At 45.0% G+C, this 71,591-nt stretch overlaps 3 protein-coding genes, 1 long non-coding RNA gene and 1 pseudogene across 13 annotated transcripts; all 5 read left to right on the top strand.

Annotated features, from left to right (window-relative positions):
- Nucleotides 1–23,677: 23,677 nt before the first annotated feature.
- On the top strand, nt 23,678–31,098 carry LOC141042506 (uncharacterized). Of its 6 annotated transcripts, XR_012205586.1 has the most exons (12): nt 23,678–24,032; nt 24,116–24,190; nt 24,271–24,357; nt 24,798–25,026; nt 25,106–25,297; nt 25,389–25,465; nt 25,725–25,865; nt 25,946–26,080; nt 28,042–28,163; nt 29,070–29,312; nt 30,772–30,893; nt 30,968–31,098. It is a non-coding gene; the product is annotated as an uncharacterized lncRNA (long non-coding RNA). The 6 variants fall into 6 exon arrangements; XR_012205596.1 differs by lacking the exons at nt 30,772–30,893; nt 30,968–31,098 and having other exon boundaries at nt 25,763–25,865; nt 29,070–29,442; XR_012205593.1 differs by lacking the exons at nt 30,772–30,893; nt 30,968–31,098 and having other exon boundaries at nt 25,725–25,816; nt 29,070–29,442.
- A 219-nt stretch (nt 31,099–31,317) lies between these two features.
- Nucleotides 31,318–39,200, top strand: LOC109779637 (uncharacterized). Of its 5 annotated transcripts, none has more exons than XM_020338302.4 (7): nt 31,318–32,849; nt 33,656–33,718; nt 34,257–34,431; nt 35,270–35,436; nt 35,922–36,237; nt 38,502–38,668; nt 38,762–39,200. In XM_020338302.4, exons 2-7 carry the CDS (start codon nt 33,697–33,699, stop codon nt 38,911–38,913), a joined length of 999 nt encoding a protein of 332 aa, XP_020193891.1. In that variant the 5' UTR covers nt 31,318–32,849; nt 33,656–33,696; the 3' UTR covers nt 38,914–39,200. The 5 variants fall into 5 exon arrangements, 4 of the variants coding, with proteins under 4 accessions (XP_020193891.1, XP_040257839.1, XP_040257835.1 ...); XR_012205576.1 differs by having other exon boundaries at nt 32,666–32,849; nt 35,922–36,275; XM_040401905.2 differs by lacking the exon at nt 31,318–32,849 and adding an exon at nt 33,030–33,048.
- A 332-nt stretch (nt 39,201–39,532) lies between these two features.
- Nucleotides 39,533–43,180, top strand: LOC109779636 (uncharacterized). Its single transcript, XM_073511053.1, has 7 exons — nt 39,533–39,610; nt 40,046–40,099; nt 40,945–41,029; nt 41,418–41,587; nt 41,857–42,172; nt 42,553–42,719; nt 42,806–43,180. Exons 2-7 carry the CDS (start codon nt 40,078–40,080, stop codon nt 42,955–42,957), a joined length of 912 nt encoding a protein of 303 aa, XP_073367154.1. The 5' UTR covers nt 39,533–39,610; nt 40,046–40,077; the 3' UTR covers nt 42,958–43,180.
- Nucleotides 43,181–46,669: 3,489 nt separating this feature from the next.
- On the top strand, nt 46,670–51,305 carry LOC109779638 (nucleolar complex protein 2 homolog; annotated as a pseudogene).
- A 1,609-nt stretch (nt 51,306–52,914) lies between these two features.
- On the top strand, nt 52,915–54,033 carry LOC109779635 (vacuolar-sorting protein BRO1-like). The gene has a single exon (XM_020338300.1). The coding sequence runs from the start codon at nt 52,915–52,917 to the stop codon at nt 54,031–54,033; it is 1,119 nt and encodes a 372-aa protein (XP_020193889.1).
- Nucleotides 54,034–71,591: the final 17,558 nt, after the last annotated feature.

Below are 71,591 nucleotides of genomic sequence, written 5' to 3'. Positions count from 1 at the left end.
ACCTGTAGAATGTCTGCAATCAAATGAGACAATATTGATTAGTACAATTAATAACTAGCTAGTTGAAGATTTTTAAATGTGTAAAGGAGAAATTACCCAGAACTTTCTGATCACCATGTCTGCCCTCGTGTCGCACACGACACCATCGATAATCTCATCCGGCGGGGCCGGGGCAGCCACGTAGTGCTCCCAGCTCAATCCAAGCTCTGGAAGCCGACCCTCACCAGGCAACGTGACAAACCCCGGGAAGTTTTGCCGGCAAAGAACTCCAAGGACGGAGTTGGGCCGGCGGACACTATGATGGTGGTCCCAACCCCTGCAGCATGACAAGGCCAACGCATTAGTTATTTGAAGAAACGTGAATGCAGAAGGTACAAAAATATTAAATGCACTTACGTACCTCTCCCCATCAGGGAAAATCAACCACCTCTGCTCGCGGGTCGCCGGCACGGACGGGAGCCGTGTAGCACCACGCTGGTAGACGGTGCCCCCCTCCTCCTCAAGATCAGTCGGCTCCCCGCCATCATCAGCATGGCCACTCGGCTCCTCGGGCTGATCCGGCCAGGTACCCCATCCGGACGTGTGCTCCTCCGGGGTCTCGTGGGCCGAACTCTCGTGGGCCGAAGGCCAGTCGACCCGAGGCTCGTGGGCCCAAGACCCGTGGACCGGAGGCTCGTGGACCGGAGTCCGTGTAGCCTCCTCCTCGGACGAGTCCACCCTAGCAGTCACGTGCTCGGGTGAAACAGCTGGGGGTGGCGGCGAGGAAGGCGCCGTAGCAGTCACCCTACCTCCTCTCCCGCGACCACGTGCCCCACCTCCTCTCTTCCTACCTCGTCCCCTGCTGGGCACCGCGGTCGACGAAGAAGGGCCCGGCGGTGTGGCCATACTGTCCAGCAACGCTCGGTGGAGAGGTGCGTCTGGAATGGAAGACCTCAGACCACGCGCCGACGAAGAAGGGGCCTTGGCGCGCTCCCGACCAGCCCCCACCATCTTTCAACACCTGCCATGACAAACAGTAAACGAAATTAGTACAACATAAAAAAAAGACCGACATGAATAATAATATGTGTATCACTTAAGTGTATCATCATCAAGTACAACATAAAAAATTTAATACCTGACACTACTAATAATCTCGATCAGTATCATCAATAAATGCATAATCATCATCATCACTATAATCAATGACGGGCTCATAGGGTTCGGTGGCATCAACATGTGGAAGGCCACCTTGACGTAATCGGTCAAGCAATGACAGGTCATCCGCAGCAGTAACCTCTTCTTGTTCCGGCTCTTCTTGTTCCTCCTCTGGGGTGATGTCGGATTCACTGTCGCTGTCTACTTCAATGTTTTGGGGTGAAGTATAGCGGTTCTTGAAACGCTTTTTGGAAAGACGTGTCTCTTGGAAGAATTCTCCTTCATATGTGTCTGGGTTAATGTGAGGTTCATAATCCTCTTCCTTTGGGGGAGATAGTCTAGCACGTGGCGGCACTTCATAAACGACATCCCAACCTTTCAGATTTGGATTAGTTTGGCAGGCCCACGGTAGATAGAATACTTGGGTCGCCTGTTGAGCCGCAATATAGACATCAGGAACATCTAAATGGGTGCTTTGGTTGATTTCAACTAGCCCTGTATGTTCATGAGTCCTTCTAGTCTCCTTCGGCTGAAACCAATAACATTTGAAGACTACGACATTCGGTGGGTTTTCACCATAGAATAGAAGTTCATAAATTGCTTCAACTCTCCCATAATACTCGGTACCTCCTTCGCCGATAGCAGATACACAACAATTTGTAGACTTTCGGTCGGCCATAGATAGCTCTTTGCCATAGGTACGAAAGCGATACCCGTTGATGTCGTATTTGTCAAATGAACGGACCTTATAGTCAAAACCATTAGCGACTTGTCTCAATTCGGCGTCCATAGACTCTGAATTAGCCTACAAGTTTAATATGAAAGGATTGTTGCATTACGCACAAATTAGCGAATGAAACCGGGATAGCCGCCTACAAATTAGCCTACAAGTCTAATAGAAATTACCGTTTGTTTGAACCAAGAGATGAAACCGGGATAGCCGCCTCCTTGCTTTGCGAGAAGCTCATACTCTTCGACAGAATCCTTTTGGATCACCGCTCCATACGAGAATAAGGCGACGTATCGACTGTATGAAATATCCAGGAATAAGAGCAGTTCAAAGGAAATAGAAGTTGCGAAACTATGTACCGAGAACTTACTCGATGTACGGCCGCACTTCTATCAGGTTGTTGAAGATATACAACGAAATGGTCCGCCATTGTTCGTTATCCAAAGATACTGGATTTGAAACACTGGCTGGTGCGAGATTCCCTTTGAATAGGCTGAGGTTGGATCCACCCTTTTTAGGGTCGTCAGCATTGTACCGAGGCTTCGGATTATGCAAATGACGATTTTTGGCTTCGTAGTGTGCTGTCACGAAGTTTGCCGCCTCCTCAGTGATGAATGCCTTAGCCATCGATGCTTCAATTCTACGTTTATTTTTACATTTTTGTCGAAGCGTCTTCTGCATCCTCTCAGTTGGGTAGCACCAACGATTTTGCACGGGCCCCCCCAATCTTGCCTCGGTCGGGAGATGCAAAATCAAATGTTGCATTGGATTAAAGAAGCCCGGTGGAAAGATCTTCTCTAACTTGCAGATCAACTCCGGCGCCAACTCTTCCATTTCTTCTAGCACGCCAGGCGATAGTTCTTTCGCACAAAGAACACGGAAGAAATAGCTGAGTTCTGCCAGTACTAGCCATTCATCCTCAGGGATGAAGCCACGCAACATCACCGGCATTACCCGCTCAATCCATATGTGCCAATCATGACTCTTGAGACCAAATATCTTCAATTTATCAAGACTGGCTCCCCTCTGTAGATTCGCTGCATACCCATCGGGGAACATCAACTGCATTTTCACCCACAAGATAATTTCCCTCATAGCTGGCCTTCCAAGATTGAACCATGCCTTTGGCTTCGTCCAGTTCTGCTTTCCTTTCGGTTCTTTCATGTTTTGTAACGGCCTATCACATAGCGCCTCCAGATCGACTCTAGCCTTAGTATTATCCTTTGACTTCCCATCTGTGCCAAACAATGTACCAAAAAGTGCCTCGGCGATATTCTTCTCAGTGTGCATCACGTCGATGTTGTGTGGGCAAAGGAGGTCTTTGAAGTAAGGCAGATCCCATAAGCATGTTTTGTGAGTCCAGGCGTGCTTAGAATTATACCCCTTGAAGTACCCTGGACGCTCTAGATCTGGCTCGAGAGCGTTTAACTGATCCAGGGTCTGTTGGCCTGTCAATGCAGGTGGTGCAGAGTTTTTGACAACTCTACCTCTGATGAAGTTCTTCTTGTCTTTCCTGAACTTATGGCGAGGATTCAGGAACTGTCTATGCATGTCGAAGCAAGAAAACTTGCGACCGGCCTGAAGCCAACGAAACTCAAGAGCTCCCTTGCATGTGGGGCACGGGAACCTTCCATGCACACACCAGCCAACGAATAGCGCATACGCCGGCAAGTCATGCGTCGAGTACATGTACCAGACACGCATTATGAAGTTCCGTTTGCTATAGGTGTCGTATGTCTTGAACCCATTATCCCAGGCTTCTTGCAATTCGTCCTTAAGCGGTTGCATGTACACATTCATATTTTTCCCCGGATAGTTGGGCCCTGGAATTATCAACGTCAGGAAAATGTTCTTTCTTTGCATAATCTGTCCGGGGGGGAGATTGAGTGGAAAGACAAATACGGGCCAACAACTGTATTGGGCTGCCGTCATACCAAACACACTGAACCCATCCGTGCTGATGCCGACTCGAGGATGCCTCGGATCTGCCGCTTTGTCACCATGTAATTCATCAAACTTTTTCCACGCAACACCATCCGATGTGTGTACAATCATCAGATTCCCATCTGCATCTAGTTCGGTTCTTTTGCCCGTTTTGTGCCATGTCATTTGTCTGGCCGTCTCTTCGACCATGAAAAGACGTTGAAGTCTTGGTACGATTGGCATATACCGAAGAACACTAACGGGGATTTTGGTCTGTGTCTTCTCACCCATACCGTTGTCTACCACAACATACCTGGAAGACTTGCAAATGGGACAATAGTTCAAGTCCGCATAGTCAAGCCTAAACAAGACACATCCTTTCTCACAGGCATGTATCTTATCATAGGGCATCTTCAGTGCACGGAGGATTTTGTCCAACTGGTACAGGTTTGCAGGCATTACATGGCCTTTGGGTAGAAAGCGTCCAAATACTATCATCATTGCATCGTAGCATTCTCTGCCCAAGTTGAACTGAGCCTTCAGAGCCATTACTTGTGAGATGGCATCCAACTGACAAAGCTCAGTGTGCTCATGGAGCGGACGTTTTGAAGACTCCAACATTTCATTGAAGGCCTTTGCAGATTCCTCCATCTCCTCGTCCGAATCCCGAGCATCATCGAAGTCTTGCACCATGTTTTCCATCCCGGTACCATGCTCGTCGGTGCGACGACGATCCACCTCAGCTCGGTCACGTTGGGCAGACTCACCATGAAATGTCCACACCGTATAATCGGGCGTAAAACCACTCTTCTGCAGGTGTTTGCCCATTTCAGCCTCTGTCCTCTTTTCCCAATTGCCGCACCGTAAGCAGGGGCACCAGGTTTTCCTCTGGCCATTTGCAAATGCGGCTCGCACAAACCCCTTGGTTTTTGTGAACCATTCAGTGCTCCATTTGTTCTGACCAGTATGACCGGTGTACATCCACGCACGATCACTCATCTTGACTTTCAGAGCTACTAGACACACAACAAATATATATATATATAATTCACCATGTATATATTCATCAGTTGATCTACTTTGTCAATTTTATTACGTCCATGCAACCTACACTCTAATAGGTAACGATAGGTCCTAATCCCACCCGAGTATGTTTAGATTGGGTTCATTTTCCCATGCTATGCTCCGGATCCTACGCAAAATTTCGGCAGCACCTCCCCGCTGTTCTCCTGATACACGTCTCTGCAATAAACAGAGAGGATGTGTACCCGGAGAACAACAGGGGAGGCACTGACGAAATTTATGCGTCGGATCCGGAGCAAAGCATATGGGAAAACGAACCCAATCTAAACATACTCGGGCTGTCCATGGATAGCGTTGGACAATTCGAAAGAATCAAGGTTATAAATATGCAAATGCATGCATATTTATAACTATGACGCTTTCGAACGGGAGACACATATTGGTTACGCATACTGATGATTCAAGACACATATATAGCTAGCTATCAAGTTTCATCGGAATAGATCAAATAATTAATGGGGGAGGAGGACATGTCATTTGTGCTCACCCACAAACGAAGGGGCAGAGCTCGTCAAACGCACAGCGAGGTCGTCGAACACCAAACCTCGCAGCGATGAAACAACTGCACATTTAAAACTACCCGATCAACACAATTATATATGATGTTTTTCATAACAAAATCGAAAAATATATGACCTAACTAATAATTCACAAATATATGACCCCGTCGGCCTCTGGAAGGCCAAAGAACACCTTTTTGGGAGGTGTCGGGGGTCGGGGTGCCGTGTCGGGGTCGGGGTCGGGGTGCCGGGTCGGGGTCGGGGTGCCGTGTCGGTGTCGGGGTCGGGGTGTCGGGTCAGGCTCGGGGTCGGGGTGTCGGGGTCGGGGTCGGGGTCTCGGGGTCGGGGTGTCGGGGGTGTCGTGTCGGGGTCGGGGTGTCGTGTCGGTGTCGGGGTGCCGTGTCGGGGTCGGGGTGCTGTTTCGGGCTCGGGGGGTCAGGGGGTTAGGGGGTCGGGTGTCGGGGTGGAGTCGGGGTCGGGTGTCGGGGTGTGGTGTCGGGGTTGGGGGGTCAGGGGGTCAGGGGGTCTTCTCATTCTTCTACTACTACTTCTTCTCATTCTTCTACTTCTTCTCATCCCCCGTCTTCTACTTCTTTTCTTCTTCTTCTTCTTCTTCTTCTTCTTCTTCTTCTTCTTCTTCTTCTTCTTCTTCTTCTTTCTCCTCCTCCTCCTCCTCTTCTTCTTCTTCTTCTTCCCCCTTCTACTTATTCTACTTTTCGTCTTCTTTTTTCATCTTTTTTCACTTCCTTTAATTATGACTATTTAACTAAAACCTAACACTAGTCTAATATAATCCAATCTAATTAATCTAATCTATCTAAATATATAACCTAAACCTAAACTAAAAACCTAAACTAATTAAAACTAAACTATTTAAACTAATTAAACCTAAACTAATTAAACTAAATAACCTAAACTAATTAATTCTAAACTGAAAAAACTTAAACTAAAAAACCTTATCTAAACAGAAAAGAAAAACAAAAAAACAGAAAAGAAAATAGGACACAGGGGGGCGGCAGGGGCTCACCGTGGGGGGCGGCGACGGGTCGGGGAGGGGGCGGCGACGGGGCGGCAGCGAGGCGGCGCAGCGATGGGGAGGGGAGGGGCAGCGATGGGCGGCGCTCCTCGGGGGGCGGTCGACCCGCGGCTGCCGCGGCAGCGGCGGTTGGTCGGGGGTCGGGGGCGGGGACGGGCGCGGCGGTACGGGGCCTGGACGGCCGCGGCGCGGCTGGCCGACGTGGAAGGAGCGGCGGGGCCGCGATGGAGGTTGGGGAGGGGTGCGGGGCGTCGGGGAGGCCGGCTACGCCGGACGGGGTCGGCGGCGGCGGCACGGGCTGGTGTGGGCGGGGCGATGTGGAAGAGGCGGCGAGGGTGCGGTGGAGGTCGGGGCGCCACAGGGGAGGGGTGCGTGGCGGCGGGGCGGCCGGCTACAGCAGACGGGGTCGGCGGCAGCGGCGTGGTTGTGGGTGGGGAGGGAACGAGAGCGAGAGAGAGTGGAGAGAAGAGACAGAGGACGGGGGCGGGACGGCCGTTAACGTACCCGCCTCTTTGCCGTCCGCCAACGGTCGGCAAACATTCTTTGCCGTCCGCCAACGGACGGCAAAGAGGTGGGGCTGGTGGGCTTGGGTTGGTTACACAATAACTGGACCCACCAACCTCTTTGCCGTCCGCTAGCGGACGGCATAGTTGCTTTGCCGTCAGCCAGCGAACGGCAAAGAGTTGGCTGATGGCAAACACCTTCTTTGCCATCAGCCACTTCTTTGCCGTCCGTTTTCGTGTGGCTGACGGCAAAGACCTTCTTTGCCGTCCGCCAGCGGACGGCAAATAAGCTAATTCCAGTAGTGAATGCAGTTTTGACGTCCATTTACGAGATTTCATAATCATAAAATGCGGCAATTGCTAACATGATTCGGACAGACTTAAGCATTGCTACGGGTGAGAAAGTCTCATCATAGTCAACCCCTTGAACCTGTCAAAAACCTTTCGCGACAAGTCAAGCTTTGTAGACAGTAACATTACGATCAGCGTTAGTCTTCTTCTTGAAAATCCATTTATTCTCTATGGTTTGCCGATCATTGGGCAAGTCCACCAAAGTCCACACTTTGTTCTCATATATGGATCCTATCTCAGATGTCATGGCATCAAGCCATATATCAGAATCTGGGCTCATCATAGCTTCTTCATAGTTCGTAGGTTCGCCATGGTATAATAACATAACTTCCAGGACAGGATTTCCGTACCACTCTGGTGCGGATCGTGCTCTGGTCGACCTACGAAGTTCAGTAGCAACTTGATCTGAAGTTTCATGATCATTATCATTAGCTTCCTCTCTAGTTGGTGTAGGCATCACAGGAACGGTTTTCTCTGATGTGCTACTTTCCAATTCGAGAGGAGGTACAATTACCTCATCAAGTTCTACTTTCCTCCCACTCACTTCTTTTGAGAGAAACTCCTTCTCTAGAAAGGTTCCATTCTTGGCAACAAAGATCTTGCCTTTGGATCTGTGATAGAAGGTGTACCTAATTGTTTCCTTAGGGTATCCTATGAAGACGCACTTCTCCGATTTGGGTTCGAGCTTATCAGGCTGAAGCCTTTTGACATAAGTGTCGCAACCCCAAACTTTAAGAAACGACAACTTAGGTTTCTTACCAAACCACAGTTCATACAGTGTCGTCTCAACGGATTTAGACGATGCCCTATTTAACGTGAATGCGACTGTCTCTAATGCATCACCCCAAAACAATAGTGGTAAATCAGTAAGAGACATCATAGACCGCACCATATTTAATAAAGTACGGTTACGATGTTCGGACACACCATTACGTTGTGGTGTTCGAGGTGGCTTGAGTTGTGAAACAATTCCACATTGTTTTAAATGAAGGTCAAACTCGTAACTCAAATATTCGCCTCCGTGACTAGATCGTAGAAACTTTATTTTCTTGTTACGATGATTCTCCACTTCACTCTGAAATTCTTTGAACTTTTCAAATGTTCCAGGCTTGTGTTTCATTAAGTAGATATACCCATATCTACTTAAATCATCTGTGAAGGTCAGCAAATAATGATACCCGCCGCGTGCCTCAATACTCATTGGGCTGCATACATCGGTATGTATTATTTCCAATAAGTCATTAGCTCGCTCCATTGTTCCGGAGAACAGAGTTTTGTCATCTTTCCCATGAGGCATGGTTCGCAAGTATCAAATGATTCATAATCAAGTGATTCCAAAAGTCCATATGTATGGAGTTTCTTCATGCGCTTTACACCAATATGACCTAAACGGTAGTGCCACAAATATATTGCACTATCATTATCAACTTTGCATCTTTTGGCATCAATATTATGAATATGTGTATCACCACAATCGAGATTCAACAAGAATAGACCACTCTTCAAGGGTGCATGACCACAAAAGATATTACTCACATAAATAGAACAACCATTATTATCTGATTTGAATGAATAACCGTCTCGCACTAAACAAGATTCAGGTATAATGTTCATGCTCAACGCTGGCACCAAATAACAATTATTCAGGTCTAAAACTAACCCCGAAGGTAGATGTAGAGGTGGCGTTCCGACGGCGAGCACATCGACCTTGGAACCATTCTCGACGTGCATCGTCACCTCGTCCTTAGCCAATCTTCGTTTAATCTGTAGCTCCTTTTTCGAGTTACAAATATGAGCAACGGAACCAGTATAAAATACACAGGGGCTACTACGAGCATTAGTAACGTACTCATCAATAACATGTATATCAAATATACCTTTGTTCACTTTGCTATCCTTCTTATCTGCCAAGTATTTGGGGCAGTTCCGCTTCCAGTGACCAGTCCCTTTGTAGTAGAAGCACTCAGTTTCAGGCTCGGGTCCAGATTTGGGCTTCTTACCGGGAGTGGCAACTTGCTTGCCATTCTTCTTGAATTTCCCTTTCTTTCCCTTGCCCTTTTTCTTGAAACTAGTGGTCTTGTTAACCACCAACACGTGATGCTCCTTCTTGATTTCTACCTCCGCGGCTTTAAGCATTGCGAAGAGCTCGGGAATTGTTTCATTCATCCCTTGCATATTATAGTTCATCATGAAGCCTTTGTAGCTTGGTGGCAGTGATTGAAGAACTCTGTCAATGACACAATCAACTGGAAGATCAACTCCCAGCTGAGTCAAGTGATTATAATACCCAGACATTTTGACTATGTGTTCAGTGACATAACTGTTCTCCTCCATCTTGTAGCTATAGAACTTGTTGGAGACTTCATATCTCTCAACCCGGACATTTTCTTGAAATATTAACTTCTACTCTTGGAACATCTCATATGCTTCATGACGTTTGAAACGTCTTTGCAGTCCCGGTTCTAAGCCATAAAACATGGCACACTGAACTATCGAGTAGTCATCAGATCGTGCTTGCCATACGTTCAAAACATCAGCATCTGCTCCTGCAGCAGGCCTTTCACCTAGCGGTGCATGAAGGACACAATTCTTTTGTGCAACAATGAGGATAATCCTCAAGTTACGGACCCAGTCCGTATAGTTGCTACCATCATCTTTAAACTTATCTTTCTCTACGAATGCATTAAAATTCAGGGGAACGATAGCTCGGGCCATTGATCTACAACATAGATATGCAAAACTACAAGACTAAGTTCATGATAAATTAAGTTCAATTAATCAAATTACTTAAGAACTCCCACTTAAATAGACATCCCTCAAGTCATCTAAGTGATACGTGATCCAAATCAACTAACTCATGTCCGATCATCACGTGAGATGGGGTAGTCATCATTGGTGAACATCTCTATGTTGATCATATCTACTATATGATTCACGTTCGACCTTTCGGTCTCCAGTGTTTCGAGGCCATGTCTGTACCAAGGTAGTTAGAGTCCGGATTCAGAGTCGGATCAATTTTCCTCAGACAGAATCGAGTCGTAAGATCGAGTCGTGGAATCGAGAATTCTACTAGATTCAGTCAAATAAGATATTTTGTATGCACACAAGAAATTTATATGGGTTCTATAGAGTTTTGACACTAAATAAGGAGCAAAGAACGTACACATCGATGCTAGTTGCATTACACTTCTTTTTATGGCTAACCTACCATCTAGCTCGCATGTATGGAACATATATGAGAGGGAAATATATAGAACATTTCAACCTTCAATGCACAAAATTTACTTAGGTTCTTTTTAGTGTGCGTGAATAGTTGATCACTTGTCTATCTGACCTGTAGTGCTAAACCTTGAAGGGTCTTTCTCTCCTTCTTCGATCAATCTTGAAGCATCCTCCTTTTCACGCCAATTCCATCTGTCAACAAGCCTGATCCTCAATTTTGATCTAGGGTTTCTGAGAGCTAGATCAAAGGTGTTAGTGGCTAAGCGTTTGGGCTTGGGAGGGGAATAAAGGTCCGTGAGGTATATGAAAAGGGCTTTGGATCATGGCATACTATTCTGCTACAACTAAACAAATGGCTTAGATAAATTAGTAGAATCGGACATAGTCCATAGCATAGTCGGGATTGTACAATTTTGTATAGGATTCTATGATTTGGATTGCGACTCAACATGGATTCTACCTGATCCGGATTCATAGTGGGATTTGGATCGACATGCTTCTGTAGGGTCGTGAAGTCATAGGATTCTAGCAGTCGGGTCGGGATTCTAACTACCTTGGTCTGTACACGCTAGGCTCGTCAAGTTTAACCCAAGTATTCTGCATCTGTAAAACTGTGTTACACCCGTTGTATGTGAACGTAGAGTCTATCACACCCGATCATCACGTGGTGTCCCGAAACGACGAACTATAGCAACGGTGCATACTCAGGAGAACACTTTTACCTTAAATTTAGTGAAGGGATCATCTTATAATGCTACCGTCGTTCTAAGGAAAATTAAGATGCATATAATATAAACATCACATGCAATCAAAATATGTGACATGATATGACCATCATCATTTGTGCTTTTGATCTCCATCTCCAAAGCATCGTCATGATCTCCATCGTCACCAGCTCGACACCTTAATCTCCATCATTGCGTCGTGGTCGTCTCGCCAACTATTGCTTCTACAACTATTGCTAACTCATAGTGATAAAGTAAAGCAATTACATGTCATTTGCATTTCATACAATAAAGAGACAACCATAAGGCTCCTGCCGGTTGCCGATAAAATTACAAAACATGATCATCTCATACAACAATGTATATCACATCATGTCTTGACCATATCACATCACAACATGCCCTGCAAAAACAAATTAGACGTCCTCTACTTTGTTGTTGCAAGTTTTACGTGGCTGCTACGGGCTTCTAGCAAGAACCGTTCTTACCTACGGAAAAAACCACAATGGTGATTCATCAAGTTTGTTGTTTTAACCTTCTTCAAGGACCGACCGCAGTCAAATTTGATTCAACTAGAGTAGGAGAAATAGACACCCGCCAGCCACCTTTATGCAAAACAAGTTGCATGTCTGTCGGTGGAACCGGTCTCATGTACGTGGACATGTAAGGTTGGTCCGGACCACTTCATCCAACAATACCGCTGAATCAAAATAAGACATTGGTGGTAAGCAGTATGACTATCACCGCCCACAACTCTTTGTGTTCTACTCGTGCATATCATCTACGCATAGACCTAGCTCATGATGCCACTGTTGGGAAACGTTGCATGGAAAACAAAATAATTTTTATGCACACGCAAGATCTATCAAGGAGATGCATAGCAACGAGAGGGGGAGTGTGTGTCTACGTACCCTCGTAGATCGTAAGCGGAAGTGTTTTACAACGCGGTTGATGTAGTCGAACTTTCTTCGCGCTCCAACCGATCTAGTAGCGAACGCACGACACCTCCGCGTTCTGCACACGTTCAGCTTGGTGACATCCTCGGCCTTCTTGATCCAGTAAGACGACGAGGTAGTAGATGAGTTCCGGTAGCACGACGGCGTGATGACGGTGATGGTGATGTGATCTCTGCAGGGCTTCGCCTAAGCACTTTGAAAAAATGACCGGGGGTGTAAACGGTGGAGGGGGCGCCGCACACAGCTAATAATTGATCTGGGGTGTGCTAGGCGCCCCCTTTCACATATATATATAGGTGGGAGGGGGAGGGGAGGCAGCCTGGCGCACCACATAGGTGGCCGGCCGGCCCTAGGGCTCCTGCCCTAGCCGCCCCCCACTTTCCTTGTATCATAAGGGGGAAGGAAAGAGGGGGGAGGGGGAGTCCTACTCTACACTTTCCTTTCCCTCCCCTCTTTCCTTCTCCTCCTCATAGGGCCGGCCACCATAGGGGTGCACCAGCCCCTTGTGGGCTGATGTGTTCCCTCTCTTGGCCCATAAGGCCCATAGCTTTGCCGGGGTGCCTGAAACTCCTTTCCGGTGACCCGATAAGTACCCAATACCCTCCGAAACACTTATGGTGTCCAAATACCATCGTCCTATATATCAATCTTTACCTCTCGACCATTTCGAGACTCCTCGTCATGTCCGTGATCTCATCCGGGACTCCGAACAACATTCGGTCACCAAATCACATAACTCATATAATACTATATCACTAGTAGAAAACGGACCTTTAGTCCTGGTTCCAGAGGGCCTTTAGTCCCGGTTCTGGAACCGGGACTAAAGGGTCGGGACTAAAGCCCAAAACCTTTAGTCCCGGTTCTCTTACGAACCGGGACTGAAGGGGTTCCACGTGGCCGCTGTCTGGAGCTCGACCTTTAGTCCCGGTTGGTAACAAGGACTTTTTTTGAATTTTTTTCCGATTTTCAAATTTCTGAATTATTTGAATTTAATCTCTAATCACCCCTCATCACTGCTCCCCGGTTGGTCACCCATCATCTCACTACTCCAGCCTGAGCACGCTTAACTTCCAGTTCTATTCCCCCTTGTTTTCGAGTCTGCACTTGTTGTTTTCCTGACAATAGTAAGCTGTCAATCCTATTAACCCTTAGGAGTTGAACTTGAGCATGAAGTCACACGTTACACCGTTTGAGTTTGAAAACTATTATTCTTAAAACCAATAATTATTTAGTAACACTAATATCTCTTGAATAAGTAGTTTGACCACAGTTTGACCATATTTGACCAAAATTTAAAAAACTAAAATAATTATTTAGTAACACTAATATTCTTGAATAATTATTTAGTAACACTAAAATTTCTTGAATAAGTAGTTTGACCACAGTTTGACCAGATTTAACCAAAATTCAAAAAAACTGAAATTTGAGCATACTTTTTTTCCTTTTAGAATTTGAGGATTCTAAAAATTAGCAAAACGGCCTACGGCGGTCAAAATCGGATGCGGATTTTCGTGCCGAACATTTTGATATATTATACGTTTTTTTACATCGTATGCAAAAGATATAGTTGTTTTACTTTTTCATCGCTTTTTTTTGCAAAACATGTCCAATTTTTTTTCCTAACTAGTAGATGTAGTAACATAACTACGTCTCAAAGGATTTTAATTTTTAAAGTTTTTATCATTTTCTTTTGTTTTTTTCGAAACTGAAATGGTGATACACGGGGGGAGGGGGTAGAGTATGAACCCCTTTAGTCCGGGATGGTGTCCATCCAATCCTACCATCGACTACATCTGCTAGCACCGTCCCAGCAAGAGTCACAACTAAGGTTAACCAAGCCAGAGTCACGCTCTATTAAAGTGGCAAAAAGAAAATTACTTTTTAATATAGCAAAACTAATTCTATCAACTATTATTATAGGCTAAACAACTATTAATACAAAACAGTAGAAAAATTAATATTCATTAATTATAAAAATAACCAAATAAATCTTACTGTGACAACAATCTGACATGTGACTAGGAGCAAAAAGAATTAAATTAAAAAATATTTTTAAACTCAAAATTTTCACAATCTAGTGTTTGAAGCAAATTTGAAATTCATATTTAAATCATTCAAATTTGGAAACTAATGACACAAACAGAAAATAGACAAAATTTTGAATCTAATGCAAAAAGAATCATTCAAAAACATCAAATATCCTAAAAGATATAAGCAATTTGAAACAGAAACTAAAAACAAAAAAACAAATGGAAAAAAAACAAATTTCAGAACCCCTTTAGTCCCAGTTTGAGACACGAACCGGGACTAAAGGGCATCACACCATTTAGTCCCGCTTCGTGTCTCAAACCGGGACTAAAGGTGTAATCTTTAGTCCCGGTTTGAGATACGAACTGGGACTAAAGGGCATCGCACCCTTTAGTCCCGGTTAACCGGGACTAATGCCATCCCGACGCCCTAGCCGCTCGAGCCGGGACTAATGTTCACATTAGTCCCGGTTCGTAATGCAACCGGGACTAATGTATGCATTAAGAGTGGACCAAAGCCCTGTTTTCTACTAGTGTATCATCAACGAACGTTAAGCGTGCGGACCCTACGGGTTCGAGAACTATGTAGACATGACAGAGACACCTCTCCAGTCAATAACCAATAGCGGAACTTGGATGCCCATATTGGATCCTACATATTGTACTAAGATCTTTATCGGTCGAACCATTATGACAATATACGTAATTCTCTTTGTTCATCGGTATGTTACTTGCCCGAGATTCGATCGTCGGTATCTTCATACCTAGTTCAATCTCGTTACCGGCAAGTCTCTTTACTCGTTCCATAATACATCACCTCACGACCAACTCCTTAGTCATTTACTTGCAAGCTTATGATGTGTATTACCGAGAGGGTCCAGAGATACCTCTCCGATACTCGGAGTGACAAATCCTAATCACAATCTATTCCAACTCAACAAACAACTTCGAAGATATCTGTAGAGCATCTTTATGATCACCCAGTATGCCTCTTCCAGTCTTCCTTCAATCTCCATGAAAATCTCGCGCCGCTTGGCTTCCGCCAAGAAGAAGAGTAGCCCGTCCATGGGACAAACTCTCTGTAGTCCCAATCGAGATGCCCTGTCGCAACTCCTCCTCGCTAGACGGGGTTCGAGGCTGCGAGCGTCAAGTCGCCACCGCCAATGCTGCGCCGCCGCTGCAAGTATATCTTGCCTCACCCAGTTTCCGACGACCCAACCCCAACATCCTCCCCTAGGTCTGACAGCTCCGGCAGCCCGGCTTCTGTTACCTGAAGCGTGATTGGCAACCGAGCAGCCGGGTGCCCGTCTGCAACCATGTCTGCGTGGTGCTAGCTGACTACAGATGCCATCGCGGTGCCCCCAGTTCCAGCGGCACATATACACATATCAAGTGAGCAATCACGTATTCACGTGAAGCCAATGCATTTTTTAGCTTTGCTCGACGGCGGATGACGGGCTCCAGGGACGGGACGCCGGTGGTTCTCCAATCACCCCTGAATCCATTAGATCAATTGAAATCTTCACTCGCCACTTTTTGTGGCCGCCACCAATCACTAGCCACCTGTGGGCTGACCGTCAGGTCACGCCCGGGGTCTATATCTCGGTGCGTCCTGCCTACTGGTGTCGCAGCCCGTGCCACCGGCCCGATCGCCGTCGCAACTCCGGTCAGTGCGTCCTCTCCCGAATCCGCATAGTATTTGCTATTACTCATGTTAGACTGACGTGCATCGTCATTGTTTGCGTGCGTGTATTACTGTGTGCACGAGACACTGGTGAATAAAAACACGCCGGTAATACATAGGCCGTGTGTATATTACTGTATGCCGTCCTTTTTATTTTGCGGGGAATACTGTGTGACGTCCTTTACATATGGTGTTTGCGGAGTGCTGCATCCATGCCGATTTCGTCGTGGTCACCGGCGGGGAGACACGGTGCATGATCTAACTCGAAAAATCAAAATGCAGCAGTACAACCAGGATCCAGAGACTCGATCAGGAAGAACAATACATGATCAAACAACAGTAATAGACATCCACACGGAGTAACCAATTGCTGGACCTAAAATCAGTATGATCTTCAAGCACGCAACGGGCCTTGCCGAGTGCAGCGGAGCTGTAGAGTAGCCGCGGAGGACCATGACTGGCGAGGCCGGTGAAGCCTCACAGCGCGTGGTGCCTCTGTCTGCTGTGTGGAGGACCACACCTGAAAGTGTGGCTTCTCCGGCGTGTCCTGGGTTTCTCCATCGACGACAAGAGGCTTACATGATCACGCAGTTGTGGAGATTCTGAACCATCGGAGCAGAACAGGGTTGGCTGAGAGGTCGAGCCCATAATCTACTCATCCGCTTGCTTTTTGAGAACACATGATTGTAGGATTTATATTAATAACAAAACTGCCCTTAGTGCCTCGTGAGGCTTAATATAGCACAAGAGTTTTGCTTTAGTATTGTCTAATCAAGGCCGTTGGACCACAAAAATGAAGGGCTAAAATGACCGGATGTACTGTAAAAGGAATCTAAATTTACACATCCTTTAAAGGAAAAATTTTGACGGTACTTACACATCCTTTCATGACTAGCCAAGCTCAGTTAAGTGTGAAAAAATGTTTTATATTGCCGCTATTTTCGCTTGCATTGATTCCATGATGTTCAACGCTTAATTTTGATCACCGATGCTCTTGCACCACATGCAAAATTCTTGGTGCACATCCATAAAATCTTTTTGACAACGTATTTTTTGTCGTTGTGTGCAGAGCGCGGTACGACATCATTTTTTTAAGTTATGGTCTAACTGGCCTATTGCAATGTTTGTCTTAAAATCATATCTATTTGGCAAATAAAGTTATTAGATTATGTATTATCATCTGCATATTACTAAGAGTCACGCAGCAACGCACGGGGTATCATCTAGTGTATATAAGTTTCCAATCAATACAATTATAGCATGAATAATAAACCTTTATCATGAATAAGAAAATATAAAATAACAACTTTATTATTGCCTCTAGGACATATTTCCTTCATTATAGGTATCAAAATTATCTACAAGTTAGTTTCTGCTGTATGCAACTTAGCAACCGTGGTAACCACATGTAAGCTATTACACTAATGCACGCAACAAATTAGAAGGCTATTAGGAGAATTCACTAATACACACAGTGCAATTCATCTAGCATCAAAGTTGCGTCTCTTTTGCACTAAAGTTGTCTCATCTAGCATCAAAGTTGCTTTTGAAAAAAAAAATCATCAACCCCCTATGAAACTTCTCATCTGTCCCCACTTATTCAACTAGTCAATACATGCGATCTGACTAGCCAACACCCGCTCGCAGCAACACTGGTGGGCAGACTCTCCTAGAAAAGAAAAGAACAAGGCTCTCATACCATCCACCCCACATAGTTTTGAATTTTGGAATTATGATAGACAACTTAGATCCCCCAAATACTTTTTGACATTGTAGGCAACTTAGGCCCCCTGATGGACAACTTGCATAGTATTTTAGGCAATTGGGGATATAGGTAACTTAGAAGTCACAATGAACAAGTTTGGAGAATATTAGACAAAATTAACTAGGGCGCAAAATGTGGTGAAGTTGCTTATTTGTAGCACTAAAGTTGCCTCTCGTGGAAGGAAAGTTGCTTATGGAAAGTGATGTGATGTTACCTACCTATGTTTCAAAGTTGTTCATTGTTGCTAATTAGTTGCCTATCATTGCTAATTAGTTGCTTTTAATGGAGTGAAATTGCATACCTTATTTATTTTCTAACATCAATCATAATTTCGTCTACACGTTGTGCTATGGACAACCATAACTATGGTAGACAACTTAGGAGAAAGGTTTTAACTGCTTTTGCAATTCGTGGATAGGCGTCTTCATAACACGAGTTGCCTCCTTTAGTGTTGAAAGTTGACTTCATGTATGCCAAAATTTCTCGCCGATGATGCTTAGTTGCCTATATACGATGAAAAGTTCTCTACCAAAGTTTCTAAATTATGTACGAAGTACTTGCTAGGTAAATTCACTAGTACACATGGTGAAAGACAAGTTGTTTCTATTTAACACTCAAGTTGCCTCATCTAGCATCAAAGTTGCTTTTGATATAAAAAATCATCAAAACATATTCATATGAGATCTAATTTTGAAGATCTCGTCGTAAGAAACCTAACCATGAAAACGGATTGCAATTCTAAGAATCCATTCAAAAGTTATAGCTTTTTAAATTTTGTGAAACGACATTTAATGCAAAAGAAACATGGATTAGCATGTACACACAACCGTTGCCTAGCGTGAACACATTAATTGTTGTTTTATATGTCATGTGTCAATGCATGTCCCTATCATGTGAACGGTGGATTGTGGGTGTGCTCGTTTCGTCCGAATAGCGCAACTGCGTTATTAAGCATTTGGGGAGAAAGAAAGAAGCAAAATACTGAATGCGTGAGTCTGCTTTAGTGTATTAATGATACTTCAAATGGCACGCTTCCTTTTAACAATGGAGAAAATAAACCCGCAAAAAAGAAACCAAGGGGGAAAAGAAACGGGGAGGGAAACGGAGGCAAATTTGACAATTTTGACCTCGGGACGAAATCAAATCATAGAATGAACTGCCCGTGAAACTATTTCACGCGGCTGACCTTTTTGTGTGGCGCCCGACACGCAGGCGCCACACCCTACGATGCAGCGCCTAGCTCTGTGGCGTTGCACCTCTATCCACCGTGGCAGCCTCTGGACCCGCACCCATTAGTGCAGCGCCTCCGAGCTAGGTGCCACACATGTAATGTGCAACGCCTAGCGCTCGGGCGCTGCACTGTGACTTATCCAGCCGCGGCGGCCCTCTCCTCCCCCACCCACCCCATTGCATCAGTTACAGAAACAGATTTGTACGCGACGGCGGCCCTCTCCTCTCCCCCTCTCAATCCCCTCTCCCAAATCCTTCAGATCTGACGATTTGGTCCGTGGATTCCTTCACCAATCCATCCTAGAAGGTACTCTCCTCCGATCCCCTTCTTTCTATCCATATAATGTATGCTATTTTGAAGATTTTGAGGAACCCTTGTTTGATTTGATTAGATTAGAATGTTGCATGTATTAGAATCTTGCATGCATTAGATACCTAATTTTGCACCCCTAGTTTAGTTGATTTTATTGAAAAGATATGGTTTGGATACATAGGTTGACATGTTATTTTATATGGAAAAGATATTTGTATTTAATCTTGCATGAAGTAGGCCTAGTTTAGTTTATTTGTGTTGAAATTGTATTCGTATTGACAAGAATGCTTTGGATACATATGCTTTGAATTTTGCATATAGTAGGCATACTTTAGTTTATTTGTATTCAAAAGATAATCGTGTTGACAAGAAAGTTTTGTTTGAAATTGTTAGGATGGTTTGGCTTCTCGATGATCACTGAGACCATCAACACCGGTCGTACGTTATGTCGGTGGAGCAGCGGGTAATAATGAAAGTGGCCGGTGTTATGAATTTCGTGTTTATTTGAAACACAAATGCCCCATATGTAATTTTATGATTTGTTTGTTTGTAGGAGCTTGCACCTCTGAAGCTTCGGTCTTACGGGGTCAACCTTGGGGGGATGCGCTATGATGAGCGATACACACCGTATGTAAGGGAGACAGGACTTCTCCCTTTCATTTAGTTGGTCAGCCGGTCGACACCACCCCTCAATGCTGCAGCAATCACCACGCTTATTGATCGTTGGAGGCCGGAGACACACAGTTTCCATCTTCGGACCGGGGAGATGACCGTGACGCTCCAAGATATTGCTATGATCACCGGTCTTCATATCGAGGGGAATCCTCTATGTATGAACACCGATTCTGATGGGTGGCGCGCGCAGATGCATGCCCTTATTGGTATGGTTCCTTTGGAGCCTCGGAAACCAGAAGCAGAAGACAAGAAGAAGGAAAGAGTCGCAGCCGGTGCTCCTTTCAGTTGGATTGCATGGAACTTTGGTACTTGCCCCGAGGAAGCTAATGAGGATGAGGTCAAGACATATGCTCGTGTCTACATGTGGTACGTTATATCCAGGACTATGTTTGCTAATGGCACAGGCAAGAATGCTCCATGGATGTGGCTGAAGGCGTTGACTGTCTTCGATAGCAAATAGAGTTGGGGTTCGGCGACACTGGCTTACTTGTATAGACAGGTATGAAGTTTTTTTTTTCACTTCATTGCTACATTATCAATGCGATCTTCCTGTTAATTCAACCATTTTCTCTTCTATGTGCAATTGGACGAAGCCTGTTGTAGGCCATCTGGAGGTATTGGTGGTTGTATGCTCGCACTTTCCATATGGAGCTAGGAGCGTTTGCCGGTTGAACAACCTTCAACTCCGGATCCGGCCATAGTTGAACTCCATGGTACTCCGTCCATTGTGATTGGTCAAAGTATGGGTGAAAGCGGGGAGCCCATGTTTTCTTGACCGTCATGATTGAGAACTCCGACTCCCTCACGGTGAGGGGGTGATTGATGTCCACATTCCTAACGCGACCGGCGGTATACAAGTGTGAGTATGGGAGATGAAGCAACAATGGCCTCCCGCAAGAGCAATCACAACGTGTTAACGACACCTTGAAAGCCCGACCTCCATGTTGGCCGCCATTGTTTGTGGTTCCTCCTGGCTCTTTCACTTCGTACTTCCACTCTTCGTTGTCATATAGTATAGCTTCTTCTGAGTCCGCCTTTCGTGATTGAAATTTCAACCATTCATCAACCTTGGGTGGGAACTTGTACTTGTACTTGCGCTTGTTCTCACCCGCTATCTGTGCATCTGTTTCCATCGAGTACTTTAGAAAGTACGCATTCATCTTGTCAAATGTGTATTGAATTATTGCCGTCACGGGTAATCCACGTGCACCTTTGAGCACCTTATTGAAGCATTCGGCCATATTGCTTGTCATTTGACCATGTCTCCAGCCATCTTCATCAAAAGCATGTGCCCACTTGTTCCGGTATTGAATGTGCCTATTGAGAAAGTCTTGACCCCCGGGATCAAGTTTTTTGTGTGCGAGCAATTTGTTGTACAAAGTGGCGAACCGCTTGTCGGAGAAAGTGAGACAACAATCTTGAAGATCATCGGCCAACTCCTTAAGGCCACATGCCCTATAGAAGTTCAAACAAAAGTGCCTCATGCACCATCGATGGTGCAACGGGGCATGCTCGGGAATGTCAATCTCCACCGCGTTAAGAATTCCTTGATGCTGATCCGATATGATATAAATCTCCCTCTGAGCGGGTAACACCTTCGTCCTCAAAATACGTAAAAACCACTCCCAGTTGTCATTGTTCTCCACCTTAACCAAAGCAAATGCCAATGGCAACACCCGGTTATTGGCATCACTTGCTATCGCAACCAACAAGGTGCCCTTGTATTGTCCGGGCAAGAACGTGCCATCAATGGCGATGACCGGCCTACAATGTTCGAAAGCCCTCACGCATTGCTCGAAACAATGCCCCGGTAAAAAGGTAGCAGAAGGTCGTTCTTTCTTACTCGAAGTTGCACTCAGGTGCTGCCGTTTTAGAGCTAGGCGATATTCTCTGTGTAAACCAGTATCGTATCTGTTCGATATGGACCATTCTATAAGTATAGTCATTTCAGTCTTCCTCAAAGGATCCCCGATCTATTGTGCAACCTTCCCTTAAATGCACGGCCAAATACTCGGACTTTCCTTCCTTCATGAACCGTTGTTTTTCCCCATGAGGCTCGACCACATGAACCATGCCCGGGTTTGTCGCGGCCATGGCTAACGACAACCTAGGGATTCGGTTGTATGCTTCCTCCCAAGTACCATACAATGCGTAACCGAGTAGTTGTCGAGCCACATCTTCAATTCCAAGAAGGTTTCGAACTTAGACCCTTTAGCAATCCGATTCTTGTCGTCTTCCAAATCACGGTGAGAGCTTGGCCTAACCCCAAGAGATATACCTTGGCCACCATCTACCACGGCTTCATCTGCGAGACTAACATCCTTGAATAATGTAGTCCGATGATCCCGACCGAATACCTTCTCGAAAGCTTCGGCCTCCTTCACCGTGAACCCCTCCTCATTAACTTGTTTATCGGGACCTTCGTCATCCGAATCCGATGCATAGCCACGAGAATAAGGGATGGAATGGTCCATTGTCTCTTGCAAATGATATTTGTCGATATCACCCACATTGTTGTCATGGAGATCAACTTCATTGTCATCATCCGCATACTCATCATTCTCCTCTTGCAAAGCTTCATCCTGGTTGTTTGTAAACGAGCTCAATGCTGGCCTCACTTCTTGGGTCAAAAGAGGTTCAACAATTTCATCTCGCTTCAAGGATGGGGGGTTACTAGCAACCAAAGGGGAGGGGTTCCGGTTCAAGTCCAAATGCAAACTTGAATCAACCTTCTTCGTTGCAAATAACTCAAGAGCCTTGTCTAGTGATTCGGCCACCGACTCCTTGTATGCAACCCAACGTTGCTCCGAGTTGACACGCATTGTCTTCCAATGGATGTGCATTCCAAAACCTACATTATACCTTCCCTCCAACTCAACGATATCACTAGGGTCCATCCAATTCAAATCTTTCCTCACTTGTTGCAAGAGCTTCGCATAGCTAGGACTACTATCAAACACCATGTCAAGCTCATCCATGTCCGGTTCAATATTGCCTTTCAAGAAGGCGTCTTTGTCCCCATGATGAACAAACACACATGTTCTTCCCATCCCTATAAGCATTCAAACAACACAACGTAACATTGCTTCCATGAGTACTAATCCAAGGATTAACACGGAATACAAACCCTAAAATATATATGAAACAACAACCCTAACCCTAACCCTAACCCTAGCACCAACATAAGAACACCCATAAGAATAACCCTAACATACTAACAAGCCTATTCATAGGAAATTGGCAAACAAACATCTCACATCTCCATGCAAATCTCTAGATCCATACAAAACTAGGGTTTCCCCAAACTAGCAATAAATGAGCAATTTTATAACATTACTTGGATCAAAACAAGGGGATCGGAGAAGATTACCTTGAGGGAGGGTTTGACTTCGAAATCCACGGATAAATTCTTCAAATTTGCAAGATTTGGGAGAGGATTTGAGAGGGGGAGAGAGGGGGAGAGGGGGCAAAGCTCGGGTCGGATGCTATGCGGGTTGGGGTGTGTGGGGTGGGGGGGCCAGCCAACTAGTAACAGACAGTGCAGCGTCCGAGCGCTAGGCGCTGCACATTACATGTGTGACGCCTAGCTCGGAGGTGCTGCACTGCTGGGTGCGGGCCCAGGGGCTGCCACGGTGGACAGAGGTGCAACGCCACAGAGCTAGGCGCTGCACCGTAGGGTTTGGCGCCTGCGTGTCGGGCGCCGCACAAAAAGGTCAGCCGCGTAAAATAGTTTTACGGACAGTTTATTCTGTGATTTGATTTCGTCCCGAAATTAAAATTGTCAAATTCAAAACAATAAGGTGTGCACCAAGGACTAGCGCTGGTTGCAGCGAGAAGTGAATCGCCCACCCTAGCCTACGTTCCCCCAATCCCCATCCCCCGATTCCTCTCCCTTTCTCCCTCGTCTGCCGCCACCACTACTCACCGGCCCGCGCCCTCCCTCATAGCCGCCGCCGCCAGCGCCCTCCCCCACATCCTGCGCCCCACCCCTTCTCTCCTCCCCTCCCCTTATCGTCATCACCGACGACCTCATCGCCTTCCCCTCGCTCCAGATCGAGCAGCAGGTCCGGATCCACGACCAAGGCGGCGCGAGCGCCCCGATGTGCAGGTTCAAGCCGCGTGAAGAGGGTGCTCGTTGCGGCTCTAACCCTGGTGCCAACGCCATGAAGAAGGTGCCCTCTCCATCACTTCTCTATCTCAGTTTTCGATGTGGAGTTGATGTTGTTCATAAAGATCCCTCTCTTCTGTGCTGCAGGAGAACATCTCTCCTGTTCGTGAAGCATCCCCAACCCTAGCCCTTCTTTTCCCATGACGACCGAGCAGACAGGAGGTACTAATCCCTCCACTTATCTGGTTTTCTTCACCCCTTATGTGATGCGTGCCATCTACTTTTGTGCATGTTTCATGGAGAGGAGAAGCTGCTTCAATCCCATCTGCTGAAGGAGGATGCCCACCATCCAAGGTGCTCAACATCATCACCATTAGTTGCCTGCCAAGGTAACTTCTCTGATCTGTTCTACTATGGCCATTATCATATATGATGGAATCGAGAAAGAAATGAGCACCTGATATTGTTGACAATGTTAATACATTCATAATCTATCTTTCTAATTTCATCATTGTCGTTTTGTGTATTTAATTTAACCTATACATGGAGAAAAGGCAGGGTAAGCACAAGTATTTCTGTATCAAACGTTATCCATCATCCTATCCACTCCAGCTCATTATTCTGCAATCGTTGGATAGTTGTCAGTACTGCTTAGGAGTAACGCACCATGTAGGATCACCCAACTGTTCGGTTTCTTATTTCATGACGTATATGCCACCAATATAAGAATAAGCTTGACAGCGAAATCTTGGATAGTATGTAATACCCTTTCTGCATATTCAGAAACTGTATGCAAACACACTCAATTTGATCTAACTTTTGTTGATAGGCATAAACCAGTACACAACATTATATGCTAGGAACGACGGGATGCTGTCAGGAAACTTGTCATGAATGATGCTTCAACGGATGCTGCAGTCATCTCAACTGCTCAGTCATGATGAAAAAACATATGATAATCCCCATAATCCAGTGTCAATATTACTGATTTCTGCATTTGCTGTGCAGCTTACAGGCATGGAAAGAAAATAGGATAAACGATATACTTGCAGCTTCAGGTTTTCTCTAAACTTTTGTTTGCCATCTTATTTAATCACATGTTCAATTGATAATACACAAATATTTGTCTACTTTCAGGCAGCATTGAGTTGGCTGCACATAGTTAGTTCCCTAGGGAATGTTCAGTCTGGTGAAACATGTTAAAAAGAAGGATGGGAATCTGCCTGTGTTCACTACTAAGAATGGTAGGTCACTGAAGATTGTACAGTTGTCTGGTGAAACATGTTAAAAAGAAGTATGGAAATCTGCCTGTGTTCATTACTAAGAATGGTAGGTCGCTGAAGATTGTACAGTTGCCTGCCGATAAGATTTTTGCCCTTAAATAAATTGTCAGTGATAATTAACTACTTATATATGGCAGGCTTGATAGGTTGGAAAATGTCTTCAAGATGATAAGAGGATACAGTACCACAACGTATACATGTTAGATGCTATAAGGTGATTTAATTTCTCTGTGCATATGCTAGAACTGAATGACCAACACTGAGCATCATCAATGTGTGCCACTGTAATCGCTGACCAGATTGGTACTTAAGTGCTCGATATGCAGCCTGAACTACTGCAAGAAATAGGGCTGCAACATCTGCATTTACTTTGTGTGGTTCTGACAATCCATGTTTATATTTAAATGTCAACAAGATCAGTATGGATGTGGAGCCATGGTTCTGCTCACTAGCGACAATGTGTATTCTTGCAGTTAGAATGGAGTTGTTTTAAATACTAGACTACCTACAGGACTGAGCGCTCCAGGTGCGGAGGATAGTTCTTCCGATTAATCGTCGTGTTGAGGCAAGTGCACGACGGACCTTTTCTCCGTATACCTCACTGTGTTGTTGACGTAGGTACACACCCTCCCCTACTTCTAGACCATCTCATCTATGTAGTCATGAAATTTCTTTTTTCTAAAATTTAATTCAGGTCTATGAAAATGAGTTGAGTAGTCTGATTAGAGGATGACGGAGGACGTCGAGATTTTGATCCAGCAGCCTTGCCCCCTTCTCGTTCGGCGTGACACCTGCAGGAGGTTACGTTCGAGATCTTCAGAATTTTTAGGTACTCACTCTCCCTTGATGCTCTTTGATCGAGCCTACTTTGCATGAAAGCGTGCCAGTAGTAAGAAGTTTTAGCAAGTCTGTTACTGAAAGTGTTGTAGGCACTTATGTGATCCGAGGTGACCAACCTGAGCAGCAGTTTAGTGAAGGTATACTCGGACCCGAGGATCCTAGAAAATTATAAATTATAGATGTTTGCATAGCCAGATCATTGATGGGTGCATATTATTGTGCACACAAGCAAACTTAGTTGAGTAGTTCATTGATTAATTTGGACTAACTGAATGTGATCTTCCCAATCTAATATGTGTACTTCTAGCTCTAAGGACTAGCAAGAGTTAAATATTGCAGGTTGTATGGTAGAGGTGAAGGGAAGGCGGCCCAACTCGGCCAGGCGGCTCCCGTGGATCGGCGGCCCAAAACGAAGGAGGCACAGCTCATGGAAGCGCTCCCACGGGGGCATGCCGCCCTCGTCCTGCTTGAGGGCGTAGTACCATGTCTGGGTTGCACCGCGGAGGTGGTAGGATGCCAGCCAAGTGCGCTCTGACTCGAGCGTGCGCTGCCCACGGAAAAACTGGTCGCACTGGTTGAGCCAGTTAAGCGGGTCCTCTGTGCTGTCATAAGTGGCGAAGTCGATCTTGGCGAACCGTGGCGGCGTCTGGGTCGGCGCGGCATGGCCGACCGGCTCGGCGGTGCGGAACTGTGATGATGGCGGCGCCCGGTCAACGGTGGGGAGGCCGTCGTAGGCCCCCGCGGAGCCGGACGAGGCCCCAGACTGCAGTGTGGGTACCAATGGGTGCCCAGCCTCCGTGTAAACTGGCGGTGGCGACGTCCCGGTTAGCCAGGCCGGAATCAGGGACGGTGACGCCGGAAACTGGACCTGCTGGATCGGGAGGCCCCACGGTGTGGACTGGCCTAGTTCGGAGCTGGGCGGCGGCGGTGGAAGCTGGACCGGCGCGGCCGGCGCGGGCCAGTACGGCCACTGCGGCGCTGGGGCGGGTGCGGGTGGCGCCGCGAGAGCCGGCGCGGGCCACTGCGGCCAGGACAGCGCTGAGGCAGGCGGGGGAGGCGCGGGCCACTGCGGCCAGGACAGCGCTGGGGCGGCCGACGGCTGGAGCGACGGATGGCCCCCGGCGATCGCCGCGGGGATCGAGTACCAGGGCAGGGCCGGCGGTCCGGAGGAGACGGCCGGCGGCGGAGGTGTTGGCGGCCCGTACGGACCTGCCAGGAACAGCCGGATTCCCTGGACCGCGACGACCAGATCGTTGAGGACGCCGGTCATGGCCTCCGGGGAGTAGACGAGCGGCGTGGTGGAGGGTGATGGCGGCGGACCCGTGGATGGGGGCGGCGACTGGCTGGTCGATGCGCCGGCGGTGGAACCCATCGGCGCCGAGGGAAGGACCAACGGTGCCGTGGAGAGGATCGGCGATGGCGCGACGGCGGTGGTGGCGAAGGGCAGCGACGGGTTTGGTGGTGGTGATGACATGGTCGAAACCAAGCTAGCTGATACCAAGCTGGTAGAAACTACGATTCTACCGGGTCTAGGCCGGAGGTTGTAGGGGAAGGAGGAAGCTGGTCGTGGATGAACACGCGGACGCCGGCGGCGGGGCGCCGTCGTGCGCGAGGAGGCGGCGGCTGAGAGGGAGATGGCGCAGGGAAGGAGGCGGCTAGGGTTAGGTCTCCCGGCTCCCTAAGGAAGCCGAGCAAATATGATTGCTTCTTGCTTGATTAGATTGATACATCTCCTCTCCTTATATAGAGAGGTTTACTTGAGTCCTAAGCAAACGATAAGATAAACGGGCTAAGCCCCTAATAACGATAAGATAACTTGGGCCACAACCCACTGGGCTAGGCTCCCTAATATGACGGTCATAACATTGTAAATGATGGAACTCATATAACTGAATGTGAATGAAGTACCGATAGTTGCTAATTTCGTACTTTTTGGTTTGTACAACTCAGGTGTTTGATACAGTTCTCCTAAAAAGGGAGAAGTCTGTGAGGTGATTTCTTCTTTTGCATGATAGATGGAACCAGCTGCGCCCCTCTCCCAAGAGCTGCAGATCCATGGCAGCAGCAGCGAGGTGAGCAGCGGCAAAGGCTCCCACCTAGCACCTCCTCGTCCACTGTCTTTTCAATCAAGATTGTTTCCAGTAATAAAATTTCATCTGTCTCATATTTCTTGTGTCGTATCGTACACCTGCACATACACCCTTATTCTGTCTGTCTCTGGCTATGCAATATTACCCTTTCACCCACCTTGACCTGCAATGTTGACATGTAATTTTGTTATTGCTCTATGATAGAAAATTAGGCAGTTGTAAAGCAGTTTATATTCTCTCATATGTGATGTTTCTATGATACTATAGGTCTTCTTCTGATCGACTTTCAAACAATGCCAATTTCATGGTTTAAAAAATCATAAGGAAATTTATTTAATGGAATTAGAAATGAAAAGGGTGTCGAATGCAAGTGATGTCTATGTTTGTTATCAGCTGCCCTGTGGAGGTTCACCGGAAATTAATGTAATTTAAGCAGCCAAGTATTTTCACAATAGTTACTGTCATACTAAATGCATGTTTTCTCCTGGTCTGATACACATATTGATCTTGTACTTCTTGTCTGCTAAAACTGGGAATCATAATATTCTCTTTCGTCCAGTAAGCCCCACTAATTAGAAAACTAGAAGGTTTGTTACATTTCTGTGTTTAATACTTTAGTGTTTGGTTACAGATATAGAAGAGAGTATTCCCTTGAACTAAATGATATTGAAGTTCCAATAGATACAATATTTACACTACTGGACTTGTGTGGAAGTTTCTTGTTCTATCTGATCTTTGTTATTATCATGGTTTATATCATTCTATCTTTTAGCCTAACGTCCTCTGTATGGTCATGTTTATCTCATTTGCTGCAATTATTACAATTTTGTTGTCATTAGTTATTGCCTGCCAAATTGATGAGTTCTCAGTTTTCTGCTTCAAATGCAGAGGGAGCAGGCTCATACTTTGTGCAGAAAGGGAAAATAAACATCAATGTTCTGAAGCAAGGCACTATTGAGCTTTGCCACTGTGATTCCAAACTACATTTTTGTTCTTCAAAGTGCACCTACGATTTGCTGCTGGTAACAGATGCTCAAATGGTCGAGCATGTATGGAGTCACTTGCAGGACACTCGAGGAAGAGCTGGTTGATGCCGCGCTCAATTCTGAAACTATAGCAGAGCTTGTCACTGTATGTTTCATGTATTTCTTTTCCTTGCTTCATCTAAATTTGTAGCTCACAGTTTTCTATATTAGTGAAATTTCCAAGCTATGCTATGCTCAGATAGTTGTTCTGGAATATATGCTACCTTATTACTTCATATACTACTACTACATGTATTGGATCTCAATTTGTAGCCGTGCTTGCCAGCTGCTCCTCCCTCCGCCTCTGGCTGCGGCGACCAGCTAGGGTTCAGCGGTCGCTGCCAAACCAGATAGCATGCTTTATATGGTTTGATTAATGTAGCGTCTTTCTTCTAATTCAGATTATTATATTGACTCTAAAACTTTGTTCCTGACTACGTATGTTACTTTCTTCAGTTCCTGTTATTGTTCGTCTCTCACCAGCTATGGGAAAGATGATGTTTTCTTTCTTGCAAATTTGTCAGAAGAGCACCTATGTTAGCTAATGATTGTCTGCGACAAATTTGTCTTAGGAAAAAAGCATTCTTCTGACAGAACTGCATGGTCTCAGTTCACTAAACTGAAAAGGACTTAATAAACAAAGTACTGAATGCAGCGATTACAGTTTCAACCTGACATTATCATATAACCTTGCTTCTCATGGATCTCCCGACATTTGCCTAAACAATGGTTAGTATACTAAAAAATCAACTACTGTTACGGAGATCTGAACCTGAAATTGCCCTATGGGGTATTAACACTTAAATATCGTGCACAATCATGTACACTAAATGTTTGGATAAGAAGTAGGATGTTCTTGTTTAACATAGTTTACTGCAGCAAATACTTTGTATGTGCTTCCAGAGTTCTCTTGCTTGCCGCTTATGTTGCATCCTTCTGGAACCTAGCAGCAAACTGCTGGAGGTAATGTAAGGTCCTCCCTTCCATTGCCTGGTTTGCTGCCAATGCTCACTAATTTTTTACATTTCTTCCATGGCACAAAGTCCTCCAGCAGTTTTGATATGTAGCTGCTTCTTCTACCGATGTTATTCTGGCATTAGGAACTACTCGCCTATAAATTTTTTCTCTGCAAATTAAATACACATGCATAATCTGTATTTTATTATCTGCAATTCTGGTTTGTTTTATAGTATTGGTTGAGTTCCACTTTATTATCCAAGAACTTATCTATTTCTTTGATTTTCCTGAATACACAGTAAGGCCTACTCATGTTCTTTTATTGGAGCCATAATTTGATTGAACCATACTGAGTTTACAAGTAATTTCTATTTTGACATCTATACATTTTATTTGCTTCATGTTCTTGATTGAGATGAGAGAGGAGGAACATCGGCTATTTAGCTAGGAAATCACATCTCAGACAAAACATCCACATTTGTTGTATGAGTCAAAGCCATACAGAATACTTCCAAGGAGGAAGCAACATATGTGTTTTATTTTCGCTTGCTTAGCCCAATCTCTTTTATTCACAAAGGAATTAACTGATATTCCCTTTTGTTCTGCAGCTGGAATTCAGAAATTTCAAGTGCTTTTGTGATTACAATGTGGCTAGACCTTGAGGATTTTTTTCGGGTTTTCTAACAGGAAGTTACCTCTAAAAAATGTTTTCATGCTTGCTGATAAAATGGTATGTTATATGATTAAAACTTAATATTCCCTTCGCTTCATTACTTCCATTGATCTAACACGATGAAAGTATAGAGATACATTGGCACACCATCACATTCCATAGTCATACTGGTAATATCATCATCTCTTATTGATATACTTGATGATAATTGGGTGAGTTACACAATATTGTCAGAATTATCACTAATCTTCAGCTGTTACCAAGTAATCAGAGAGAGCAAGAACTTGACAGGAACATCAAGATATGCGAGTGTAGACACTCATCTTGGAATTGGTAAGCTTACTTGACTATTTGCTTTGTACTCCTTTATTCGGTACCTGCACCTAGACTTGAGGCATGTAGTGTCATTTATTCCTTCTAAACCTTTCTTACCTCCATATATTTGTCTTTTTAGTATCATAATTTGATTTTGCATTTAAAGGGATGATACAGAATCTCCTGGATATGTGCTGATGTACTTCTTAAGAGGAAGTCGTTGAACATTACCACACATGATGTGGCGGCTGCTGTGACTCATGGTGCTCTGGGCGCACAACCTTCGCCTGCTCACCCGGGGCTTCTTCCACGATGCCCGTGAGATGGACATGGGCTGCATTGAGGACTACTACGATGGCGAGCAGAGCAAGTACGGCCTGGCAAGCCTTGACGATGGCGCGGATGAGCAGCTGCTCTGCAGCGGCAAGTATCGTGACTGCAATAGAACGACATGTTGGAGAGGTGCTAGATATAGTGTTAAGATTGCTTGTTTAGTTGATGTCGACGGTGTTTCAAAACCGAGTTACTACTGTCATTCTTTAAGAGAGCAATCATAAACCCGGAAGGATAATATTCTGCAGGTATGTACTCCTAATATGATGTTATAATTCGATGTGAGCGAAGGGCAATTCGCTCAAGTTCTGATCTGTGAAATAGATGCCATCGGGAAGGTGATGCCTTCAATTCATCATGTTCTTTGCGTGCCTAATTATGCTCTCATCCTCTTTTGTTGTATTCACAGTGTTTTTTCTGGCCAATGGCTTGTGAATCTTCGCAAGAGGATTATCAGCCCCCCAGTGACATTTGTGAAAAAAATATATCATTCAAAGCATGGTGTTCTTTGCTGTTATTGTTCCTAATTTGAAGGGGACTGAGATTTCTACCTGGAAATTTTAGTGGGGTTACCTTCAAATGATCGGACATCTGAAATAAATTAGATCTTAGTAAATCTATTACTAAGACAAAGACATTGTGTTGTTTTTCATAAATTTTCTGAACAGTTTTGGAAGAAGCAAGCATGCAATGTTGATGAAGCCCAGTCGTTGACACTCCGGTATGAACCGAGGGCAGACCATCTCGCCTCTGGAACTGATCTTACATGCAAAGCTCTTGAGCAGCGGCTGATCAATTTAATGTTGTGATAGTAATAAGAGTTGTCGGTACTTCTTCTTTCCTGTACTATAAATACAAACATACGTGCTACACTACTATTGTACAAACTGTAATGGGTGTATAATGGATCTGAGCTCATAATTTCTCTGCTGCCTCTGTGTTTATATACAAATATCAATCCACACACAAGTACAATCACTTTGATGGACACCAGCTCGTATAATCTTACTATTTCTAGGCTTATCCATCTCACTTATTGATACATATGAATAGCATTACTAGGAATGCTCATGTCATGAGCAAATGAGTGAATGTCATAATGTGGACCAAACGAGCTAGCTCAATGGGCGGCAGCAAACCTTGCACCGCAGATGAACGCCTCAAGAGGCGCGCAATGGCGCGCCCCAATCCCTAGTTTGCAGGGAACGGAGAGACGGACGCAGGACAGGAGAGACAGAGGATAGAAAAGTTACGACGCGGTTCTTCTTTGTGAGCTGTGACCGTCGTCCAGAAGAAACCCCCCTCCGCCCGCATCGCACCCCCGGGACCCTGGCGGACGCCGGCCGAGGAAGCCCCCGAATTCAGGTCTCTCTCTTCCTTCGCTTCTTCACTTCTTCGTCCCGTCGCCGCAGATCGCGCGCTTGGCATCCTACCGTTCTTCTGGACTCTGGAGTAGAGGGTTTTTCAGGCTTCCACTTTCTCATTTTTCATTTTTAACGAAACAGGGATTCAGGGTTTTTGCGCTGCAAGTTAATCTTGGCTTTCTTTCGTGATCGATCGACGGGTAACTTTTTAATCGATCTGCTCGTGGAGTGGAATTTCTACTTCTTGTTCTCTTTTCTTTGTTTTTTTTCGCGGGTAATGATTTTCACGAGCCGAGCCGTGGTAATTATTTTGACCAAGATTGGCTCTCTACCCCTCAAGATTCTGTATGTTCTTAACCCTCATCGACAATGTGCTGCTCCCCGTGGAGTAGGAGTACTTATTAGTAGCAGCGTGGGGGTATTCACTTCCCCTTTCTGGCTTTTCCCCACTCTTTCTCCAAGCCCCCAAAACCCTCTTTTCCCCTCCTCTTCTTCTTCCTCTGCTCTGCTCCCGGATTCTGCTTTGCTTGTTTTGTGTTCTCGAGGACCCATCTCCCCCTCTGTCTATTTTGCTCTTTGTTTTGTGTTCTTAGTTATTGTCGCTCTCTGCTTCTGCCTGATCTTTGCTCCTGATCGTTCTTCGGTCTCTACTCTACTGAGTGTTGCGCGTCGTCGAGGCCTTCTGCCCTATCTTGATTCCTTCTCCTTCCGTTGCCTTCACTTTACCCTATCTGTTTTGTGTCGTATTTTGCATCATCTGCTTGCTACCTTTACCTGACATGTGGTATGATTTAATCTCACTTGCAGAGGAGACGAGAAGAGAAGAGGAAGGGGCAGATCTATCATCTATGGGCAACTGCAAGAGTTTATGTATGTATCTCTCTTATAAACTAAAAGTTGGATGCAATTTACAGCATTAATTCCTTGGCAAAAGTCAGGGTAAGAAGATGAAATCCTACCTCTGAATTGAAGAGCACTTGCTCTCACCATCATGCTCATAAATTAGCAAGATGGCTAGCTAGTCATGTGTTGAGTATATCACTCTCCTTATCTAGAAACACAAAGCTGTTCGAGAGCTGGTCTTGATGTCTTATTGGTTAGAAGCAGTAGTACATGCTAATGACATAGTACTATAAGAAAGTACCTGAATGATGTCTTGTTGATTGGAAACACAGTGTCTTCTGCCTTATTCTACGCCTGATTGTTGACATGAATAAATATGTGTATTCAAGATTTTGATTCATTTAATCAGAAGATAAAAAACTTATATGCATGTTTCCCATTCTTGCGGTTGTCGATATTGTAGTCTGTTTATTTGGATCTGCAACATGCACATGAATTTTCTCATAGCATGTTCTCTCTTTCTTTCTTTTGTAATTTTGACTTATTGCATTTGTACAAATATCAGCTCGTGCACTGCTAGGAAAAGCCCATGTTGCTCCGGATGCAGAATGGAGGATGCAGGACTTTGGAAAGACCCATGTTCCAGATCTAGAATGGAGGATTCATGACTTCTCATCGCTGCTTGAGACGGGAGCGAAGTCAGCAACATCTGCCATTTTTCACTGCTCTGGGTATAACTGGTATGCACCATAATTGCAAAACAAATCTGCAAAATTCAGGTATTAGATGTACTAGTATGTATATACACGTGCAATGCACGTCTTAATATAACGGAGTGATTTTGGTAAAAGAAATAAAAAAAGGTCAAAAGATTTACTAGTAGATTCGGGCAAAAAGAAATATAGTGATGTACGAATGCAGATATTAATTAAGTAGGAATTAATATTCGTTCCTCCTGCAAAAGAAAAGAATTAATATTCATACAAAAACTGTACATTCACATCTAAAACAACTATAGGTTCATGTAGAAAACTTGTAGTATGTTACTCTATTTTCTTTTTCTCCCCATTCTCCTCCCAAATCATGCCTGGGCTCAAGTCGTCATGCGCTCAAGCGGCACTGCGGCAAGCCGGCAATATGGCCCATGAGGCACCGCATATGGGCTTCTTTTTCTGGAAGGGCCACACGAATGTTCTAGAACACAGAAGAGGCAATAGCAGTATACTGTTCATGGCGAATCCTACTGAACTTAGCCCTTGGATTTTGGGGACCAACGGTTATGGTTGATGCTCTAGATCCAATTCAAAACTGGTACACTATATAGTAGTGGAGAAATGCCGTCTGGTTTGTTTTAGTAGAAAAGGTAATTATATGTTATCCATATACACATTGATTTAGGATGCCATTTACTCTCAATGATGTTTCGATGTAATCAAATTAGCAATCACAATCTCATAAACAAACAGTCAGACGCTAAAACTTGATATGGTGCAGGAAGTGAAGAAATTCGACTTCATTCCTACTTCAGTTATGAATTCTAGACTGACTTTGGCTTCTTCGCATGATTTCATTTACCAGGCTGCTGCAAGTGATTCCAATGCATAAAGAAACTGGTTCTGAAACGCCATATGTTGCTCTTCGTCTTATGACAACCCAAGAAAGGATGGTGCCAGGTCACACGGTGCATGTGGTTTTTGAGTTGTCAGTATACAACCATACAAAAGGAATGTACTGCGGATGCAAAGGTAGTCTCATGGATGTGTTTTTTCAAGCACATCCATCATACTACAGCTATGAATCCATAGTCCTCTGTGTGTCATAAGTTTGAGAATTAAATACCATGATTCCATCATTACAAGTCAACATCTGTAAATATCGAAATATGATCAAATACAACGTTTTACCGTTAACAAGTCGCTTTGTATTTTCTTTGCTGTCAAGTTTCTCTGTAGACCTTCAGGAATTTGGAATGTTCAAAGATGGCATAGACATGTTTCTCACTTGAGACATTACAAGTTTCTCTGTAGACATTACAAGTTTCACACTTGAGACTATTATGTTCAGATGGTATACACATGTTGCTCTTTAAATTTTATTATCATCATTTGGATGTAATTCACTACCTTGCTTTCTTAGCTAGGGTAAAGGTTGGTTAGATATTATTTGGTATATTTGCGTCTTGCATACAAGTTCTTCATTCTCTAATATTCTAACCTTTACCGAACCGCAGCTAGCTACAACTTTCATTTCAAGAATAGCTACTCGAAGGAGCATTGCTTGATTCCTCTTCAGGAGCTACTGAAATCATCTGCTTTTCTAGTTGATGATAGTTGTGTCTTCGGTGTGGACATATTAAAAATTGATGTCTCTTCTCCTGAAAAGAAGGCCGTTGTGGTTCAGAAGAAGGCTACCACAGTTCAGAACCTCTTCGTCCAGAAGAAGGGGTTTGTCAAAGGGAAATACACTTGGAACATCAACAACTTCCTGGAACTGGACATGGATAACTTTGTCCGTTCTCCTACATTTGAAGTTGGCGTGCATAAATGGTATGCACCTGTTACATCACAAATGATTTATATAAATGGTATGCATGTGTTATCCAACATTTTAGCTTATACGCATCCTTTAACTTACCACACCTAGTCACTTTACAAACTTCTTTTTTAATGTTGTATGCCAACGGACATTAGCAACTGCCAGATCTTTTTGCAAGGCAAGGTCCTTCAGATATTCTAACTGGACAGTTTAGCTTGATACAACCAAACAACTGTGCTTCTAGTATATTTACAGATATGCGTAAAGCATTCCAGTTTACCCAAAAAGGCTTTAGCCCCGCTTTATATATAAAGCAACCATCATGCATACAACCAACCACCCAACACACGACACCGACACACACAACACACACACCCAAGGCAAGATACAAGGGTGCCGCACAACACCACGTCACCCAAACGCCACCAAGCACACTAAAGATAAACAATAAGAGCGCTTGGAGACGCCGTCGACCTTAACTATGAGCTAGCCATTGTGAAGAAGTGAGGCCGACCCACAATGTAGCAAAGACTCCAAGACGGTGCCTCCAAGAAGGGCACGACATGGGAGTGTCGCCACCGTCCGATCCAGAAGATCAAGTTTTCATCCAGAGTAAACTGGAGGAGACGGGACCAGCTGCGACGGAGCCTTCGGGAAGGGAAAGACGCCCGCGGATGCCGCCACCGTCGGCCGGCCAAAGAACCATGCAGGTAATGCACCCCGGCGCTCATCCATCTCCACCAAACCACCACATCGTACATCGACCACCAATAGCAATGCCACCCGTGTGGCCATGGCTGCCCGCATGCACCCGAGACGCGCGCTCCGTCCATGAACACCGTGCCTCCCGCAGCCAGGCCGCCGCCCTGCAACCAGACAACCCTGAGACCACACAAAGGCCCCGGCTTTGGCCCAACCGGCAGCCCCCGATCGACGGAGCCACCAGCAGACGCTCCGCGCCGAACATCGGCAGACCTGCGCCAACCCACCCGCGGTCGAGGAAAGGGGGAGGAGGAGCGGACGCATCCGGACCGGCACGTCCCTGTGCCGGGGACAGGTGACATGACCGCATCGAGGCCACTCATCCCTCCTACCAAGCTCCCCACCGAACACACCCCGTGTCGCCCCACATGGCAGCCGGCACAAATCCCCGTGAGGCCACCAGCAATCACGCCCCCACCAACGAGGGATACCAAATGGACCCGCAGTAGCAGACAAGGGAGCTCACCGGAGATGCCTACTCGCGCCGCCCGCCCACCAGCTGCGGGAGCAACCAAAGTGGACAAGCCCGCCGCCCACCACCACCACAACACCAGTGCCTCCACTCCCTGGGCAGGTCTAGCCGGAGCCCCACCACCCCACCGGAGCAGACGGACACCAGCTACATCACCACCACCTTAACAGGGCCGTCAGCCACCCCTGCCACCACCAACCGCCACACCATCTAGATCTAGGCAAGGAGGCCAGATCCGCCGCCAGCTCGCCCCTGGGCTCCGGATCCCCACGAATCCCCACGAGCCGTGCCGGAGGGGGCATGGAAGGGGAGGAGGCAGCTACCAGGACGCCGGGAGGAGGGAGGGAGCCGGAGCAGGGCCGGCTCGACACCACCGAGCAGGGGGAGGCGCCCCGCGACGCCCGCCACCTACGCGCGGGAGGCAGCTGCCCTGCCGCTGTCAACGCCACACGGCCTTTGTCCGGCGACGCCCCCGGCGACGGTGAGGGAGGGGGCCGAGGCGAGGGGTCGGGGGTGGCGGCGCTAGGGTTTCCTCCCGGGGGCGCCCGCGGGAGCGCCTCGGGAGGGGGGCGGGGGGACTAGAGTTTTGAGGTGCGCATTCCAGTTTCAATTTTTTTTCTTCGAAAAGGGGGTTTGCCCCGGCCTCTGCATCAGAAAGATGCATACGGCCATGCAGTTTCAATAGAAACAGGTTTTTGTAATCATGCTGCACCGAAAATTCGGAAACAATGTAGTACTAAAATCTATGTTGAATAAAAGCTAGAAATGTATATATTTGGTACAACCCGTTCTTGTATGTGCCACATACCATCGATTATTTTCTGAGATTGTTTTTATGTAACATTTTACTCCATTATCTTCTGTAGTGATGTTTTGTTCAGAGTTTTTGTAATTGTAATGCCACCATGTCGTGTCCAAAGTACTGACTAAACCCAAGCTCAGCCCCAACTTTCTGATTTCAGTAACCAACCACATTCTTCAAATACATTTTCCCGGGTACCCAATTATATTTGAAGTGACACTTCCCATTTTCTTCAACAGGTACGTCGGCATGTATCCGCATGGTAACAAGTACAGCACTGATTGCATCAGCTTGTACTTATGCCTGGGTGCGTCGGATGAGCTCCGTCTCGAGTCCAAGAAGGTGTTTGTAATGACTCTGTCCATCCTAGACCAAAAGAATGGGAAACACTTGACTGCAACTTCAGGTTCAGCTCACCTTAGCAAGTATCAGTGCTATTGATATGTGTGATTTAACCTCATGATGATTACAGTTGATCTCACTTTTGTCTTGATCAAAGGTCTCTGGGTATGTAATAACGGATGCGGATGGGGATGGGCTGACTTCTTTGGACTCAAGAAACTCAAGGACCCGTCGGGAGGCTATGTTGTGGGATCGAGCTGCATTGTGAAGGCAGATCTTACCATCATTGGTTCATCCAATGATGGCTAGATGTTTTTACCTCATGGCCTGATGGAGAGATAATGCTCTTTAATCCTAGTAGCTACTAATAACCAGACTTATATATGAGACAATGTTGTGGTAGCAGTACTAAGAACTTGTGGAATGATTAGTAGTAGTAATGGGCCGGATTTGAGAAGTGAGATGATTTCACGCATATATATTTCTATGTATATGTGTCGGACAGAAATATGTTACTGGAAGTACTTGTATATGCATGGATGACGCAGCTATGTCAGTCTGCTTGCCTCGCTACATGCATGTTGGATTCAGCTGAATACTTGTTATCTTTCGCTTGGTTTCCCATGCGGGTCATGTCCCCAATTGATGAATCATGGTTCAATGTAAAGCACTTTGCGTCTATGGTTTATTTTGAGAAGGAAAAGAGGCTCTTTCCTTTGTCCGCCGTTCATTCGTTTCGATCTCCAGGAGGAGGAGGAGGACCAGGGCGTTTAACTTGTCCTAGTCCAAACTAATTTCTCCAGGGGTTTGTTGTGGATAATATCCAAACTAATTTCTCCTAAGAGCTAGGAAGGATTCCGTTTTTTTCTCCAAAAAAGAAAAAAGAGAGGAAGGAATCCCCACGATCACATCCTCCATATAAATGCCCCCTCTCGCCTCCATTCCCCAGCGTCGGCCGTCCAAGCCAGGTCTTTCCAGCTTCGATCTGCCCCCGAAACCAAGCCAGGTCTTTCTCCTCCCTCGCTTCCTGCTCTGCTGTCCATGGGAATTCCAGTCCTTTATTCGCCCTTCTCTATCTTTTCACCTGCCTCGCTCTGGAAAGAACAAACGATTCCCGGGGCAGAGGGTTTTAGGGTTTTTCTACACCAAGGGTTTTAGGGGTTTTCAGTTCAAATTACAAGTTCCTGTAAATTTACCTAGTTATTTTCGACAAAGCTGAACCTACCGGTTTATGTTTATGGAGTGCGATTTTACTTCTTGATCTCTTATTTATTAATTAGTTCATCGGGGAAATTTTGTCCTCGGCAAATTGATTGATTGATTTACGTCCAAGTGGTAAGTCATTAAGGAATGGTGATTTATCTTTGTGCGGCGTGGTTATTATTTCGTCAAGATTTGCACTACTCTTGGAGATTACTTACGTGCCCTGTGGTGCTTCCAGAGGAGGAGAGCAGAGGAAGGCCTGCCGGGGCTATGGGCAACACCGGGAGTACATGTATGTCTTCTTTGTCCTTTTTCTAGTTGAAATTCAGACTCTCCATATTATAAACGGAAGACACATACCAATTAGAGAGCTCATTTTCTAAAAAAATCAGGTAAAAAGTATATGAATTGTAGCGCTTAATTCTTATGGTCCTACAGTTCTAGGTATGCTGCAGAGAATGGAGTTATTGTCATCATTATCATCTTTAGTACTGTAACTAGCCAGACGATTAGCTACCGGTGCGGTGATTGCTCTTCGACTGGGCTTGTTGCGCTGGTGGCTCTTGTGCCCCTGTGGTTCTCATGCAACAATCATCGATCGTGATCATGGTCGTCTGATCTGTGCTTTGGTTGCCACCGTGAACACCCATGGCTGATGACCAAACATACACTTTTTTTTGCGACTAAAAAAGAAGGCATGCTAGATTTCTAGAGAACACACGCATACTTGCTGACTACATGAAGCATTACTTCGGGCTATATATATACATGTAGGAAGTACTATGACATGTTCCGTTCTATGCTTTTTTGGTCCAAGCGAATAACTATTCTCATAGATAGGGGGCCACTTATCACATTAAATCTGTTAAGATTGCATGCCTTCACGTATGTACATTATTTTCTTTATGGTTGCTTTATTTATAAAGCGAGGCGAAAGCCTTTTTCGGTATGTACATTATTTGCATTTTCTGCTCAATGAAAAGATGTTCTGCTGCTTCCATATTGCCCATGGTAGATATTGCAGCCTGTTCTTCTGCAAATGCAAAAGCACATTAATTTTCTGAATGGTGCATACGTCCTTTTCCTTTCCCTGGACTCGTATGCAATTTTGAGTTGCTGCCTTTGTGGAAATTTCAGCTCCTGCAAGCTTAGGAAAGGCTCATGTTCCACATTTACAATGGAAGGTTCATGATTTCTCAGCGCTACTTGAGACAGGAGCCAAGTCAGCAAAATCTGCTCATTTTCACTGCTCCGGGTATAAGTGGTATGTATCATAACTGCAGAAGGATTTGTTACACAATTACTATGTGTTACATGCAAATATGACGCTTCTCAGTCTAGCATTATTACTAAACCATTTATTTTGTTTTTAGTAGACAGAATTGCTATCTGTATATCCATATGCAATACTAATTTAGGACAAAAAACACTAATTTAGGATGCGAACTACTCTCGCTAATCATGCTTCTATGAAGTCAAATTGTCAATCATAATAATTCCATTAACAAACATTTTGGTAGGATGCATGAAGTGAAGAAATCAGATTTCATTCTTACTTCAGTTATGACTACTTTGTTTTACTTTTTTTTGTCCATCAATTGATTTACCAGGTTCCTGAAAGTGACACCACCAATGCATCAAAAACCTGGCGCTGAAACTCCATATGTTGGTCTTTCTCTTAAACTAGGCCGGACAACCCTGAAGCCGGGTGACACGGTAAATGCCGTGTTTGAGTTATCAGTATACAATCATGCAAAGAAGATATACTATGGACGCAAAGGTATTTTTTAATTGCTTCTTTGTGCACGTCCAACCTATTACAGTTGGGATTCCCTTCCCTAGTCCTTTGTGTCTATGCTACATAAGTTTGAGCTATAATTCTATATTGGGATTTACATTGAACATGATACCTACATGGGATTCACTATATTGCTGCCATGTTTGCATATATGCGTAAAGGGTGTGAACGGAGGTTGTACATTGTTTGGGGTATGTGCAGCTTAAATGCAAGTTTTCACTCACTAACTTCTAATCTTTAACTGAATGCAGCTACCCACAATTTTGATTTGAACAATACATGCTCGAAGGATGAATGTTTGATTCCTCTTCAGAAGCTACTAAAATCATCTGCTTTTCTAGTTGATGATAGCTGTGTCTTTGGTGTTAAGATATTGAAAATTAAAGTGTGTTCTCCTGAAAAGAAGGCTGTTATGGTTCTGAAGAAGGCTACCACACTTCAGAACCTTTTTATCCAGAAGAAAGGGCTCATCAAAGGGACCTACACCTGGACCATGGACAACTACCATGAATTGGACTTGAAGCGCTATGTTTGTTCTCCTACATTTGAAGTTGGTGGACATAAATGGTACTCATATCTTCCATCAGTTACATATAAATGTTTTTTATTAATAATGTGCATGCAACATTAGTCCATTTATCATAAATGTACCATGCCATGTTACATTACTAATTTCGTAGTGGCCGGAAGTACTTCTCCCGTGCTCTATGCCAATATACATTAGGGACATCCAGATGTCTGTGCAACACAAGTTCCATTGTCACTTGAGATATTCCAACTGAATATCTTAGCCCAATTTCTACGAAAGGAACCAAGCAACTCTTGTTCTAGTATATTTAGAGACACCCAGAAACACACTCCGATGCATCACCTAACGTGTTACTGAATATTCAGTCTGCAAACTCGATGATTATGTTTTGATTGCCACTCTACATGTCTGTGAACAGGCATGTTGGCATGTATCCGCATGGTTGCAGAAACATCACCGGCCACATCTCCTTGTTCTTATACTTGGAGTCCTCGGATAAGCTCTGTGACGAGTCCGGGAAGGTAGTCGAATTGACTCTATCCATCCTAGACCAAAAGAACGGGAAACAATCCACCATCACTTCAGGTTCAGCTCTCCTTAGCAACTGTCAGTGACGACTATAATTTGCTACCTCCTGATTTCAGTTGATCTTACTTTTCTGGTGATCGCAGGTCTCTCGGTGTTTGGAGGTGATAGCAGCTGGGGATGGCCCAAGTTCCTTACAGTCAATAGATTCAAGGATCCGTCTCGAGGCTATGTCCTAGGATCAAGATGCGTCGTCAAGGCAGATTTCACTATTGTTGGCTCCTCCAATGATGGCTAGATCTTTAGCTCATGGCCCTTGCATCCTACTACTTGCTAGTATTGTGTATATACTTGTTAAGTTTTTGCCATATTGTTTTGGAAGCAGTGCTAACACGACCATCATATGGTGCTAACGACAAACTTAGCACTGGAAGTTGAGAACATGTTAGTTTTATTTCGGGCAGTGTGATGTTAGAAACTACTTCAATACGGATGATGCAATTATTTCGGTTGGCTTATTATCTCGCTAGTACTCCCAAGTATGCCAATGTTTCTTTTGTCCTTTTTCGAGATCTCAGTGGGTGTCAGGAAAAGACTAGACTTCTATAGATCTCGATTCTTCTGGCAAAGTGATGAATTAAAACGAAAACACAGACTCGCGAAATGGGATATCATTTGCAGACCGAAAGACCAAGGGGGTCTAGGTATTGAAAACTTAGAGGTGAAGAACAGATGTTTACTCAGCAAATGGTTGTTTAAGCTATCTGTAGAGACGGAGGCCACGTGGGCGCAAATATTGGGCAATAAGTACCTTAACTCCAAAACATTGTCCCAGGTGACAGTGAGGCCGACTGATTCGCCTTTTTGGAAAGGACTGATGAGAGTGAAATCAGCCTTTTTCAACAGGACAAAATTTGTCCTTGGAAACGGTACTACCACGAGGTTCTGGGAGGACACTTGGCTTGGGGAGACGCCCCTTGCACTCCAGTATCCCTCTCTATAATATTGTGCATCGAAGAGAAGCTTATGTTGCAACAGTATTACAGTCTAACCCTCTGAATATCCAATTCAGAAGAACGCTAGCGGGAAATCGTTGGGAGGCTTGGTTACACTTAGTACGACGACTCATGGAGGTCGATCTTTCCCAACAACCAGACCGGTTGATTTGGAAGCTCACACAGAATGGAGAGTTTTCGGTTAAGTCCATGTATTTGGATGTTATCAACTCTAGTGTGATTCCTCGTTCGAAACATGTGTGGAAAGTCAAAGTGCCTCTAAAAATCAAAGTGTTTATGTGGTTTGTACATAAACAAGTCATTCTAACTAAGGATAATCTGGTGAAACGCAATTGGACAGGATCTACAAGATGTAGTTTCTGCGATAAGGATGAGTCCATCAAACACCTCTTTCTCGATTGTCCCTTGGCAAAAATTTTATGGCGGACGGTGCACTTAGCTTTTAATATTACTCCTCCGAATACCATTAACACGTTATTTGGGACGTGGTTAGATGGGTTAGGCTCCGAGACTGCGAGACATATACGTTTTGGAGTATGTGCTTTATTATGGGCTGTTTGGAACTGCAGAAACGATTTGGTTTTTAACAGAACAACAAATGTTCATATCTTGCAGGTTATCTTCCGGGCCACTATACTGATCCGTATGTGGTCGCTACTCACTCCGACGGAGGCCAGGGAGCGTTTGGTTACTGGATCTGTCCGTTGGAAGATGGTAGCTTGGGATATCTTCAACCGGTTTGGATGGCGGTCATGTAATAGGATAGGTTTTTAGGTTCCTATCTTATTTTATTTTGCCTGCCGGTTGTGGCTTTTCCTGTTATGTTCATTTTGCTCTTTGTGAGCTTTTCTGCTTTTTAGAGCGGAAGACCTTTTGGATTATTCTTAATAATATGGCCGTATGCATCGTTCTGATGCAGAGGCCGGGGCCCTGTCCCCTTTTTGAAAAAAAATCCTCCGTTCCAAAATAGATGACCCAACTTTGTATTAAAGTTAGTACAAAATTGAGTCATCTATTTTGAAACGGAGGGAATACAATTTAAGTTTCTACCATCTCTCCTCACTTTGCCCTGGTCGGCCAAATAGATTTTGGTGTTGGTGCTGTTATTGGAAGAGACATAGGCTTGCTTGTTTGCAAGGTAAGTTCAGAGATTGACACTTGCTGTTACATGAACGAGGAATTTAATCATAATATCAGTTACAACTGGAGATGTACAGATTGAATGCTGGAACTCGCCATGGTTGTTACATGGACATGGTAACAAACCAGATGCAAAGCGACAGTTAACAATTGCGTCGACGCTTTTTATTTTTCCTTTTCAGATGAGATGCATTGGCGGTTTGAGGCACACCTGAATTTCTCAATTTTTTTCTCTGGACCTCTGAACTGCATTAGTAACTGAAATTTGGATTGGGGGGGGGGGGGGGGGGGGGGCGGATATCAATTTTAAGCATTCCCTATGCTCATCAATCAGTTTAACTCGTTTCCAAGAAATTCACAAGACATTCACGAGTTGGTAATTACAAAGTTTGTCATCATAAATTCAAAAATATGTAATACAGTGGTAACATGTCAGCATATGGAGATGGGAATTTATTTGATTTTTCTGCATCTATTAGTGATGAGTATGGGCTATATTTTCTGCATACTCTAATATCTACAGGTACAGCCCATCTTCCATAAATCATAGGACTATGCAGACCTTGCTACTTGGCAGAATGGATCAGATTCAAAATTGCTTATGGATCAAACAACATTCTGGTTGCATGTCTATAGGGAAACCTAGGAAACAAAAGTTCTTCCCTTCTAAAGGATGATAGATGAGCCATGCGCCAACATGCCGCAAGACATCAGTGTAAACTGCAAACAAAGATTGAGAGAGCAAAAATTACTCGTTAAATTTGTTAGGAAAATATGCAATTTTTATTTGTTCTTCTATCAATTGCCCAACGGTAATTTGTTTACCCACCGTATGCTATTTTTTCGAGAGAAGCCACTAGTTAAATCTACGGCCCCCGAGTCTATCTTTTATCATATTGTTTTCAGATCTATATTTCCGAAAATCCAAAAATAGTTTGCTGCACTTTTTCTTTACTTGTTTTCTTGCGTTCTTGCTAGATCCATTTATCCAATTTCATACAATTTAATCTATATTTTTACCGTAGAGGGATTGACAACCCCTCTTACACGTCGGATGCAATTATTTGTTCTTTGTGTGCAGGTACCGTTTACATAGTGTTACTTAGTTTTTCTACTGGATTGATAACCTTGGTTTCATAACTGAGGAAAATACCTACCGTAGTTGTATTGCATCATCTCTTCCTCTTTGGGAAAATACCGACGCAGTTTCAAGCCGCATTAGTCGCCGGATTCACACGGTGTACAACTGTGTCTCACACGGAAGCACAAACTGTGAAAAACAATTGTGCTTTTCACTTATCAGAAAGTACAACTATGCTTTACCCTTTTCAGGAGGAAGCACAACTTTACCTCCCAGTGAAGCATAACTGCGCTTCATGAGATTTTTTTTTCAAGAAAACCTAGAAAGAACCCAGCAAAACTGAGAAAACCAACAAAAAACTAAAAAACGCATGAAAAAAATTGTGCTCCAGCTAGTGCGCTCAATGCAGAAACCTGACAACGGCGCACCACACGACATGACGTCGTGTAGCCCTCGCTCCCACTGGGAAGGACCCCTAGGAGTAATCACCGGTTAATCGCTCCTCTGCAACGCTCCATGTTCAAGCTTAATTTATGGTCAGTGCAATTTAGAATTTTTTTGTTTGTTTTATTTATTAAGAATAGAAAAAACACCCATTTGGCTTTTTTTTAGGGAAAAAACATCCATTTAGCTTCTTTTTTCTTTGAGACAATGAGACAAAACATCCATTTAGCTTTTTTTTACATCCATTAGCTTTTTTTTTTCTTTTTAAGAAATTGACATCCATTTAGCTGGGTGGTCTCAATTTCTAATCGGGCCTTCTTCTGCGGTCCGAAAGCCCAAGACGCTCGCGCAACCCAACTCTCTCCAGCCTTCACCTGTCTCTCTCTCCCTCGCCTCTTTCCGCAACCAGCACCCTCTAGGGCACAGCACCACAGCACCACACGCCGCCGCCGCCGCTCGCCATGTCTGACTCCGACGAATACGGTGCGACTCCCACCCCTTCTCGTCCCCTTCCCCTGCTATCTACTCCTCCGTTTTTCTGATCGACTCGCCCCTCTCTTCGTGTGACGTTCAGTGGACCTGCCGGTCTCGGACGAGGAAGAGGATGAGTGGGAGGATGGAGACGAAGCTGAGGAGGAGGAAGTGCAGGGAAGCTCTAAGAAGAAGGCCAAGCAGCACGTCGACCAACTCAAGAGGCTGCAGGAAAAGGTTCGTCTCCTGTCCGTCTCATCTTCTGGTTTCTGCTCCGTCCTTCAGTGGAATCTTGTTTTGCAATCGGTTAATGGTCGCTGGTTAGTACCTATTATTATCTTAGTATAAGCGGATACTCATGCCTGGCAAATTTTGGACGCACCGAATTCAGGCTGCAAGTCATTGTAAGAGTTGCACATACAGTTTGTCATTCGTATCAATGGTAGTCTGGTAACTTAAAGAATGACAGTAAATAAACTCTGAATCGCACTGACCATTCTAAGCAACGAAAGCTTTAAGCATGTTGCAAGTTGGATTGTTGATTTACAGAGATAATAATCGTGAGAGATGTGACAAAGGCGGTTTGTCATTTTGTATGGAGTGCCTTATGTTCACTAGCTTCAGCTGCACTGTAGTTGTTATGAATGAAACTGAAACTGTACGTGTTAGGCACACCCATGCTCTAACATAAGTAGTTCCATTGAATTAAAATTCCAAATTTATAATTTGAAATCTTAACTGGACCCTTTTCACCGGAAAGAATATGCCATTGACTTAACATTTGGATAGTCTTCTTATTCTTTAACTAATAAGCTCCCCACTGTTGATTTGTTTTTTCTGTTGTTGACTGGACATGTGATTGATGCGTAAGAGAATTGGTCCCTAATTGTTTGATGTCTTTTGGTTAGCTTTGGTTGGTTTGCTTGTGCAATTCCTTTTGATATCCTATCATGTATGGACTCTAGTTACACATGTCACAGCCACAGCCAGGAGCTTAATTCTGGTTTTTCATACTGTTCTTCTTTTCTTTCGTATTTTGTAACCACTAATTTTCTTCTCTGTGCTGTTGAGTTACTGTTGACTGCTTATGAAACTTACGGAGCTTTTTTTTTGGTAGGATCCCGAGTTCTTTAAATATTTGGAAGAGTGTGATAAAGAGCTCTTGGAATTCAATGATGATGACATTGCTGTAAGATGAATTTTACTCTTTTTACTTGCAATAATCCTTCTTCTCCCTCTAGAAGTTTATATGAGTTGGGTTGCTTTGTGTTTAGGATGATCAAGAAAGTGACGAGGAACCTAAATCTGTCCCTAAGGAGGAGCCAAAAGAAAGTGTTAAACCAATTACGATGGAAATGGTTGATTCCTGGTGCAAAGGGGCCGAAGATGGGAAGATAGGATCTATCAGGTCTATTCTTCAAGCCTTCAGGAGAGCTTGCCATTATGGAGAGGACAGTGGGGACAATTCAGCACCAAAATTCAGTGTCATGTCCGGTAGTGTACTCGACAAAGTCATGCACTACGTTTTGAAGAACATGGATAGCATCCTTCGCCAATTACTCGGTGCCCCTAGCTCTGGAGGGAAGAAAGAGAAAATCAGTGAGCTGATGATGACTAATTCATGGAAGAGGAATGGCAATCTAATGAGGGTGTATCTTGTCAATGCACTCCATATGATAACCGAGATGACTGATGACCAAATGATCGCATTTACTATTCTCCGTGTCAGAGCATCAGCTGTTTTTCTGGCAGCCTTCCCTTCTCTCCTTAGGAAGTATGTTAAGGTGCGTTAGCTTTGCCTTCTCATTTCATTTTAAGTAGCTTTCAGCATTACTCTGATGTCCATCTGACAAGAATTTTCTCAACTTGGTGGTGTTATTTTAGACCCTGTTGTATACCTGGGCTAGAGGTCGAGGTGCCATGCCCTTTATTTCGTTTTTGTTCCTCCGAGACTTGTGTGTTCAAGTAGGTCCGGATTGCCTTGACACATGCCTCAAGGGTATCTACAAGGCTTATTTGGTGAACTGCAAGTTGTCCAAGTCTATCAGCGGATCGAAACTGCAGCACATTCAATTTCTTGGGAATTGTGTCAAAGAATTGTATATCTTGGACCCTCAAAGTGCTTATCAACATGCTTTTGTTTTCATTCGTCAGTTGGCAGTTATCCTAAGAGGTGCTCTTACCGAAAGAGGACCAAAGGTATTTTGTCCATTGAACTGTCATGTTCATATGCTAGAACTGCATTTATTGCTTGTGATCTGACAGAGTTTTTTTGGTTCTTGTTTCATCTTTTGAAGACATCAAAGGACAAAAAGCAGAAAGAAAGAAACAAACCAACGAACAAACAGCTGGAGGTACTATTTCTATTAGTCTTTGCCAAGTATTTTCTTGTATTTTGGAAACACAAGTGTTGTCTGCTCATAGGAGGGATATCATTCTTTTAGATTATTTGCTGACAACAGCTCATTTTTGGGCTAATTCTATTGGTTCCTTTCGTATGTTAGTTTGATATTTTTTGTTGTCAATCAGACAAAAAGAGGAACGTTTTCCTGTTGTGAACTGATGATAAGCTTACATTGTTCTTGTGCAGAAATCCTACCAAAAAGTTTATGATTGGCAATTTATATTCTGCCTTGAGCTTTGGACAGGTGTTGTGTGTGGATGTAGTTCTGAGGAAAATTTCCGGCCTTTGGCCTATCCGTTAACCCAGATAATACACGGTGTAGCATGTCTTGTACCGAGTGCACGTTACTTCCCTGTACGCATTAGATGTGTAAAGATGCTTAATTGCATTGCCGAAGCCACCGGTACCTTTATTCCGGTGTCCTCTCTGTTGCTTGATATGCTAGAAATGAAAGAACTTAGAGGCCGTCCAGATGGTGGTGTTGGCAAAGCAGTGAATATGTTCAATGTTAAACAGGTTTGTTTCCTTGTAACACAATTCTATGGGGACATGCCTTTGAAAACAAACATATAACAGGTAGTCCTCTTACAGGTAGATAAGAAAATGGTGAAGACACGTGCCTTTCAGGAAGCTTGCATTTACTCTGTGGTTGATGAGCTGGCTAAGCATTTGGCGCAGTGGAGCTACTCTGTTGCCTTCATCGAGATGTCCTTTTTGCCACTTGTTCAACTTCGGAACTTTTGCAAAACCATCAAGGCTGACAGATTTCGAAAAGAGATGAAGGATCTTATTCATCAGGTTTGCTAAGCATGTATAAAAGAATATTTAACTATATATAGTACTTGATCGGGCGCATGTGCTGATTTCCATTTCTGATTCCAGGTAGAGGCAAATGTTGAGTTCATGAGCGCAAAGCGTGCCTGAATTACATTCCCCCCCCAATGATCCAGCTGTAGATTCATTTCTACAGGTATAGGTGGTCCTGTTGGCTTTGCTATCTGCACACTATTTATTACTCCCTTTACATTTGTGATGAACAGAGGGAGTAGTATATTTTAATTCTTGTGCAGTTGTGTTAAAACATATACTATTCTTTCCCAACAGGCTGAGAAGGAAGGGCGGTTGAGCCCTCTCTCAAAATATGTTGCTACTCTACATCAGAGAGCAAAGAACAGAATCGATTCTATGGATGAGACAAGGTTAGTTTCGTCGATGCTTGTCCGTCTATAATACCCTAAACAAGGTTACCGCATTATCATCAAGTGACTTCCAATTTCCATCATCTTACCACACAACATACTTAAGTAGTTTGTATGACTAGATGTACTCATGTACTCCCATGTTCTGAGTAAATGTGTTGATTAATGCCATTACTGATTCAATCCTTTGTGTACCAGTGTTATCGTGGGTGCAGAGTCCTCTACCTTTTCGAAGAGGCTATGGGAGGCACAGAAGCAACAGGAGGAACATGATGATAGTGAAGAACCCATTGCTTTCAGTAAGAACTTGTTGGCGGAGAAGAAGAAAACAAAGTATGTTCATGCCTTTACCCTTCTTTCCTGGTCGGTTTCCTTGCGTGCGCAAGGCATGATGTTTTACCTCCTCTCCTTTCCTGGTGCAGAGCTGCAAAGGAGAAGAACAAGAAACGAGCCCGTGACGACGATGATGTGCCCGCGGAGGAGGATGTGGTTGAGGATTTGATCTTGAGTTCGGACGAGGAAGCGGAAGATGAGAACGATGGCCTTGGCTCAGACGAGGATGGCTCCGCGCCCGTTGAAGATGACAGCGATGAAGACTTTGTGGACCCAGACAGCGCGTGGGAGAAACAGAAGGAGAAGCTAAAGAAACGGAGCAAGTACCAACCGTCGAACAAGGCATCCTCAAAAACCAAAAGGAAACCCCACCCTAAGAAGAAAGCCAAGCATTAATCAAGGTAGAGCTAGGGCTCGGCAAAGACTGTTGACGACGTGCTATGCTTTCAGTCATGAGAAACACCTCCCTGTCACGGGAAATTTTGTTTGAGTTGAGAATTACACAGCTTCCTTTGTCATTTCCATGCATTTATATCGAGGTTATTCATATTCTGCTCAGTTCAACTTTGCCGATATTGATGATTTCATTTCCATACGCTGTTCTCTTGCCTGTTTTTCAGGCTGATTGTGTGCCAGGTACTTTCTAGCTATCTTCACCTGAAACTTTGCCGAGTAGACCACAAAAACTTGCAATATTAAACTGGAAGCAAATGTCCCAGTTTCTGACCATTCCTGTCATTTTCAGTAGGGAATGTAAGCAAGCGTGTACAGGTTATGAAGCTTCGTTTGCCGCCCTGACATGCTTAGGAAGTTTTTGGTTTTTTGTACTAATATAAATTCTAGTTTATACTATTGTGTAAGAGATAGATCAATGCATATACTACTGAAGAAAGAAGAAGTTTGGTGCACATCAAAGAGAATTCGGTGTACAGCACCGCGGAAATTTCACGGGAACCAGTTTGCTTCCTTAACATCTGTCAAAAAAATAGAATCCATTGACAATATGATTTGCAAAGGACGTCGATAACTGCCACACGTGTGGCAGGAAAGGAGACGCACCACATGTCTCTAATGCAAATAGATTGCCACGTTATCGCATGCGAGAATCTTTTCGGATTTTCAGTTTTTAAAATGTTTTATCACTTAAATGAAAAATCCGATTAAAGATCCGTTTTCACCATTAAATCCCTCGCGACGAGATCTTCAAAACTAGATCTCATATCGATATATTTCGGCGAATTTTTTATTATTAAAAGTTGCCATGTCTATTGCACATGAATTGCCATGATATTTACACTGAAATTGCCATGATATGTTTCAACTATTTTCTTTTACATTTAAAAGTAAATTTTAACATATTATAAAATGGAGAATTAAGAAACTAGACTTGCCATGCACCATAAACTAAAATTGTCATGATACATGCACTTAAAATTGCCATGGTTCAATAAAAAAAGTATTTTCATGGTCAAAGTACTAGAATTGTCATCATCAAAAAACTAAAATTGCCATGATCTACAAACTAAAATTGCCACATGGCAACTTTAGTTTAAGCACATGTCAACTATAGTGTAAACATCATGGCAACTTCTAGGCAAAAAAAAAATTTCGTCGAAACATATCAACATGGGGTCTAGTTTTGAAGATCTCGTCGAGACGGATTTAATGATGAAAACGGATTTTTAGTTCGTTTTTTATTTAGGAGATAAAACATTTTTAAGCTGAAAATCAAAAAGATTTCTACTGATGTCATCTATTCATACGTGGCAACATGAGTGGTGATGGAGGCGTGTGGGCGATCTGCAAACGCCCAGACGTGTGGGCGTTAGTTTTTCCGTTTGCAAAACAAAATAAATAAAGTAAGTACGCTCTGGAGGAAAACTCAAGCCGTTGACATGCCACGTCAAAAACTGAACCGCGTTGGCCCGGCACGCTTCCCGCCCCCGCCATGAGTAGTAGTACGAGAGCTCAACAATACCCCATCGTTTAATTAGTCGGACTCGGTTTCCTAATCTGCGTCCTATTATTAATCCAACTCCTTTCCTCCATAAACCCTCCCGCAGCCTTCCTTCTTCGTTGCGATCACTACAAGTTTTATTTACTTGCCAACGAACGAACAGATTAAGTCCACCGCTCTCGACGTGACCAACGTACGTACGATACGATCATGCAGTTCCCGTTCCGCCGCGCGCCGGCGCCGGCGACGATGACGATGCTGTCGCTCCCGGGCAAGACGCCGCAGGGCTTCGCGGAGGACACCTCGGCCGCGGAGGGGGACGGCGACCTGAGGGAGTTGCTACACTGCCGTAGCCGCCTCGTCCAGACCTACTCGGACAAGAAGGGCGCCGCGGCCACGCGGGGGGACCTTCTCCGCGAGTACGTCCGCAAGCTCGACGCCGTCGCCCCGCGCTTCGACGAGGCGGTCGCACGGCACCAGCTCTGCTTCGCGTGGCGGGACGCCGGGACAATCCGTCGCCGGACGCACACGGCACTGGCCGCCGAGCGGGCGGTGGCCCTGTTCGCGCTGGCCACGGAGCAGGCCCGCGCGGCGGCGGAGGAGGACATGCGGGAGGCCGACGGGATACGGCGCGCGTGCGCCGCGCTCTGCGACGCGGCGGGCCTGCTGAGGGCGGCGCCGGAGGGGGGAGACCACGCGGCGAGCTGCCAGCTGCGGCATATGTCCGGCGCGTGCATGGCGGCGTTCGAGGCGCTGATGCTCGCGCAGGCGCTTGAGTGCTATTTCGAGCTCGCTGTCGCCGGGGGCAAGCCGGCCGCGCTGTGCGCCAAGGTTGCCCAGCAGGTGAGCCTGGACTACGACCGGGCGCACCGCTCCATGGCGGGGCCCGAGCAGCACCAGATCGACAAGTCGTGGCCGGCGAACGCGCAGGCCAAGGCGGCCTACTTCCGCAGCAAGGCGTGCCTGCGGTCGGCGCGGCTGCTGCGCGAGAACGGTGACGGTGCCGGCGGCGGCGTGGGCGAGGCGATCGCGCGGCTGAGGCAGGGGCTGGCATCCCTGGAGGGCGCCAAGGGCGCGCTCGGGAGGGCGGCGGCGCCGGTGCGGGACGCGGTGAAGCGGCTCCGGAAGGAGATGGAGGCCGATCTGGCGGCGGCCGAACAGGACAACTGCAGGATCTACTACGCGCGCGTGCCAACCGCGGCCGCGCTGGCCGAGCTGCCCGGACTATCGCAGCAGCTCGTGCGGCCCACCGCCGTGGAAAAGATCCTCGAGCGGGGAGCTCTGGACAAGGCGCCGCCGCCGGCGGCGGCTGAAGAAAAAACGAGCTAGCTTAGATTGAGTAGGATCATGCTATGTTTGTTGATGTTTTTGGCTTGGGAGGGCTGTCCATCCTGCATGAGATGTGGAAACCGTACAAATGTGCATCTTCCCTTCCCTCGTTCGATGCTTGCCACTGTGAGGCTCCGTTCCGAAAACTGTAGTAGTTAGACCAGAGAACCGCCTCTCGGCGTGATCGAGTCGTGGGGGCAATGACTCACTCTCAATTATAGGAGAGGTACTTGATTTTTTAAAACATCTTCCCATATAGGAGTCTTAATAATTATTAGAACGTTATTACAATGGTTCATTAGAGCAAACCACACGCATAGCAAAATGATTGTTGTCTCAACATGGTATCTATGCTGGGAAAGACGAAAAATAGTGCATAAGAAGGCAACGCAGAAGCATAATGCATATCAGATTTCTATGAGGATTCTTGCCCTTACATCAAATTTCATTAATGCATTATCCCCCAGGGCTTCTATGAAAAGCGGGGTTGGTCTTGTCCTCCCAGGGGATTTGTGAAACTTAATGTTGACGCTTCTTTTGACCACGATCTCCTTAAGAACACGATGGGGGCGGTTTTAAGAGATGACAAAGGTAGGTTTATTGCATGAGACAACAGGAAAATTGATTATTGCGCGGATGTTTTGATGGCGGAAGCTTCAACTCTCAAATTTGGTCTAACACTGGCGCAGAGGTCGGGATGTAATCGCCTTATTATTAACTCGGACAATCTGAAGGTGATTGAAACCATGCAGAACGGAGGACGGTCGGCGGGGTGCGGCAGCGGCAATCTTCGATGATTGTTTTTATTATGCCTGTGATTTCATTATTACTAGATTCGAACATTGTAATAGAGAAGCAAATAAAGTAGCTCATGAGCTCGCTAGATTACCTAGATTTTTGTGACCTCGGATTGGTTTGAGGAGCCTTTAAATGAAACTGTAATGATTCTCACAGACGATGTACTGGTTATTTCTAATGAATAAAGGCCAATGAGTGGGGATCTTCGATGATTGTTTTCATTATGCCTGTGATTTCTTCGGGTCAATGAGTGGGGATCTGTCAAGGCTTTCATTTGCAAGAAAAGAAACACAAATGCGCACTCAGTGTCCAAAATAATAGGCATGTGAAGAGAAATAACTATATAAAGTTTAGCTAGGCGCACCCGAAGCTCCACTTCTTCCACTCCAGAACACAACCCAATAAAGTCCCAAGACGAGATAACAATGTCTCCAGAGGAGTTCCTAGCCACCACACCAATGCTTCCTGCACTTAAACCCTCCACAAAACGGATGTCAACATTGATCTTGATATGATCAGTAGTTTGACTTCACTGATGCCACCACACCTCTTGGTTCCTCAAAATGGTCGTAATTGACCTAAGACCAGCCACCACCTCCTTTCCTTTGTTATTAGAGGCCACCTCGGCAATAGCCTAACATGACGTAAAGGAAGACCAATAACTTTCCACAAACATAGTTGATCAGTGACATATTCTTTTTCCTTTTTAAAAATTATCTCATTCCTCAAATGCCAAGCTCTCCGAAAAAGGAAGAGGATATGCTCCCACTGAGTTGAGCTCAGTTGGCCTAATAAAATAAGCAACCGGTCCGAGACATTTTTTTTAAAACATCTTCCCTCAGAAAATTTCATACATCCGTCAACCCTCAATGTCGGACACAACGCACGAGCATTAGGACAAGTCACAAGAGCATGATAAGTACTCTCATCCTCCACCCAACAAATAGAGCACGCACGAGTGATAGCTTGACAATGTATAACTCTATTAACCTTAATCGCGAGGTTGTTAGACATTGCACGTCAACCAAAAATTCTAATCTTTTGCGTGATGTTGGCCTTCCATATGATATCTCACAACCTCTTTTCTTCATTAGTAGTAGTACTCGGTTGCCCCAAATTATTTTCTCGATCTTCAAGCTTTAACGCTAGGTTGTATACACTCTTCACAGAGAATAACCCATTCTTTTCTAAATGACATGCTATGAAGTCACCATCCCAAAGGATTGAATATGTAACCTCAAAATCTCTTCCACTTCATGTGGGTAGAGTAGGTGCCTAATCAATTTTGCATTCCATTTAAGTCTTGATATATTCTTCTTCTCAAAATTTTTGAGGCCAGAAGTGCTAATTGTCTCTTCAAATATTGATACTCGCTCCATCAACCACCCTTCAAATGACAACAATTTTAAGCAGATCAAGTCCATGCATAATACCTTGCTAAGTCACTGATGTCAACTAAGAAAAAACTATGTCAAGAAGGTGCCCCTGAGGATAATACTTTACCTTTATCACCTTACCACATAATGACTTCGTGTTAACCAGTAATTGCAAGCTTGCTTAGCCAAAAGCACTTGGTTAAATAACCAGAGGTCACGCAATCCTATACCACCCTCACCGTTAGGTCTTGTTAATTCATCCCAAACCAGCCAATTAGTTTTCCTCCTATCGTCCTCATCGCTCCACTAAAAGTTCCTGATAATCTGAGATAATTCCTAACATAGAGAAGCCTGAAATTTGAAAATACCCATGGCATACACCATAAGAGCCTTAATAAACGATGTAATAGGATTTTCTTTCACCTTGCTTGAAGCATATTTATCAAGGGAGAATATCACATGGTAATCAACATTCATATGTATCCTGATCATGTGAGGCAGCTCACGTGAACTTTGTATTAAATCACAAGGGAGATAGGATGCCATCTAGCTACTGCTATGGTCCCTAAGGTTCTAAAGAAACTACTCACACATAGTCATGGAGGCATCAATGTTGATGAACAAGCCTCCACTGATGGATTTCCCCCGCTCCCGTCAGTGTGCCAGAACAGGCCTCTAGATTGGATCTCCTTAGAACATAAACTTGCGGCCCAAGGGATTTCAAGAAATATGGAATTTATAGGCGGAAGAATGGACGGAAGGCTCTAGCAAGGGGGTCTATGCGGTCACCCCATGCGGGTCTGTCCCTGGACACACCACCTGGCCGCTTAGGCCCCTGGCTAGGCCCTCAGTAGGTCTCAGCACTTTCTAGAATCTTCTAGTCGCAAAAATATCGTGTTAAATTCTCAAGTTTTTTTACCTCCATAGATATGGATTTTCTAAAAAGCCAAAAACACGCAAAAAAACGGCAACAGGCTCTGGGCATTGAATTAATAGGCTAGTCTAAAACAATAATATAAATTGTTATAAAAGTATTCAAAAGCAATATTATAATGGCATGAAATCAAAAATTATACATACATTCGAGACGTATCAGGGATGATGTGGATGCCGAAGCGGCGACTCTGAATATGGTGGCAGGGCGTCGGCTCCGGTTACTCGGGTGACGGAGCAGGCGGCTCGCCTGGTGTGCAGCCTCGGGGTCGAGGTGTGTGTTATTTTTGTTCATAAGCCAGATCGGCAGCTCCGGTGGTTGTAGGGTGTCGGCTCCGGTTGGTCGGGCGACAGAGATGCCGGCTTGCCCCTCGGGGTCGGCGCGGATGTTGGAGTGGCGGCTTCGGTTTTGGTTATCGGCTTCGGGTTGCTCCGGTGATGGAGCCATCAACTTGCTTGGTGCGCGGCCTTGGGGTCGGTGTGTGTGACGCCCCGAGACCGATGCGCCAGTTGTCTTCTGTAGGACCGAAAGTATGTCTAGAGGAGGGGGGGGGGTGATTAGACTACCTGACCAAATAAAAATCTATCCTTTTCCCAATTTTAAGTCTTGGTAGATTTTAGCAACTTAGCACAAGTCAAGCAATCAACCTACACATGCAAGTCTAAGTGTATAGCAGTAGAATGTAAAAACATTGCACATGAAGGTAAAGGGAGGAGTTTGGAGGGAGCAAACGCAATGTAGACGCGGAGATTTTTTTCGTGGTTCCGATAGGTGGTGCTATCGTACATCCACGTTGATGGAGACATCAACCCACGAAGGGTAACGGCTGCGCGAGTCCACGGAGGGCTCCCCCACGACGGGTCCACGAAGAAGCAACCTTGTCTATCCCACCATGGCCATCGCCCACGAAGGACATGCCTCACTAGGGTAGATCTTCACGAAGTAGGTGATCTCCTTGCCCTTAGCAACTCCTTGATTCAACTCCACAATCTTGACGGAGGCTCCCAAGTGACACCTAACCAATCTAGGAGACACCACTCTCCAAAAGGTAATAGATGGTGTGTTGATGATGAACTCCTTGGTCTTGTGCTTCAAATGATAGTCTCCCCAACATGAAATTCTCTCTCACGGATTTGGATTTGGTTGAAAGATGATTTGAGTGGAAATCAACTTGGGGAAGACTAGAGATCAAGATTCTTGTGGTTGGAATGGAATATCTTGGTCTCAACACATGAGTAGGTGGTTCTCTCTCAGAAAATGTATGCTGGAAGTGTAGGCACGTTCTGATGGCTCTCTCCAAGAATGAAGAGTGGGTGGAGGGGTATATATAGCCTCCACACAAAATCTAACCGTTACACACAATTTACCAAAATCGGTGAGACCGAATCATGAAACTCGGTCAGACCGATTTGTTCAAAATGTGAACGTTAGGCTTTTCGGTGGGGCCGACATGTCAACTCGGTGGGACCGATTTCATTAGGGTTAGGGCATAACGTAATCTCGGTGAGACCGATCACATAAACTCGGTAAGACCAATTTTTGTAATAGGCAAACAGAGAGTTGGTCAGGCAAACTCGGTGGGACCGAATCGCTCATTTCGGTGAGACCGAAATGTTACGAAAGGGAAACAGAGAGTTTGCGTTGCGAACTCGGTGGGACCAATCGCTCATCTCGGTTAGACCGAAATGTTATGAAGGGAAACAGAGAGTTTGCAATCGCATCTCGGTGAGACCGAGATCCCTATCGGTGAGACCGAACTGACTAGGGTTTCTGGCAGTGGCTATGTCAAATGAACTCAGTGGTGCCGGATAGATCAAATCGGTGGGGCCGAGTTTGACTTTTGGTTTGGGACATATGTGGATATGAGAAAGTGGTGGAGGGCTTTTGGAGCATATCACTAAGCATTTTGAGCAAGCAAGCCATTAAGCAACACCGCATGTCCTTTTAATAGTATTGGCTTTCCTGTGGACTCAATGTGATGTTGGATCACTAAAAATGAAAATGTAGAGTCTTGAGCTTGAGCCAATATGTGTCCTTAGCATTTGAGGGGTCCACATTCCTAGTCCATGCCATGCCAATCATTGAACTTTCTGAAATGATCATCTTGAAAGAGCATTAGTTCAATGAGCTATATGTTGTTAGGAATTACCAAAATCACCCAGGGATAGTTGCACTTTCAATCTCCCCCTTTTCGGTAGGTGGTGTTGAGAGGACTCCAAGGATGAATGCATCTGTGGAAGTTGATGGAGCTAGTGGAGTGGCAACTAGAGGTGGCACTGATGCTGTGGCTGCAAGTGCTGACGAAGTTGCTCTTGTGTCAGCCATGGGCACTGCAGCAGACCTCTGACCTCTTGGCACTCTTTGAAAGGCATCTGTGGTAGCCTTCCCTTTCTTCTCCTCAGCTTCTTCCCGGAGCTGCTCAACTGCTGTCTGCATCTCTGTCACTTTTAGATCAAGATCATAGAACTTAGTCTCAATGATCTTTTCCAAGCTCTCTCGGTTCTGAGTCAGGGTGGCCAAGCCCTTCTCAATCCTCAAGGTTGCTTGAATCAGATATGCAAGTTGATCTTGTTTGGTCTTGAGAAACACTTGAGATGCCTCTTCAGCACTTGGCATCTTTGCTGCTTTCTCAGCTTTAGCTTTCTCTCTTTTCTCTTGTGCCTTCACCAGCCTCCTTTGGTTCCAGTGTGAACTCCATAGTTTCCTGAGTTGAGGATCTGGCCTTAGACATAGGAACTCTCTTAGCTGGAGTCTTCTTGTGCAGACCTGGCTTAGTTGCAGCAGCAACAACATATTCCTTTTTCAGCACCTTCTTCTTGGAGCTGACCTCCTCCTCAGCAGCAACATAATCCTCATCCTCTGAGTCAGAGTTTCTCTTCCTCCTTGTCCTTGTAGCTGCTTTGGGCAAGTTGCTTGGAGTACTCCTGCTGCCCTCATCATAGCTGCTAGAGGGACTAGTGCCCTCACTCAGGTTCACCTGCTCTTCTGACTTGTTTTGGCTATCACTCTAATCTGACATTCTGACAAAGCAAACTGACAGCTGACCCTGTGAATAGTTATAGATGAGATAGAGTGGATGAACATCACAAAGTGCAGAGTTTTTGCAAAACAAATGAGTCAAAAACTTAGTTTTAGTTTTCCACAGAAAGCATTTCAGAGCTACCGATTCGGTGACATCGAAGCAACTTTTGGAGTCTAAACTAGTGAAATCGGTCAGACCGAGACACAGTTTGGTGACTCCGAGATTGCTAGGGTTTCACAGAGAATTGAACTCGATCACACTGATTTGCAACTTTCGGTCAGACCGAAAAGTGCAAGTGCAATGGCCTTAGCCAAATCGGTGAGACCGATTTCCACAACTCGGTCGGTCCGAGATGAGTTCGGCGGAAACCTACCTAACCCAAATTTTTTGAATCTAATCTAATCTAAGGGATGTTCTTGCTAGACAGGATGACCTCATACACGGTAAAGAACATGGCATTTGCTTCGTGCTAAGAATCGGAGTAATGAACAACACAAAGATTCGAACTCATACCCTAGTTCGGTGATGAGCTCGCTACAACGGCAACGGCGGGGTTGAATTCTGTTGACGGCGATGGAGACCAGCAGCGGGAGGTCGCTGGCGACGAGAGGACGATCCAGAGACCGGAGGCGGTAGAGCAGGACACGCGCGGGCTGAGGGTTTTTGGAGAAATATCCAGAATTCGACCTGACGGTATATATATCTTGACCCTGTCGGTGTGACCGAGTGGAACAACTCGGTGGCACCGAGATGCAGAATCGCAAGCAGTTACTGCAACTCGGTGTGACCGAAAAGTTCTAATCGGTTTCACCGAGATCGAAAACCTAGATCAACTCAGTGAACTCGGTCAGGCCGAAAAGGATGAATCGGTCAGACCGAAATGCACAGAGAGGTTTTGAAAGTTTAAGTCTATGACGAATCGGGGACTCCGAGTGCTCCTCACACAGAGTGTTCGAATCTGACTTGATCAAACTTTGTGATGTAGCATGAATAGAGTTTGAGACGAGAAAAGCATAGATAGCTAGAGGAGGTTCTTAGGCATTCTTGTCCATCCATTTGGCAAAAGAAAAAGAGCCAAACAATCAAAGCAACAAATGGATGTCCTCAATGAGTAAATATGCAACCAACACGCTCACACAATAAAATGGCAAATGAAATATGTGACAAAGCATGCACAAACACTCTAGCATCTATCAAGCAATTGGCAATGACTAGGTCATCTATATATGAGTATATTGACTTAGGAGTCAAATGAGAACATTTGATCATAGGTCATACTCATCGTTTAAGCACAAGTGGGGTTACCACTTTTACATAAAGCATTGTTGTGTTCACACCATTAGAGTTGCTTTAGCTCAATATTCAGAGTAAAGCTCCCCCTAGATGTGATATCCCCCTAAGAGGGATGAACTAACCTTGGATTTTGTTGATGATGACTTCATGTAAAATTGAAGATGTGGATGCTCAATGTTGATGTAGATCATTCGGAGCAATCCATTGGAGTGAGTTGCACTTTCAATACCTACACGGGTTAGTCCCACAAGGAACAAACAAAGATATCCATGGACATAGAATGAAGTTCATACATGATGATGTCCATGAAAGCATTAGGTTACCTTGTCCCTTGTCTTACCAACAAGAGGGTTTGTGACTCCTTGAACTAGTGCAAGATGTGGAAGTTGTTTGCACTTGTCCTCACCAAGATGATATGAATGAAGTATGTTGGTGGAGTCACCCTCAAGAATTCTCTAGTTCTTCTTTTTCGGGATCCACATCAACTTGATAGGAATCCTTGGAGTTGTAGTCATACTTGATGAAGTAGCACTTGATGTAGTCTTGGGAACCCACTTGACCAAGGCCTTGGGAGCTTCTTCAAATGCATAAATCTCCTCTTGAAGCTTGTCCTTGCCTTTTTGCTTGTGGTCTTGTGGTGGAAGATCATCTTGAGCTTGTGTCCCCTTGAAAGAAGTAGGATCATACTTCGCTTCTTGAGGAACAAACTTTGTCTTGGGGTATTGATCTTCTTCCCACTCAAGTCCATTGGCATTGAACTTTCATTCAAAACCAACACCTTGATTCTTCCGGTGTCTTCCTTGCTTGCGTACAATTTCCTCAAATTGCTTACTTCCGACAAGGCTCTTGTAAACACCTTTCTCTATAATTCCCTTCAATAAGCTATTTTCTTGCTCAAGTGTAACTTGGCTAAGAGAATCGTTAGTGGAATCAAGAGAACTACTAGAAGCAACAATATTGGATTTAACATGATTGTTGTTACTACTAGAAGAAGAATCTTTCTTACTCTTGTTGCTAGATTTTACTTGTGGCATGTAAGTAGACAAGAGTAAATGCTTGGCAATGTAAGAAGAACTTTTCTTGCAAAGATCATCATTGATTGCTTTTAAGAACCCATGCTCTTGCTCAAGGTTGAGCTTTTCAAAGCGTAGCTTCTCATGAGTCTTTAAAAGTTCTCGATGATCTTCCAAGGTAGTTTCATGAGCTAACTTAAGAGTGTTTAGTTCTTTAGTTAGACGCTCAATCTCCTTCTTATCATCATCATTCGTTTTATGTTGATTAGCATGATTAATAGCAAGTTCATCATAGTTTTCATCACTAGAGTTGTCAACAAGTAAATCATCATCACCTAGCAAGTCATCTTCATCACTATTGAAATCAACATACTCGGGGTGTGATGCCTTTGGGCCTTTAGCCATGAAGCATCTTCCGATTCCTTCATTTGGTGAGTCAAATATGTCGTAGGAGTTGGTTGGCACAAGTGCTAGACCGGCAACACCTTCATCTTGAGTATATTCGGAGTCGGAGTGATAACTTCTTTCGGAGTGGTGGTCGGAGTCAGAGCCGGATACCCATTCACCAACGTGAGCTTGATGTCTTCGTTTTGTGTAGCTCCTTGATGACTTGTCCTTCCTTTTTCCGAATCCTTGCTTCTCCGAGAGGTTCTTTGTTCATAACGATCATCCCTACTCCTTCTCTCTCTTGGAGGTGATTCTTCTCTTCTACTTCTCCTTTTGGGTGAATCTTCTCTTCTTTTGTAGGGAGTCGTACACTCATTGGAGTAGTGTCCGGGTCTTCCACAATTGTAGCAATTACGCTCACGACTCGAAGATCTTTTGTCATTGTAGGACCTTGACTTGGAACGTCTTTCTTTGCTTCTACTCTTGTAGAACTTGTTGAAATTCTTCACCATTAGACTCAATTATTCATTGAAGGCTTGTTTCTCACTTGATGATGTAGGAGCATCACATGAGGCTTTGTAAGCACCACTTGTCATGTTGTGAAGCTCTTCCTTATCCTTGAGTGACATCTCATGAGCAACAATTCTTCCAATGACTTCCGTTGGCTTGAGATCTTTGTAATTGGGCATCATTTGAATCAATGTACACACGGTATCATATTTTCCATCCAAGGCCCTTAGGATCTTCTTGATGATGAATCTATCGGTCATCTCTTCACTTCCTAAGCCGGCAATCTCATTTGTGATGAGAGCAAGCCTAGAGTACATTTCAGCGACACCTTCACCATCCTTCATTTTGAACTTGTTAAGTTGACTTTGAAGCACATCCAATTTGGATTACTTGACGGAGTTGGTACCCTCGTGCATATCAATCAAAGTATCCCAAATTTCCTTTGCATTCTCAAGATGACTGGTTTTGTTGAATTCTTCGGGGCACAATCTGTTGAAGAGGATATCGCAAGCTTGAGCATTATTTTGCAGCATCTTCAACTCTTCCGCGGTAGCTTCACGGTTCGGTTCTCTCCCATCAAATAATTCACCTTGCAAGCCAATACACACAATAGCCCAAATGGCGGGGTTATGTCCAAGAATATGCATTTTCATCTTATGCTTCCAACTAGCAAAATTAGTACCATCAAAGTAAGGACCTCTACGGTGGTAATTTCCCTCGCTACACGCATACTCTCCTAGGTTGTGAAACCAAGGCTATGATCACCAAACGCTATGGAAATCAAGGCAAATGGAGACCAAAGCTCTGATACCACTTGTAGGATCGAAAGTATGTCTAGAGGGGGAGTGATTAGACTACTTGACCAAATAAAAATCTATCCTTTTCCCAATTTTAAGTCTTGGCAGATTTTAGCAACTTGGCATAAGTCAAGCAATCAACCTACACATGCAAGTATAAGAGTATAGTAGCGGAATGTAAAAACATTGCACATGAAGGTAAAGGGAGGAGTTTGGAGGGAGCAAACGCAATGTAGACGCGGAGATTTTTTCCGTGGTTCCGATAGGTGGTGCTATCGTACATCCACGTTGATGGAGACTTCAACCCACGAAGGGTAATGGCTGCGCGAGTCCATGGAGGGCTCCACCCACGAAGGGTCCAGGAAGAAGCAACCTTGTCTATCCCACCATGGCCATCGCCCACGAAGAATCGGACTTGCCTCACTAGGGTAGATCTTCACAAAGTAGGAAATCTCCTTGCCCTTACAAACTCCTTGGTTCAACTCCACAATATTGACGGAGGCTCCCAAGTGACACTAACCAATCTAGGAGACACCACTCTCCAAAAGGTAATAGATGGTGTGTTGATGATGAACTCCTTGCTCTTGTGCTTCAAATGATAGTCTCCCCAACACTCAACTCTCTCTCTCTCTCACCGATTTGGATTTGGTGGAAAGATGATTTGAGTGGAAAGCAACTTGGGGAAGGCTAGAGGTCAATATTATTGTGGTTGGAATGGAATATCTTGGTCTCAACACATGAGTAGGTGGTTCTCTCTCAGAAAATGTATGCTGGAAGTGTAGGCACGTTCTGATGGCTCTCTCCATGAATGAAGAGTGGGTGGAGGGGTATATATAGCCTCCACACAAAATCTAACCGTTACACACAATTTACCAAACTCGGTGAGACCGAATCATGAAACTCGGTCAGACCGATTTGGTTCAAAATGTGAACATTAGGCTTTTCGGTGGGACCGACATGTCAACTCGGTGGGACCAATTTCATTAGGATTAGGGCATAATGTAATCTCGGTGAGATCGATCACATAAACTCGGTAAGACTGATTTCTATAATAGGCAAACAGAGAGTTGGTCAGGCAAACTCGGTGGGACTGAATCGGTCTCATTCGAAACGTTACGAAAGGGAAACATAAAGTTTGCATTGCGAACTCGGTGGGACCGATCGCTCATCTCAGTTAGACTGAAACGTTATGAAGGGAAACAGAGAGTTTGCAATCCCATCTCGGTGAGATCGAGATCCCTATCAGTGAGACCGAACTGACTAGGGTTTCTGGCAATGGCTATGTCAAATGAACTCGGTGGCGCTAGATAGATGAAATTGGTGGGGCTGAGTTTGACTTTTGGTTTGGGACATATGTGGATATGAGAAAGTGGTTGAGGGATTTTGGAGCATACCACTAAGCATTTTGAGCAAGCAAGCCATTAAGCAACACCTCATCCCCTTTTAATAGTATTGGCTTTCCTATGGACTCAATGTGATCTTGGATCACTAAAAATGAAAATGTAGAGTCTTGAGCTTGAGCCAATATGTGTCCTGAGCATTTTGAGGGGTCCACATTCCTAGTCCATGCCATGCCAATCATTGAACTTTCTGAAACGATCATCTTGAAAGAGCATTAGTTCAATGAGCTATATGTTGTTAGGAATTACCAAAACCACCCAGGGATAGTTGCACTTTCATCTTCCAGTTATTCGCCGTTGTTGCCATGTCATTCGCTTGTGTGTTACACTTTGCCATGTCATCTTGTGCATTTCATCTGCATGTTATTCAAAACTTGCATCCGTTCATAGTTGGCTGATCCCCTAGTTCTCTCCGTTGTCCGTTCTGAGTCCAACCACACTCGCAGCGCCCGCGGCACCTCCAAAATATTATTTTATAAGTGGGATAGAAATGTTCTCGGAATGGGATGAAAGTTCGCGTGCAGTCTTGTTATAGCTTAGGTAGACCGCCTGTCAAATTTCGTCGCATTCGGAGTCCGTTTGATGCCCCAACGGATAACTATAGCAGCACTTTCGCCGGACAAACGTCGGACGTTTTCGGTCTCCGAAAACAGTCGCCGGGCCTCTCTCTCTCTTCTCTCCCGCAGCCCATGGCCTTCTACACAGCCACGATCAGCCCACCTACAGCCCACCTAGACCCCCTTCGCTCCGGACCATCAGATCGCGATTGGAGGGCTCGAAAACCCCTCAAATCCCTCAAACCCTAGCCCCTTCCCTATATAAACACCTACACATTCCAAATCTAGTAGCCTACCCCTCCACCTACCTCTAGCCGCCACCTCCCACCTACCTCCTCGTTTTCAGTGCCGACAAATTCCCCGCCGCCACTTGGCGCTGCCCCACGGGCCAGCGCCGCCGCCAGCCGCCGCTCCAGCCTCTCACAGCCGGCCACGTCGCCTTCCCGCTCCACCCCGCGGCTGCGGCCCGCCGAGCCTATCGCGGGTCCGCCCGGGCCCAACGAGCCCGCACCGCCGCCTGCAGCCACAGGAGCTTCCCCGAGCCCCAGCTCCCGTGCTTCCCCGAGCAACCTCCCGCGCCGAGCGCCGGCGTCTTCGTTGCCCTGCCACCGGCGGCCGCGCCGTCGAGCACCAGCAACCAGGCCGACCCAACGTCGCCCCATCTCCCCTTTCCTCCCTCCTTTCCTCCCTCTCTCCCTCACGTTCTCTCTCCCTATCTCCCGCAGGAGCTCCCCATGGCCGCCACCGCCCGAGCTCGGAGCTCAGCCCGCCATCGCACTTAGCCTCCAGATCCGAGCCGGAGCCGCCCAGATCTGGCTGTTCCGCGCCCGATCCGCCCGTCCCCGGCCCCGCTGGACCCTGCCGCCGCCCTTGCCGGAGTACCACCACGCCGTCCAGCCCACCTCCTGGCCTCGTCCGCGTCACCGACGCGTGGGCCCGGCCGCCCGCGCTCCTGAACCAGAGAAGACCCTTCCGGACCGGCCGGTTTAGCCAAACCAGACCGGCCCGCCGAAAACCCCCTGGACAGCCACCAATCCGCCCCGAGCCGGCCCACGGGCCCGAGGTGAGCGAGCCCGCCTATCCTCTGCCGTGTGTACTCCATAACTATCTTGCGCTCGCTCAGTTTTTTACCTGAAAATGACCAAGTCCCTGAAAAGTCACATCATATTGCATTCTTGTGAGGCTCATAACTTTGTGCATGTTCATCCGTTTGGAGTGTATTATATGTCAAATTGTTCTGCTCTTCATGCTCTATATGATGGTGTGCTTTGAATTCATGTTAGGACTCATATGTGTGCTCTAATCTCTGTTGCAATAGTGCTTGTTGCTGTTAACTGCTGAAAACTGCTGTAACATGTCATTTTGTCTTTTTCATAGCATTTTGTGTGATTTTTTCTTTTGAGCAACATGCCTACATGTTTAGGAGCATAATTATGTCATATTTGCCATGGTGTAACCCACTTATCATGATATGCCCTGCGGTGACTAGCATGAGCTTGCAAAGTGGGCTACTCGCTGTTTTTTGTTTTCAGAGACTTAGCAATTTAATTTTTGTCAAGTCTGAACCTGTTATATTGTGATGGTATGTTTACTTGATGCTACCTTAAAATCTATGCATAATCTGGACATGTTCAGTAATCATGTATTGAAGACCATGTTATGCTATATCCATGAATGCCCTTGTTTGCAATTATATCCTACTGTAGTTTGTTCTTTTCATGCTCTCAATTTGCTTAAAAATATAACTGTCAGCCTGTTAGCAGTAAGTTCAATTTTGCAAACTGCATAGTTAGTGTTGTGTGCATCCTATGACCATATTATTGAGATAAGTAGATGCACAAACATGCCATCTTACTGTTGTTTGTATTTGCATGCCATGATATGTTGCGTGTTGAATTAAAAAAGCTTGCAAACATGCCTACTTAATTATGTTTCTGCCATGTCTAGTAAATTCCAGTGTGTGAAAAACTGTTATCATTTGCAATATTTCCATGATGTTTTAAACATGTTCTACTGGTTTTAAGCAGTAGCTCCATAATCATATTTTGTAGTGCTTGACATGTAATTCAATGACCCGCCCTTGGTTTCCATGTAAACTTGCTGTAGCCTCACTTAAACTTGCTCTCAAGTGGTCATCATGCTACATCTGTCAGTCTGTTAACAGCATGTTCCATTTTGCAAAGCTCATTGTAGTTAATCTATGCATCTTATAAATTATGCCTTTGGTTTAGCTGGAAGTATGTCATGCCTACTACATTCCTGTGTCCTTTGCATACATATTAAAATTGTTATACTTACTGTTATGTGCATCCAAAATAAGCATCATAATGTTACTGTTTTGCATTCCCAGATTTTCACTAAGCCTGAGAATCTGCTATTTCATATTTGCATCTTGTCTTGATGATTTCCATGAACATGTTGCTCCTATATATATGCCATGTGGTGTGATTTGATATCCATGCTATGTACTAGCATGCTATACCTTTTATGCCATGTTCATGCACTGTAGCATCTTTGTTTCACGCCTCCCACATGCCATCTTATTAACTCTGCTCATGTATATGCCCAGTTTTTCACAAGTCCTAATCTGTGTTATAAAGTTGCATATTGCATTGATCATTTTGGATTAATCTTGATGCCCATTAACCTGAACCTTAAAGTTATTTGATGAATCTAACCTATACTTCAAGTGCATATCATGTTTGTACCAATCTTGTTTTTGTAGCATGTTGTTATCATGCTTGCAATGTGCCTAGTTGCTGTTTTGGACAAATTGTTATTTAAACTTGTTTCGTATGTATGTGTTGATCCGTTGCTGCGTTTTGATCATGTCCTATATGAAACTTGCTTGGTTTTGCATGTAGTTTCATCATGTCGTGTTGCATCCTTGATTTGAGTATGTGTGCTTGATGCTTGAATGCATTTTGCATCAATGTCATATTTAACTTGTTTTGCTCATATCTTCTAGGCCGTAGCTCCAAATTAAATAAACTTTATATGTAACTTGACTAAAAAGATGGTTAGATCATCTTGGTGCACTATAAATTTTTGTTTATTAACTTTAACATTATGTTTTGATCAGAATAGTACCAAATTCGAAATTTGCATATGGGGAGTTTCCGGAATGGTTATATGTTGTTTCCGGCCTCATTTAAACTTGCTTTGATGTGAGGTTCTTGTATGCATCATCTCTTGCCATGAGTAGCATCATGTAGCCTTATCATGCATCATACTTGGTTGAGCATCATGTCTATGTGTTGTGTGTTTACTATGTTGTTTGCTTTTTTCCGGTTGTGCTTCTTCTCGATAGTCCCGGTTTCGTTGCGATTGCGAGGACTCGTTCGACTACGCTTGGTTCATCTACGCCCGCTCGTCTTCTTCATGGACTCGTTCTTCTTCCTAGCGGGATTTCAGGCAAGATGACTGTCACCTTGGATCTCACTACTATCTTTGCTTTGCTAGTTGTCTTGATGCTATCGCTATGTCGCGCTACCTACCACTTGTTTACCAAGCCTCCTAAATTGCCATGAATAGCCTCTAATCTTTTTCACCATCCCAACAAACCATTGTTTGACTATGTTACCGCTTTGCTCAGCCCCTCTTATAGCGTTGCTAGTTGCAATTGCAGTTTGTTCCATGTTGGGACATGGATATCACGGGATATCACAATATCTCTTATTTAATTAATGCACATATATACTTGGTAATGGGTGGAAGGCTCGGCCTTTTGCCTGGTGTTTTGTTCCACTCAGGCCGCCCTAGTTTCCGTCATATCGGTGTTATGTTCCTTGATTTTGCGTTCCTAACACGGTTGGGGTTTATGGCCCCCCCCTTGACAGTTCGCTTTTAAAAAAAACTCCTCCAGCAAGACCCAACATTGGTTTTACCATTTTCCCAACATCGTTACGGTTACTAAGCTCCCACGAAATCAAGCCCCCTCGGAGCTCGGTTGTTTTTTTCCATAGCGGGCCCTAGATGTCAGTGTCAGGCACGCTTGTAACCGCAGCCCAACCGACGTCCTCGCATCGGTCAAAGTTGGGCCATGTTCTCTTCGTCTCCAGAGGGAACGCGATTTGGGGGAAGCACTAGCGAGGTCGGCGGTCACCGTCACCAATCTCGCGAAGGGGGCGCTCAGGCGGCAGACGATGGTTCTAGTAGGGCAGCGGTGTGTTCGCGGGATGAGGGCGTTCCCGCGAGGTGGTTGCCGAAGGGAGCCATCCCTGTCGCCACTCCAGCTACTTTGTATCGTCTTCCTCCTATGTTAGTTCCAGGGTTTGCCCCTTTTCTTTTCTCCTTCAATTTCTTGTGCTTTGGTTGCTATTTTGGTGACGGCCTCATGCTGCTGTCCATCGCGCCTGATGCTCCGGTAGATGGTGTCATGTTGCAGCAGAGCGGGTGATGTTGGCCTCGAGCCATGGGGCGGCGCCGTCGTGGACGGATGAGTCAGATGATGAGTACGGAGTTACACGATGTTGCTCCTCTTTTTTTCTCACTGATGGATTGCTTCCACCACCCAGGTTCGATTTCTTCCGCCCAGATCTGCCACTGGGATTTTCCCTGTGGCCGCGTTCGCCGAGTGACCTTAGAAGTGTTACACTACATGTTGGACAACAATAACGTTGGAATCCGCCGAGCAGGCCGCTGCCCCGACCTTGGCCACCGCTGGCTCAAGTCATAGTGCCCTCTGCTCGGAGGTCGCCTAGGTCGACGTCCGCACAGGTCGATTCCTCCTCTAGTAGTAGCCTCCCACCCTGCACCTGACAGTCAACGTCGCTATCTCCAGTGAGGGAATTAGGCAACATTCCATGCCTCACTACTTTATGATGCTTTGTGGATGGAAATGGCCTAACGCTAATGCCAACCATTCTTCTGTCTCCAGCCTCTCCCTAACCGACCTCAAGCAGGTGAGCAACCAACACTCTATCATGCTGCAGATTTATATTGGTTGGCTGCCAACTCCATATTATGTTGTTTGTGTCAGAGCTGCTACTGCTGCTCCAGGGGCAGATAATCGAACAAAAGGTGAGGAGGACGAGTTAGAGAAGATTAAGTATTCCACATATACGGGTTCGTGTGACGCTACTTCGAGATACTACGCTTAGTTCAACTTTTATGGATTTTTTTGCTTGCAGTGAAAATATGTGCTCCGCACACTATGTTTGCTTTAACACGTTAGCTCAATCATGTTAATTAGAGGCTGCACTAACTTGAATTAGATGCAAACCAGCTGATTGTTTTTCATGTAACAAATTACTTCCTTCGTTATGTATCCCTCATGATTGTTCCGTATTCAATAAACCTAACATTATGCTATTCAACCTGAAGTCATGGTGGATGACTTTGAAGATATTTCATAACAATATGATGCGCCGCTTCTCCTATACATGATTTTGCAACTGCCTGGGACCAAATCTTGTTGTTGAGTGATTTTGGAGATATATGTTTGTCGATTGTCCTATAAATGATAACTT

This window comes from Aegilops tauschii, chromosome 1 (assembly GCF_002575655.3).
Source record: "Aegilops tauschii subsp. strangulata cultivar AL8/78 chromosome 1, Aet v6.0, whole genome shotgun sequence".
Taxonomy (NCBI): Eukaryota; Viridiplantae; Streptophyta; class Magnoliopsida; order Poales; family Poaceae; genus Aegilops; species Aegilops tauschii.
Note: the sequence above shows the minus strand (reverse complement) of the source record. Positions and strands in the feature narration are given on the sequence as shown.

Excerpts from the sequence above, each read along its gene's own strand:
- LOC109779637 (XM_040401901.3), top strand. The coding sequence starts at position 33,628 with ATGTGGTATGATTTAATCTCACTTGCAGAGGAGACGAGAAGAGAAGAG. Across the intron at positions 33,719-34,256 it reads GGGCAACTGCAAGAGTTTAT|CTCGTGCACTGCTAGGAAAA; the intron begins GTATGTATCTCT and ends TACAAATATCAG. Across the intron at positions 35,437-35,921 it reads AATGTACTGCGGATGCAAAG|CTAGCTACAACTTTCATTTC; the intron begins GTAGTCTCATGG and ends ACCGAACCGCAG.
- LOC109779636 (XM_073511053.1), top strand. The coding sequence starts at position 40,078 with ATGGGCAACACCGGGAGTACAT. Across the intron at positions 41,030-41,417 it reads CTACTTGAGACAGGAGCCAA|GTTCCTGAAAGTGACACCAC; the intron begins GTCAGCAAAATC and ends TTGATTTACCAG. Across the intron at positions 42,173-42,552 it reads GAAGTTGGTGGACATAAATG|GCATGTTGGCATGTATCCGC; the intron begins GTACTCATATCT and ends GTCTGTGAACAG.
- LOC109779635 (XM_020338300.1), top strand. The coding sequence starts at position 52,915 with ATGCAGTTCCCGTTCCGCCGCGCGCCGGCGCCGGCGACGATGACGATG.